This window comes from Primulina eburnea, chromosome 9, assembly GCF_022965805.1.
Source record: "Primulina eburnea isolate SZY01 chromosome 9, ASM2296580v1, whole genome shotgun sequence".
Taxonomy (NCBI): domain Eukaryota; kingdom Viridiplantae; phylum Streptophyta; class Magnoliopsida; order Lamiales; family Gesneriaceae; genus Primulina; species Primulina eburnea.
In genome coordinates this window covers 2,013,910-2,085,998 of record NC_133109.1, presented here as the reverse complement: position 1 = coordinate 2,085,998, position 72,089 = coordinate 2,013,910, and the positions used below count along the sequence as shown (strand labels likewise).

At 34.0% G+C, this 72,089-nt stretch overlaps 5 protein-coding genes and 1 long non-coding RNA gene across 8 annotated transcripts; 1 reads left to right on the top strand and 5 right to left on the bottom strand.

Annotated features, from left to right (window-relative positions):
* Positions 1 to 12,224: 12,224 nt before the first annotated feature.
* On the bottom strand, positions 12,225 to 16,734 carry LOC140842154 (MADS-box protein AGL42-like). 2 transcript variants are annotated; one of them, XM_073209962.1, is made up of 8 exons: positions 16,277 to 16,734; positions 15,960 to 16,172; positions 15,266 to 15,347; positions 13,928 to 13,989; positions 13,696 to 13,795; positions 13,434 to 13,475; positions 12,794 to 12,835; positions 12,225 to 12,403 (listed from the first exon to the last, which is right to left on the bottom strand). In XM_073209962.1, exons 2-8 carry the CDS (start codon positions 16,139 to 16,141, stop codon positions 12,287 to 12,289), a joined length of 627 nt encoding a protein of 208 aa, XP_073066063.1. In that variant the 5' UTR covers positions 16,142 to 16,172; positions 16,277 to 16,734; the 3' UTR covers positions 12,225 to 12,286. The 2 variants fall into 2 exon arrangements, with proteins under 2 accessions (XP_073066063.1, XP_073066065.1); XM_073209964.1 differs by having other exon boundaries at positions 15,960 to 16,149.
* Positions 16,735 to 43,787: 27,053 nt separating this feature from the next.
* LOC140841076 (transcription factor TCP19-like) lies at positions 43,788 to 45,280 on the bottom strand. The gene has a single exon (XM_073208246.1). It carries the CDS (start codon positions 45,196 to 45,198, stop codon positions 43,942 to 43,944), a length of 1,257 nt encoding a protein of 418 aa, XP_073064347.1. The 5' UTR covers positions 45,199 to 45,280; the 3' UTR covers positions 43,788 to 43,941.
* Positions 45,281 to 45,540: 260 nt separating this feature from the next.
* Positions 45,541 to 47,362, bottom strand: LOC140841075 (urease accessory protein F-like). 2 transcript variants are annotated; one of them, XM_073208244.1, is made up of 2 exons: positions 46,509 to 47,362; positions 45,541 to 46,419 (listed from the first exon to the last, which is right to left on the bottom strand). In XM_073208244.1, exons 1-2 carry the CDS (start codon positions 46,635 to 46,637, stop codon positions 45,649 to 45,651), a joined length of 900 nt encoding a protein of 299 aa, XP_073064345.1. In that variant the 5' UTR covers positions 46,638 to 47,362; the 3' UTR covers positions 45,541 to 45,648. The 2 variants fall into 2 exon arrangements, with proteins under 2 accessions (XP_073064345.1, XP_073064346.1); XM_073208245.1 differs by having other exon boundaries at positions 47,011 to 47,362.
* A 126-nt stretch (positions 47,363 to 47,488) lies between these two features.
* On the bottom strand, positions 47,489 to 49,508 carry LOC140841074 (uncharacterized). The gene has a single exon (XM_073208242.1). It carries the CDS (start codon positions 49,361 to 49,363, stop codon positions 47,594 to 47,596), a length of 1,770 nt encoding a protein of 589 aa, XP_073064343.1. The 5' UTR covers positions 49,364 to 49,508; the 3' UTR covers positions 47,489 to 47,593.
* Positions 49,509 to 65,714: 16,206 nt separating this feature from the next.
* Positions 65,715 to 67,696, bottom strand: LOC140841073 (uncharacterized). The gene is made up of 3 exons (XR_012120087.1): positions 67,547 to 67,696; positions 66,473 to 67,477; positions 65,715 to 66,192 (listed from the first exon to the last, which is right to left on the bottom strand). It is a non-coding gene; the product is annotated as an uncharacterized lncRNA (long non-coding RNA).
* An 884-nt stretch (positions 67,697 to 68,580) lies between these two features.
* On the top strand, positions 68,581 to 70,455 carry LOC140841072 (pentatricopeptide repeat-containing protein At2g22410, mitochondrial-like). Its single transcript, XM_073208241.1, has one exon. The coding sequence runs from the start codon at positions 68,675 to 68,677 to the stop codon at positions 70,328 to 70,330; it is 1,656 nt and encodes a 551-aa protein (XP_073064342.1). The 5' UTR covers positions 68,581 to 68,674; the 3' UTR covers positions 70,331 to 70,455.
* Positions 70,456 to 72,089: the final 1,634 nt, after the last annotated feature.

The following is a 72,089-nucleotide window of genomic DNA, read 5'->3' as shown; positions in this document are numbered from 1 at the left end:
CGAAGCATGAGCGCACCCGCGGTGCAAGAGGACCGCACCCGCGGTGCTGCATGCGAGAAATCCACCTTTGCTTCTCAAGTTGACACATGGCATGGTATATATATAGAATTGTGCCGAGTCTTCACTTTCACCCTTCCATCAGCTGAGAAACGAGAGAGAGTGGAGAGAAGCTTCAATTCTTTATACTTTAAGGTTGTGATTTTGAAGAAATTACACATCTAAACTTAAATCCGAGACGAGATTTGTGTTCCTCTCCTCAAGAGCTTCAAAAGGATGTAAGTATTCCTCACTTTCAGCTTGTTTTGAAATATACATGTTGGGGAAAATTAGATATGATGATTACACTATGCCAAAAATCACTTTTTACTTCAGATAATATCTGAAGTAATAGGGTACTTAAGTGCCGAAGTATATGGACGTGAAGTAATAGATGTACCTTTTACTTCGCATAATACCCGAAGTTGTAGTATTGAAAATACCGAAGTCTTTTGGTCGGTTTTGGGAGAAAAACCGGTCCAGAATTGGACCCGTGTCGAAGTAATAAATGTGTTTTACTTCATCGATTATAGTGAATAATGAAGTAGTATATCATATAACTTCCTCTTAATTATTATTTAGCGACGGAATTCATGTTCAAAACCGTCGCTATTTTGCGACAGAATTCATGTTCAAACCGTCGCTATTTTGCGACAGAAGTAAAGTTAAATACCGTCGCTCGTGTGCGACAGAATTTATAAAAAAACCGTCGCTACTTAGCGACGGGGTTCATATGAGTTCCGTCGCTAATATGTTAGGTAAATTAAAAAAAAATTTAATAAATCTGTGTTATGAATTGGTGCAGTAAAATATAAAAAATTTAATAAATCTGTGTTATGAATTGGTGCAATCGTGTAAAAGATAAAAATTTTAAGTATGTTAAAATGGTAAAATTATGTAAGAAATAAAAATTTTAAGTGTTGTGAAATTGTAAAATCGTGTAAGTGATAAAAATTTTAAGTGTTGTGAAGTTGTAAAATTGTGTAAGTGAGAAAAAATTTTAATTGTTGTGAAATGAAGTGGAAGAAATTGGAGAGAATTTGTATGTATTTATAGAGAGTGGTGGAAGAAAATAGAGGGAAAAATAGGCGGGATTGAATTTTTTGAAAATGGCGACGGTTTTAGTAAAAACCGTCGCAACATTTTAAATCGGCGACGGTTAAAAAGGAGGGAAATATATCCGGGGTGGAATTTTTTTGAAAATGACGACGGTGTTGTTTTAACCGTCGCCAAATTTATAATCGGCGACGGTTGACTTTAACCTGTCGCTACTTTTAGCGACGGTCAAATAACAACCGTCGCTAAATACAGCGACAGTTTTTAAAAAACAGTCGCTAGTTTTAAATATGCGACGGTTTTTATTTGACCGTCGCTAAAAGTAGCGACGGTTTAATTTAAACCGTCGCCGATTTAAAATTTGGCGACGGTTTAAAAAATCCGTCGCATGTTTTAATCTTTTTACTTCACTAAGCCGTATTTTCATTATTTTTTACTTCATCAAAATTGATATGCCGAAGTAAAATATATAAAAAAAAATACAGTGAAGCCCGTGTTTTTAAACATCCGAAGTAAAATATATTATTTTACTTCGCTTGTGTTATTAATGAAGTTATTGGTAATATATTACTTCGTAATTTATTTTTGCCGAAGTAACGCCTGGCGAAGTAAAATGTCATTTTTCACATAGTGTTAACATGTGTTCTTGATATGTTGAACATTGTATATTTGCAACCGGATTGGTTATCGGGTATGGTATGCTATTGTTATGAAATTCAGATAATGGGGTTATGAGATTATGCAGATTTTCAGAGTTTGAAATGGTTATGATATTGACTATGAGTTGATTTGGATTGATTATGATGTTATTGAGTTATCGGTATCGAAGAAATACACCGTTATGCTGTCGATTCATACCGAGACTGATTATTGAATTGTACAAGACTTGATGAGAGTTGCTTTGAATGATATATTGATAGAAAGCATCATTGCATTGTCATTTCAGATTTGATTGACAGATTTAATCTTCGACTTCAAGATCTCGATCAATTCCTACGACAAGAAAGGTATAATTCATGTGATTGTAGGGAAGATACAACTCGATTCAGATTTGATTAGAGTTTCCCAACCAAATCACATACTAGATTTATTGTATGTTTTTGATATGTTTTGAATGGTTATAGATTATATTGAAATCTCCTGATACGATCATGCTGTGTTTATAGACTTATATTCAAGCATTGAGATAGGAGAGTCATTGACAGAGTTGTCAAAACTAGACGTTCGGGGTATCGACGCATAGGAGCAGACTTCCTCCGATTGTAGATATTCGATACAGACACGACCGAAGTCTAGGAGTAAGACGTACAGTTACCCCGATTGGGAGGGTAGGTAATAGACAGTGACGTCTTATTCACCCGGGATCCCTAGAGTAGAGTCAAGACATGAGTTGATTTGCATTGCATGCTTGTATATGTTGGTTTCATATACTATGGAACCTATGATGTAGATCACATGCATGATATTGTATTTTATGATTTTATTATGCATATGCATGTATACATGTTTTATATTGGGATGTGTTCTCACCGGAGTTTCCGGCTGTTGTTATGTCTGTATGTGTGCATAACAACAGGTGGGGCAGGATCTGGGTCACGACAGAGATGAGTACGAGATAGCGTGATGACTACGGGCGCAGAAGATGACTAGTGGTTCTTACTAGACTTGTAGTATTTGTATTTATGGTTTGTATTAAACTATACACTAGTTGGATTGATGTAGTAGGACGAGACACGTTTATCATGTTTGTACATTATGTATGATGTAGATTAATAAATAAAAATTACGCTTAGTAATGACATTTGATTTAATGTTAAAAAGCGAAAATTTGACCCACATTTTCTCACAGATCCATTTAATCCCAGATAGAATTTGATTTAAAGCCCGGGTCCCCACACTAATCCTTTGTCATCGAATAGAGTAGGTATCTTGAGAGACGGTCTCACAAATATTTATCTATGAGAGGGGTCAACTCTATCAAAATTCACAATAAAAAGTAATACTCTTACCATAAAAAGTAATAACTTTTATGGATGACCCAAATAAGAAATATGTCTCACAAAATACGTTCCGTGAGACCGTCTCACATAAGTTTGTGCCCATTGAATAATCTTCAGTTCAGCAAGGTTAGGCGTCAATTGGGCTCTGTTTAACAATTTGCTCAGGAAACATATATTCGCATGAATCAGCAGTTTCCTTCTTTGAATTCAATTCGACTAGACTTTGTATTTATCTATTGAATCAGCAGCAACTCAGTTAAATCACTAAAACGTAAATGTTCTAACAATATCCACGAATTTAGCTCTACTCACATTGTACGAGAAGTAATTCTGAGTTAAGGTCTATTCATGTTGTACATGGAATAATTCTTAGATAAATCCTATATAAATTCTTAGAAATCTATTCATGTTGTAAAGCCTTTTTTATTTTCGATATAAACGGGATAGGTGAAATGGGAAAAATCCGCCATCCCATGTCTTTGCAATATGAATAGATTTGTAGCATAAGATCTAGCTGTTGTTGGTTGGCTGAGTCACCATGATTTACCTCCTCTCACATTCCTGTCGGACTGGGGGTGAGGGGCGCCTAAGGTGAGCGATTTCACCTTTTGGAGAAAAATATGAATAGATTTCTAAGAATTTATATAGGATTTTTTTGCAAATGGGATGTAACTAGTAAAATTTATATAGGATTTATCTAATTTATATTGGAAATAAATATAGTAAAATTTATGTCTAGTAAAATAAATATAGTAGAATTTATTTACAACATGAATAGGATTTACAACATGAATAGATTTCTAGACATAAATTTTGCAAATGGGATGTAACTAGTAAAATTTCTTTTAAAGATGTCAACAGGCCTTCAAAATCTTCGTTTTCAAATATTTGCGTCATTTAGAGATTTTTTTGTAGATTGATTTGAGGATTAGGATTGTTGTGGAAGTGGGTAGTAAAATGAGAATGATAAATCGACTGCATTTAAAGAGAAAAGAGCATGTGAGAGGCACATGATGTGGGTCAACCTTAATTTTGAGGTCAACATAACGGCTGGGAAGATTTTGAAAACAGGAAGGATGACTTAAGCAGTCAAAATTGAAGAGGGACTGAAATGGGAAAAACGTTAAACAATAAGGACGAAAATGGGTATTATCACGATATAAACGGAAAAAATCATAAAATTTTTAGCATAATACTTATCTATAGTTATGTCTTCTATCAATTTGTCCCAATGTAAAGAAAAACATTTAAAATAAAGATCTTTTGCTAAACAATAAATCATACCTTATCCTATACTTACTAAAATTGGCACAAAAAAAAATTAATAAAGGAAATAAGTGTGTTGATTAGGTATAATCAGTTTGAGTAATATTTCATATGAGACAGTTTCACTGTTCGATATGCAGAATAATATTCTATCATCTATTATCAATTAGTTTATTTCTAAGAACTAATTTTAACAGGAACGTCATAAAATCCAGTGAACAGATGAAATTACATATTTTCCACCACCATTGAAACCACTCTGGTTGGTGATGTTGCCGAGCACCACTATTCAATTTTCAAAATTTCTTGATCATTTCTTCCATTTTGATGCTTGCTGATATTGTGCCCTAAATTAATTTCCAAAAACTAATTTTCTTCATGAAATAACTACATCTCATTTAGTTCATTCTGATTTAATTTCATTCATTTTGAATGCATTTCGATGGTAACTAAAAAAGAAAAGAATATGGATTAAATATTTATAGCGAAAAAAGTGATAATTTTATTTATTTTGGAAAGTAAATTATATATGTATAATTGTAGGAGTAATTTTTAATTTTTAATTTGAATTTAATTTTTAAAAAAATTGGGAAAAAACAATATAGGAGTATTCTGGTCATATAAGAAAATACAAAAAATTAATCAATCACAATAAAAACATATTAAATAACATATATTTTATCACATCATATTATTTATCTATAATTTATTTTTCTTATACATCTTTTAATTTCGAGCTGAAATTATCATATTATATCGAAACTACATCAATTAATTTTGAATAGCGTTCTAAAAAACGGTAAGCAGATGACTGCCTACTGCTTAGTGCCTAGTCGCTCATGCGGCGCCGATGGGATTTTTTAAATTAATATTTATAATATTTAGTGACATTATATATTAATATCTTTAAATTATTTTTTATTTGTATTGTTGGATATTAAATCATTGTTTGATATAGGTGTGTAAAACATGACTAATAAAAAAACAAGATGATTTTTTTTATATTTTAGGATATCAAATCGTTGTTTAAATTAATTAAAAATCATTATTGCAATCTTCTTATCTTATTCGGATGCAAAATCATTTTTGTGAAATTTTCTCACTATAGATCGCAGATGGAGTTTGAAGTATTAGGTCAAGCCAACAAATCACATTTCTCATTGGATCGACTTTGGTTTAGGACTTATAAAAAAATCCTTTCATTTTTAATTGAATTTTTAATTTAAATTAAAAAACAAAAAACTTTTAAAAAAATAGCCAAAAAAATAAATATCAAAGCCCTAACCACCTAGAACATGTTAGACAGCGTTGCCGTCTAGGCTGTCCAACTAGCTTTCTAGGCGGTCGACGAACGCTTAGCACCTGAGCGTGTCTAGGTCGATTTTTAGAACAATGGCTTCGAAACAGCGTCATCGTAGTACATGTATAAGCTATCAAATTTCAATGTCTAAATTTTATTTTTATTGTTTTTTCAACATTTTAAATTGTATGCAATACTTGATGGTACATCAGTTTTTTTTTACCATGAGGTATTGCATATAAAAAATTAAAACAGTGGAGGGCTTATAAAATTGGATCCTGAACCTAAAATTTTATTACAAAATTTAAGACATTTCCCTATGTTAACATCTTACGGAATACTTTTAAATATCATTTAATTAAATAAAAAATCATATAGTTATTAAATTCGAATTTTGTCTTAAAAGAGATTGAATTCTTATTCATATGAATCATCCACTGGAATATATGCATTCATATAATTTTTTCATTGTAATAAGTAGAATAGTTATTATAATAATTTGCATAGTGGAATGTATTCACTATGTTTTTTATTGTAATTTCTGTAGTAGTAGTAGTGTTAGTTGTTCAACATCGGTTGAATAAATTATTTGAGAGTTGTATATATGGTCTTACATAATCCTTCCCCTTTGAGCTAGCTTTTGGGGTTGAGTTAGGTCCAAGTTCCAATCTTAATTTGGTATCAGAGCCCGAGTTTCATCGTTATGTGTTGGATTGTCTATAATTAGGTCGCCCGTTCTGCCCATAATTGGATCATTTATAAACTTCACGCTCCAGATATTCATTCCTAGGCATGAGGGGGGTTGTGTTAGTTGTTCCACATCGGTTGGATAAAATACCTGAGAGTTGTATATATGGTCTTAGACAATCCTCCCCCATTGAGCTAGCTTTTAGAGTTGAGTTAGGTACAATTTTCAATCTTAATTAGTGAGAATATTCTACTAAATATTCCACTAAGTTTTATTTGTATTTTGTCTCGTTTTATAAATATTTTATCTTTCATGTCACATAGTGGAAGCATAGTATATAAAAGTGCCAATTGTAGTGCTATTTAAGAAGGACCTTTCGATTGTATTTGGTACACATTATTTTACACAACATTCTCTCAAGTAAAATAAACAAGTTCTCTTTCATCTTTCAATGTTTATTTCTCCGGTCTACAAGAATTCAACTATCATGTAAGTTTATGAATTATTTATGAATTATGAAAAAGTTAGTTACTTAGGCATCGATAGACTCTAAGGCGACCTCCACCTGCCTTTGACGATTCTCTACTGTTTGATAAAATGAAGGTTTAACTCTTTAACACAAACACGCGACTCTACACAGATCATAATTTCTTTTGGCCTGAGACCAACTCCAACTGAAATCTCCTAGAATCAATTCAGATCTTTAAAAGTTGGTTTTTAGTCATACCACAAATTACAGCACGAGCTCAAAATGTCTTTTAAAAGCTTTTGAAAAAAAGACAAAATTGAGCACAATACTCTCCTGTGTATGGAGACATGTGGACCTAACTTAACTCCAAAAGCGAGGATCAATGGAGAGGATTGTCCACAGTCACACTATATACAATTTCAGGTTATTTTATCCAAAACACATATGAAGACAACTAACACATCCCTCAAGTCTAGGAATGAACATCTTAAGCGTTAAGTTTACAAATGACCCAACTATGGGCAGAACGGATTGCCTAACTATAGACAGTCCAACACATAATGGTGTATCCTGGGCTCTGATACAATGTTAAGATTGAGATTAGGACCTACCACAATCCCAAAGCTAGCTTAAGGGGCGGATATCCAAGTCCATGTATGCTACTCTCATGTATTTTATCCAACCGATGTGGGACAACCAATAAATGCTAATAACATTGATCTTCTTTAAAAATTCGAATTGTTAAGCAGCGTTGTATATCGATATCTAAAATTTTGATACGACCGTTTGACTCATAATATAAGATAATAATCTATAATATGATGATAATAAATTGAAATATAATAATAATAATAACAACAACTTTAACTCAAATTATTAGAGTTTGACTTATAATATTTATTTTACCCCTCGGAATTATTAATGTTTTGTTTTCAAACTCTTTTAAAACATATATAGATTTTCTAAATTTTTCGAGTTACAAATAATTGAAGGATTACAAATATATATATAAATAATAGTTTAAATTTTATTTGTTTCCGTACGAGGTATGTCCCATCACATCTCAAACATCTCGTTGGTTGGTTGGGACCATTTTCAATTGTTCCTTTTATAAGTACATTTTCTCCCTAAAGATAAATTTACGAGAAAAATATTGTGAGAAAAATAATAATATAAAGACATTTTGTTGGGAAATAATAATTGGTGTAGTAGGAAGTTGAAGGACGATTGAAACATGAAATTTAAGTTGTTGAAGATATATAAGAACTGAGTTGTTCAATTATTAGTGACGAAACTCAATTCTACTATGATTGACAAAAAAGTTATATATTATGATAATGTTAAAGATACATCCAATATATCATATATATGTGAGATTTTAATATTATATTACGAGATTCTGTATTCAATATATAATGAGATTTTGATAAATTGAATTTTAATATTTATATTCTTATGATGTAAGATTCGATGTACAAATATTGATGTACATGTATCATCACTCTAAATATTTTGTTTGGGATTTTCATTATTTATAAATTGGTCCAACTATTACGAGATACATTATTGAAGAACAATAATTATTCATGATGTGAATTTGATCGAAACGTGATACTACTTATAATGATTTTTCGTAGAACGACAAATGTTGCATCATTATTTGTTATTAGCTAGTAATTCAAAGAATGTTATTGAGGCAATGTTTACAGTAACACATGTTTTAGTTAATAGTGAAGATTAAGGTTTGAAAAGAAAAAAATAGTGAAGATATAATAAGGTTTCTAACTCAGCTCCACCCATAAAAATGTATTAATTTTTATGTTAAAAATATTATTTTTCATTGTAATTATGAACCAGGTCGACTCATCTCACAGAAATAAATTTATGAGACCGTCTCAAAAGTATGCAACTTAAACTGGTTTATATGAGAATGTTAAATGTTCGAGCTCGTTAACTTTATTTTTATGTATATAACTTAAATTGATTTATATAAAATACTTTTGAAGAGATCTTACATATTATAAGTCTAGATATATTTAATTTAAGTTGATGAAGGACATATATGTTAAATTAATATTTTTGTAACAATTTTTTTTGTAAGTAAAAATAACTTAATTGTTTTAATATAAAATTTAAAATATCTGGATGCTTTGATTTAGATGTAAAAAATAATCTTTATCTTGAAGTAAATTTTGTGAAATTCTAGTAATATTTTGTTTTTTTTAAAAGACAAAAGGTATGTAAAAAATGTCTACATTCAAAATTTCAAGTTTCGAGTTCCATCCTGGTGACCCACGAAAATGACAATAATTATATAGACATGGACGCAGAAGAGTCACGGAACTCTGCATGAATTTTTTTTGTTGGGACTAAACATCAATATTTGCTGTAGACCAATAATACACAAAAATTATTGTGAGACGGTTTCACGAGTCAATTTTGTCAGACGGATCTTCTATTTGGATCATTCATAAAAAATTATTACTTTTATGCCAAGATATTAATTTTATTTTAAATATGAGCAGAGTTGACCCGTCTCACGAAGTCAATGCGCAATTTTATTTCCTTATACTCATGATAGGACAGAGGGTACCCGCTTGATTGGTAATAGGTCGAGCTGTTAGATCTATGAGTCTGAGGAAGTGTTTGTCTGTCATATCTCTTAGAGATTAGTTATTCTTTTCTGTCCCTATATCTCAACAGAGATAATATTACTCGTTAAAATCTGACATCAATCAACGTCAACAACTTAAAGCACGATGACATTTCAAGAAGTCAATCCATAACACAATTAACTCAACACAAATTTGAATTTGATGAAATTTCCATTCCCATCCTGCATGATTTGTGGATTGAATAATTGGCGGCTTGTAAGGACGACTTGGTTTTATTTTTTAATTTCAAATTTTATAAAAAACAAAATAACATTTTAACATTAGGGAGTCTCTTGAAAAAAAAAACTTCCAATTCTTCAATTTCACAATTTAAATTAATTTTATTCGATAATAATATTTAGAATGTTTTTGTATATTTAAAAAATTGAATCTTACCCTTCATTTTTCATATTGGATTTTATCAATTTCCAATTTCTTTCTCATGCTCAAGCGTTTGCTTCACATGATGTATGTACTCTCCGAAAAATTGACTTAAGCTATGTCGAACATAACAAGATATAAACAAATTGGATATGTTACATGGCATGTTTGTATATATATATATATATATATATATATATATATATATATATATATATATATATATATATATGTGTGTGTGTGTGTGTGCGCGTGCTTTCTTTTCTTTTCTTTTTTTTAAAATAAAAATTAACGATAAAGAAAAATAATAATAAATTCACCGACGACGTAGATTCGAGTAAATTTCCTACTTTGCCCCCATGACAACATTTTCTTTTTCAAGAACCGTATTCTCCGTTTTTGAATTTCTGGTAATTGGATTTTTTTACCAAGCTTTAGGGATATTTTGAGACTTTGATCTCCATCAACAAAGGATAGAACTCAAATTGTTTTTTCATTTATTTATTTTTTTTCCAAATGATCGGTTTTTTTTTCTTCTTTTTTTTCAAACGACCTATTTTATGTTTAAAATTATTTAGTAATCTTGGTTGATCCAATGTGTATGTAAACATTTAATCGTTTTTTCATATTTAAATTAAGCTATTTTTATCGACGTACGAGTACATGAAATCTATGATATCCATGTCATTATTTTGAAAACATTTTGAACGCTACATATTAACGACTCACAACTATTTCTCCTGATAAACGCATGCATGGACATCATAGTCGGCTAACGATAGACCAACTTCGCATGATCGAGTCTACGATTGCCCGATTAGGACTACCTCAGAGCTTCCAAGCACTTGAGTTCCCAGCCCAGATAGTTTGTCTCCGTAACCGATACATGAAAACGCCAACTTCAAAGTATATAAGTAATAGCATAAAAGGGCATGCTGGTGTAATTAATTTTTTGTATATAAAAAAAAAATCAATTTGGGGCAAATTTTGTGACTTAATAAAATAAATGAGAAAAATAGATCGTCAGAATCTAAATTTAATTACTAATAATATTTCTTTGTTAAATTTCTTATGCTCCAAAATCTCAAGCCCAAAAAAGGCCCAATTCTCAATTCTAGGGCCTCTAATCTATGGGGATGCATCATACATAGGGATGGCAATGAGGCGAGGCGAGACGGGCCGGGGGAGGGGCGGGTTTGCCATCCCGATCCCGTCCCCGAATTCCATCCCCACCCTCATACCCGTCCCGATCCCCTTTTTTTTGGTTCGAAGATCAACTTCTCATTCTCGTTTAAAAAATATTAATATGACAAAACGATAACGGATTCAGAGATTTTTTCAAAGCAAAACATATTATTATTAGTGATAATATTAATATTAATATCATTAATAATAATATTAATATCTTAAAAAATAATATTATTATTATATCATTGATAATAATAATACTATTATTTTATTATTGATATTATTTTCAGGACGGGCTCGAAGATGGGGTAAGTAATCCATATTCACCCCGAACTACATCGAGGATTTAAAAAATCCCCGAACCCGAACCCAAAACCATAAAAATCGGGAATCTCCATCCCGTTTCGGGTTTTCTCCGTGGGGCCCCAAACCCGTGGGAAAAGTTGACATCCTTAATCATACATCGGGATGGAAATGGGACGAGGTAGGGGTGGGTTTGTCATCTCCGTCCCCAAATCCCGAAAAAGTCACAGGGATCAAATCCCTATCACCGTTTCAAAAATATTAGTGGGGCAAGACGGATGCGGGTATGGGGATTCTACGAATCAAAACTTATTTTTATCTATTATTATTAGTGATAATATTAATATCAATACTTATATTCTTAATATTTTAAAAAATAATATTATCATTATATTATTATACTAATAATATTATTTTTTTATTATTAATATTATTTTCGAGACGATCCAAATCCGAGCCCGAAAAAATCTGGAGATCCCCATAACCATTTCAGGTTTTCTCCATGGGTACTCAAACCCATGGGGAAAATTATCATCACTAATCATACATTTGTTTCTGGTATATACAAATGTATAGTCAACAATTGAAAAAAAAAAAATAGCAAATTTCCTCCTCTAGCATATGTCTATTTGTAATTTTGATTTCCTATATCGTCAAAATTGATTTTTTTTTTAATGTATTTTTCACTTTTTAACAATTTTAGTCATTTTAAATGAAAGTATCGACGTGACACTTCATAAGTGAGCGAAAACAGCGAACTAAATGTAAAACTAGACAATAATGATGACCAAAATTGTACATATCAAAATTTACTAAACCAAAATTGCAATTTCCGAAATAATAATTTGACAGAACAAAATTCCACTGGCAGTGTGCATGTATCTTTATTAAACCATAATTAATGTTAAAATTATGCATCGTATATTTGTATAATTGGACAAATGATTATGAAGGCCCATTTGGTGTAACTGGGGGCCCATTTGGTGTAACTGGGGGCCCAATAAACAAGTCAGTCACCACCTCCGTGCTTATTGTGCTTCGGCACCTACCCTCCAACCCACTCTGCAATTTCTCAAAACTATTTCAATGGAAAAATTTGGAAAAAATTAAATAAAATCAAATTCATATACGTATGGATATATTTTATGAGACATTTAAAATAATAATTATTTTTTTTATATCTAATATAATATATGTCACGCGCTAAAATCACGTGTAGCCAACAAATCCGTTTTGCCTCGAAAACGATTATTTTTTATGAAAAAAATTATTGGTGACAAAAAAATGTAAAATAAATTTATTTCAAAATTTAAATATTTAAAAACGAATTTAATCATGTTTAATTAACATATGAAAACACGTAATACCTCACAAACCAAAAAATAAAAATGAAAAAATGGGAAGATTTATATATTTAAATAAAAAGGGGCTGTGTGCAATAATATTGCTCACCTTTTGGGACAATATTGCATTTTCTTCCAACAGAAGCTTCTCCTGAATAAAGGTAACAAAGTTCCGATTAATTACCAAAACAGCCAAAGGAATATGATATTAAACTAAAGCAGCCAGGGGTGGGTGAGGGAATAACTCTAGAGGTGCAAAGAGGATGACGGATGTATAATTTTTTTGAGTAGATTTCTGGTAAGACGATCTCGTGAAATGGATTGATATTATAGAGAATAAAAATATTTTTGACATAAAAAGTGATACTTTCGTGAGTTGGGTCGATCTATCTCACAAAATTGACATTTTAGATTGTTTCACACGAGTTTTTGTGTAATTGTTTTAGGCCGGTTGCCTCAGTCTTTGCTAAGTCCGTCCCTGAACACGAGATAGAATGATTATTGAGCTAGCATCGGTTATAGTGGCGGAGCCACATTCATTGGCACCCGGGCTATTTTTTTAAAAAAAATTTTTACGTAAATTTTGTATAATCTGTATTAATCTCGCTAGATCATTTTAAAATATTAAAAGATTCTAGAGTTTAAAATTCTAGCTCGGGAAGAACCATATTTCTGGCTCCACCATTTATCGGTTAGGAGTCCTATCCATAAGTCCGAGGCGCGAGCACAAATGCATGATAATTAATTACCTTAGCTTGCAATTTTTCAACTTCCTCTTTGTACAGTTGATCCTGGAAAACGAACAAGAAAACATCATGCCAGTCTTAATAATTTACATCTCACTCATAATTTAAAATGGATTATGCTAGTGTGTAGTGTTAAAAAATAGCTTGATTATGATCTTTAGACATAAATATTGATTTTAAAAAAAATTGTCAAAATTCTAGAACTCGATTAAGTCCGAGTTGACTCGAAGTTATCGAGTATTCGAAGGCAACCATGTGAATTTACCTTTCTGTCCCTGATTTTCTTTAGACTTTTTTCCAACTTTCTGTCAATTTCTTGAAGATCCTCCAATGAACTTGTTCCTAGATTCTGTCCCAAAATGTTTCTGTCAAACCCATAAATTCAATCAAATTTAGAAGGAAAGGATATATATATATATATATAAAATAACAAAATAAAAAAAGGGACCTTTGGGTATATATATATATATATAAAATAACAAAATAAAAAAAGGGACCTTTGGGAATTTTCTAAGAGCTCTATTTTCTTTGAGATGAAGGCTGCTTCATGCTTCAAGTTCTGCATGCAACAATCATCAGCTTCTGAATAACATCACTCTTGAATGAAATATATATTCTTCGAGAGAATAATGTTAAAAGTACAACAAATATATCGTACATCGATATTTACAACAATAATATCATGAAATTTTACTACTGTATGGGGTAGGGTACATGGGCGGGATAAAGTGTCGCCTCCCCTCAAATCTCTTCTAAGAAGGTATTAGGTTGATTTTATATGAAAAATATAAATATATATAGGACATAAAAATAAAACTCCATTAGGTAAAAATAAATCTTCATTTAACCTTATTCATTATCCAACTTTTTATTCTTTTCTCCCCAAACTCTAAATTCCATATATTTTCCATTTCTCAAGTCTTAAACCTATATTTGTTCAATATGTGATTTAATTTTATTTTTATTTATTTGCTTATTTCTACGGGTTACAAGACTTTGATGGGACAAATTCTATTATAGTACGTGATATATTTCATTCCTTATTATTATTTTTGTTTCATTAAACTTATTATCTTCCTTAAGTATCTTTTTTTTATTGATCACACAATTTAATTGATGATACTTGTTTAAATCGTTGTTGTTTTTGTCAATAAATAGAGTAAATAAATAGTATTTCTTTTGTGCTTTTGGTTCAATATGTTTATTTTGTTTTTCACTTCTTGGAGGCTTATATATCACTCATCGTTATGAATAATAATAAATCTATTCTCAACGAGATTTTTTACTTAATATTTTTCGCAAAAACTTCTGTGAGACGGTCTCACAGATCAATTTTGTGAAACAAATATTTTATTTAGGTCACCCATAAAAAAATAATTTTTTATGCCAAATGTATTATTTTTTATGCAAAATATGAGTAAGTTCGATCCGCCTCACGAATAAAGATCTGTGATACCGTCTTATAAGAGACTTACTCATATTTCTTCTTTTTTTAATATATGTCAAATACAATGAATTTTATTATTACTTTTATTTTATGAATAAATATTAAACATTATGCTTGTATTATTATTTATTAATTATAATATAGTGAATTTGAAAAGAAATTCACCCCTCTTCCCAAATAAAAATGTCTAGCTCCGCCCATGGAGACGTGTTAGAAGAATCGGTCTAAAAAAATCACAACAATTTATATGAACATCAGTATCTTTATTATTTTTTATAAAAAAAAAATTCGCCAAATTACTCGAGTTCGTCGAATATTTTTCGTCAATTATATCGATAAGTGCAATTCATGTAGAAGAGAGAGCATAAATAAGAGCATCTATAGAAACCTGTATTTGTTGTTCAACTACAATGGAATTATTCCTGTCTTCTTTAGCATTCTCCAGGTATCTCTCTATTATCTTTTGCATGCTGAATTGAATTTATTCAAGTAATTAGCTACCTATAAAATTTATGTTAATCAATTTTACATATATATATATATATATATATATATATATATATATATATATATAGACACACAAAATAATTCCAATTTCTTGAGCAAAAAATAAATAAAATTTTACTATATATATAGACACACAAAATAATTCCAATTTCTTGAGCAAAAAATAAATAAAATTTTACTTAGATTTGTTCAAGAATTCGGGATCAATCTTCAAAGAATATAGAATACAATTAAGGTAGTTCGTTTTGCAAGTATCCAACAAAAAGGTTGCTTCGATGCTACATGGGGAGCACTGCCCCCACATGGTTTGGATCAACAAAAGCTAGAAAATGGAGAGTTATCAATGATAAAGTTTCTGTTCAAGTATCAAATGACATAGGAGAAAAAGACCCTAAATTGATGCATATTATAATCAAGAAATTGGAGTTTAATTTGGTACTACAAATTGAATTAAATGAAACTTGTTAATTTAAAAAAAAGTTATAATATCCAAATGGGATTTCATAGAGATTGGTTAATATGATCATATTTCCAAAAAAAAATAAAAAAATATTTTTTAATTGAAGCTTAATCACCTTGAACTCGAGAATTCATAGAGTCTCCCCTTCTGAGAAAAAATGATCAAAGCCACTTCTGCATCACAAAGAACCGAAAGCTCATAAGCTTTCTTCAAGATCCCATTCCTACGCTTCGAAAACGTTACTTGCCGGTTCGTCGCGTTCTCGATTCGTTTCATTTGCACCTTTCCTCTCACCATTTTTGTTGCTGCAAGAATCAATCCTAAAGCCCTTTTGCAAATTTAAAATTATGTAAAGCTCACAAATATTTTTTTTAAAAAAAAACCCTTATCAAGAATAACCATAAAATAACCTCAAAGATTTCCTAATCTTACCAGAGCAATTAATTATGCCTGTATGTTAGTGCTCAGATATATATCCAGCACACCAGAAAACCACAACAAAATCTACTGCCAACAATTTCAAAATTTCACTAAATTCAATTAAGGAAAGCTACAACCTACAAACCCTAGCTAGCTAGCTCTCAAAGATTTGATTCCTCTAGAAAAGGCGAGATATTAGAAAAAAGATGATAAACCAAAGAACCCAGAAAAATTCTTGAGCTGGCTCTAAATTATATATGACTTGCACATACAAATTAGTGTGTGTGTGTGTGTGTGTGTGTGTGTATAGCAGGAAGAAGATGAAGAAGAAATAGGGATCTTTTTATCTTGAAAATGAAATAGTAATTGATGCAACACTCTCTTAATTTTCGGCCGACATAACCAAAAATTTCTATATCGATCACAAATCTGTTATTCTCTGTCTTTTTTCATCGAGTTTTACCCACAAAAAAGGAAAAAGAAAATGACACACACAAAAGGTTAACTCAAAATAATCTCAAATAAAAAATATTAATTTTAAAAAAACTTGACATTGTAGTATTATTTATTATTGTTTAAGAAATTGGGAAAGATGGTTGCTGAAAAGGGTCGCTAGATTACAGCTAGCTAATATAGTAATTATATATTGAGAATCGCCGACGGCAAAATTGGATATTTTTAAATAATATTATTTACAGATACGAAATACAAATATATTATTTGAACATACATCAATAGGATCGAATGCTTGTCATTTTATCAAAAACTATAGGTAGTAGTAATTGTGCAGCTCAAATATTTTAAAAGATACAAAAACTCAAACATCACGTTTTGATTACTCTAACCAGTATGAACAATTTATCGTAGTTACCAAATGTGACCATTTATTTATTATGTTGGAATAGTGAGTTGAATATTGTTTAGTTATATTTACAACTTACAAGTAATTTAGGCGATGATATAAAAGTTTTTTTTTTCATTTTCGAAATAGTGATATAAATGTTTTTAAAAGGGTGGTAGGAGAATAATTATTGCATTCTTTTTTTTTAACGATTTATTTATTTATATAATCAAATTTCAGTTTTGGTTATCTATTTTTGTTTTTTTCTCTTTATAATTTTATTTTTTTCACTAAATATTAATAATGTATGTAATGTCACATTACCGATCTTGATAAAAAAAAATTTAAAATTATCAAAAATAAAAAAACAATACTATGAATGAAATTTGAAAACTAAAAGAACTAAAATCGGAAAAAAAAAACATACAAACTAAACTTGCATTTTTTCCTATAATTAATTTACGGTAAATTACTTCCTTTCTCCACTCTCAAGTTGCATTTCGATAGATGGATTTAAAATTCATGAATTTCGATTATATTCTTATTGTTAAATATCTCCAATATTGAACAAACTTGAAATTTATCTTAATTAACATGAAGCAACATAAGACAAGTAGGAGTTGAATTTGAAGTTAATTATGATCTTATTTTTGTAAAACTATAAAAATACATTTGTATATATTTGAAATCAATGTATTTGAAATTCATCGATCCAAACACAACATCGGGTGATTTCAAAAGTTTGAATCCATAAAAATGGATGTTTTGAATTCAAATCTCACTTGTGTAGCAAGTCGTTAGATTAAATAAGAAAAATTTCACCCGTTGCATGGAAAAGGGAGATAAATATTACTAAAATTTCATTGGAATTTGCTAGTTTTTGACAAAAATTAGTTAATTTGTGTGAATAAATGGGATTCCTAGTGTCAACATCATCGTACTTGAGGTGATGTTTCCACGAATAGAGCAGCGACAACACATGCTGCTTTTTAAGACATTATTTACCTCGACCACCACCGGCAGTGGAGATTATTATGGCACAAATTTTATGCGCCATTATTATGAAAGAATCATTTACAAAGTTTTTATGAAATTTGATATTTGGTGAATTTTATTTTTTTTAAGAAAAATATAAGGGAATTTGGCCGTGCTTATTATTTGAGCAGGTCTTTTGTGAGACGATCTCACGAATTTTTATCTATGAGACGGGTCAATCCTATCGATATTCACAATAAAAAGTAATATTCTTAACATAAAAAATAATATTTTTTCATGGATAACCCAAACAAGATATTTGTCTCACAAAATACGATTCGTGAGACCGTCTCACACAAGTTTTTGTCTTATTATTTACTCTCAGAAAGTACCGGCAAACTCGACAATAAATTTAAATTAAATCTCGTTTTGTTGGGAATCATATTACCCAAAAAAATTATTAACGAAAGTAAAGAGTAATGGGTTTAAAAAACAAAAATTCCCAACGTGTATGGGAAAGATCAGTGAATGTAATGAACTAGACAATCATACATATTGTTCAACTTAACCGTTTTGGTATGGCAAATTGATTACACATCTTTGTTTTATAGAATGTTCGACTCAAGTTTTAGGTAAAATTTGAGTTATAACTAATTTCATTATCCATATATATTGATTTATCATACATCATTTAACATTTATCTCACATTGTCACCACCCAGTCTCACGCTTTTTTTTTAAAATTTAGAAATAATTGGATCCGTATGTGTAAATTTGCTATCTGTCTTTTAAAATTAAAATCTCGATGTATTTTGAAATTTTATATAGCAAATAAGAATATAGTTTCTTCTATGTCAAAAATTTCAGAATTTGAAAAGTAAGAGGTAAATACTATTTATATATTTTTATTTAGTGTGTTTGCGATAGATATAAAGTATAGTTAGATCGAGTTATTTGAAGCTATGAATTTCAAATTCATTTGATTATTTGGACAAATTTATATTGGTTAAATTTCAAATCCACCAATTTGTAATTTATTAATATAGATGTAATTTTGATGAATTTGAAATACGCACTTTAAAATAAATTTCGAGATGTATTGATTAAGAGTTGGTCTCATGTGAGACCGTCTCACGGGTCTTAATCCGTGAGACGGGTCAACCCTACTCATACTAACAATAAAAAGTAATACTCTTAACATAAAAAGTAATAATTTTTCATATATGACTCAAATAAGAGATCTGTCTCACAAATATAACTCGTGTGACCATCTCACACAAGTTTTGTCATTGATTAAATATAACAGCTACAATTTCTCCCATCTGTTTTAGCTCTGCTGATATTTTAAAACATTGAACACACAGTTGACTTCGTACTAAAAAAAAACCTAGTACTACAGGAAAAAAAATAATGGCAATAAATATTTTTTTAAATCTGTATTTATATAGTACTATGTTATTCAAACGAAGATGTTAATTGCACGTTGCCTCCGACCTTTTTATCCTGTCAATTCAAGTATATTTTCTGTTTGATTTTTAAAATAAAAATTTTTAAAACTAAAATTGTACAAGATAATATAGGATGAAATGATAAATGTGGAATATGAAGAGCATCGTTAGAGGTGTTTTTTTAAAAAAAAAAAACTATAAAAAAAGTTTCATTAATATATGAGAAGTTTGTTGTTTTAGGAGGTTTAACTTTAATTATTAACTAGTAAACGATACACACGCGTTGCTTGTGTTATTATTATTTTTAATTTGATAAAATAATACTAAACAATAATTAACACAAATTATTTTCAATTTTAAAGAGTTCTTCGATTTAAAAGGGAAGTTTTGTTTAGAATTTTTTCTATGTAAAATATGGAGTTACTTGAGAAGGTTTTAGTAAGGTAAAAAAAATAATTATGGAACTAAATATTTTGGTGTCCTATTTTTTTAAAACCCAATCTAGGGGGTGGGGGGAGGGATCGGACCCTTTGCCATTTTCACGGGGAATACAAGTGAGAGAACCAATGGACTACTGCCCTGGTCTCATTTTCGTATCCTCTAAAGTAGTTAATCTAGGATCTGACACTTAATAATATACAATAATATAGATAATAAGAGTAGATTATAGTTGAGAAAGGCGAATTTAATATAATTATATTTCAATGCAAATTAAAATTTAAAAATATATATTAAATTAATCACAAAACACTCTTGTGAAACCGTCGTACAGATTATTTTGTGAGACGGATCTTCGACACAACCCAATTCATTAAAACAAATTATTATATTTATTTCAAAAGTATTAATTTTCATGATAATTATGCATTGGGTCAACTCGTCTGACATCTCATTATATTAGATACTTACTCTTAAAAAAATTTAAAAAAAATTCTTGAAATCGTCTAATAAGATATTTATTTAGGGATGTCAATGGGTCCGGATTTTACCCAGACCTGCAATGGATCCGCGTGTATGAGGTGGGTTTGGGCATACTAGATAGGTCATAGGGTGGGTCTCGGGTTCAATTTTTCAGACCCGTCCGGATATGGTGCGGGTCATGGGTCCTATAATACCCGCCCCATATCCGCCCATATATGTCGATATTCTAGGGTTTTAGTTTTATTAATTTTCATTTTTTTAGTAGCTTACCTCAATCATAACGATCTTAGCTATTCCTATGTCAACTGTTGCATTTGAATCTGCTTTTAGCAATAGTGGAAGAATAGTTGGTCTTCATCTTAGTAGACTTAAATATTGACTACTCGCTGATTTTATATTGATCTGTTTAAATTATGTTATGATTTATTTTTGGGGATGTCAAGATTTTTTTTGAGAACTAGTAACTCTTTTTTTTATGTAATTCTTTATGTCGTAAAAATACTTTGTTTGTTATTATTAAGTCTCACTAAATACTTACTCTTAATTACTTTTTTAAAAAAAATCTTGAAATCGTCTAATAAGATATTTATTCTTAATTATTTTTTAAAAGGCAAAAACTTGTGTGAGACGGTCTCATGGGTCGTATTTGTGAGACGGATCTCTCATTTGGATCATCCATGAAAAAATATTACTTTTTATGCTAAGAGTATTATTTTTTATTGTGAATACCGGTAGGATTGACCCGTCTCAAAGGTTAAAATCCATGAGAGGATCTCACGTGAGACCCACTCTTTTTAAAATTTTTAAAAAGGCAGCTGTCCATACTCATAAACAGCCGGATTCTATCGTTCCCAAAAAATAAAAAATAAGATTTGGGACCAATCTGCCTACAATATTGTAGGTCGGCCGAATTAATAAAATTTGAAAAATTTTGGTCCCCCCCCCCCCCGTTCGGTTTTTAGGATTCCCCCTATTTCGATCAATACTAGATTAAACATTTAATATCTCACAATTTAGTTCCATTTTCATTAATTGAGAGCTAACTTTCCTATGAAAAAACCGTCATTTGTGTATGTCACCCAAGAAAGATTTAAAACAACTTAATCATTTTTTTAAGAGAAACAAGTTAATCAATTTTGGTGAAACTTAGGTTGTGTTTGTATTGAAAGATTTGAGACGATAAATTTCAAATTTATTTAAATTTTATGAATTTTTTAGATGGACAAAATTCAAATGAAATTCAAATATATTGATTATCGAGTTATGCAATTTCAAATAAACTTCATATCATTTCTCAAATAAAATATTTCACTCCAAATCAAATTTATCAATTCAAATGCAACCTTAGATCAATGTGTATATATGGTCTAAGCATCTCATCCAGCTGAGAGAAATATTCAATCTTTTTATTTGACTTGCTTAAGTTTAAGTGTGTAGCTTAATAAATTTTTGAGAAACCTAGAGAAGCGTCAGCAAAAGTTTATGCTTTTAGAAATGACAAAAACTTGTGTAAAACGGTCTCACGGGTCATATTTTGTGAGATGGATCTCTTATTTGGTTCTTCCATGAAAAACTTGTTAGGTACGAATTTAATGGGGTGGGACCCGCATTAAATTAAATAATATAAAACATGCTTTCTCACATATCCCACATCGGTTTTGTTATAAAATTGAACGAGGAATTGAGTTATAAATAGAGCTCAATTCCTTCAGTTATTGTATCCCAAAATCAAAAGCTTTTCAACTTTGATAAAAAGAGAGTGCATAGAAAAAAGGAGTGTATTTTTTTTTTGAGTGCGGGATTCTCTTTTGTGAGTTAGAGAAAATATTTTCTCGGTATACTCGGGGTTGGGATTGTGAGATATTGAGTGTATTGGTGTATACACTTGTTGTAATATTTCTCCCGGTTATAAAAGTTGCAGTGCTCCGTGGATGTAGCCTATATTGGGTGAACCACGTAAATCTTTGTGTTCTTGTTGGTTGTTTTATTCCGCATTTTTGGGTACTATTATCATCGTGATCGGCATCGCTTCGGGGTAATTCCCCAACAACTGGTATCAGAGCCTTGTTGTGAAAATTCTTAAAAATTCTGAGTATGCTCTGTGGTTGCAGCTTTGTCTGATCTTCCACATCAGAAAAGATTTTTTAGATTTCCTGTTAAGGCTAGAGAAGTGATGGCCGGAGATGATGGATCGGGACCGGGAATCAACAAGTTCGACGGAACAGATTTTTCGTTCTGGCGGTTACAGATTAGAGATTATCTGTATAGCAGGAAGTTGCATCAACCTCTATCTGGAAAGAAGCCAGAAAAGTTGGAGGATGATGACTGGAAGCTTCTTGATCGACAGGTGTTAGGTGTAATACGATTGACCCTAACAAAGAACGTGGCACATAACGTGGCGGAGGCAAAAACAACGGAGGAGATGATGTCCATTTTATCGGACATGTACGAGAAGCCATCAGCAAGCAACAAAGTGCATCTCATGAAAAAGTTATTCAACTTGAAAATGGGAGAAGGTGCTTCGGTGGCTAAACACATCAATGAGTTCAACACGATTGTTTCTCAGCTAACATCGGTTGAAATTAATTTTGATGATGAGATTCGTGCACTTATTCTTTTGGCGTCTTTACCAAATGTTTGAGAACCAATGCGGGCAGCGGTTAGCAACTCTGTTGGAAAAAGAAAGCTACAATTCAATGATGTCAGAGATCAAATTCTTGCCGAGGAAGTTCGCAAGATGGATTCTGGTGAAGGAACATCATCAAGTTCTGCTCTAAATCTCGAGAATAGAGGAAGGGGCAGGAGTGGCGAAAAGAGTTTTAACCAATGGCATGGTGGGTCCAAGTCAAGAAATGGAAAAGACAAAAGCAACTTTGAAAAGAATGTGAAGTGCTGGAGCTGTGGTGAGACTGGTCACTTGAAAAGGAATTGCAAATCAACAAGGAACAACGCTAATGTTGTTACTGATGAGGTACATGATGCTCTATTATTATCCATGGAAAGCCCAGTTGATTCTTGGGTTATGGACTCGGGAGCTTCGTTTCATACCACTGGTAATCGTAATGTATTCGATAATTACAATGCGGGAGATTACGGAAAAGTTTTCCTGGCTGATGGAAAACCTTTGGAAATAATTGGTATGGGTGATATCCGGATGAAGATGACAAATAGATCTGTCTGGATAATCAACAAAGTAAGGCATGTACCAAAGTTGACACACAATCTGATTTCAGTGGGACAACTTGACGACGAAGGTCATAAGGTGACCTTTGGTGATGGTTCTTGGAAAGTGAAAAAAGGAGCCATGATTGTTGCTCGAGGAAAGAAAACTGGAACACTTTATATAACTTCTAGTTTGAGAAATAAATTAGCGGCTGTGGATGCTGGAGCTAATTCAAGTCTATGGCATAGTAGGCTTGGGGATACGAGTGAGAAGGGAATGAAGATGCTTGTTTCAAACGGAAAGCTACCGGGATTGAAGATCGTTGAACACAAGCTGTGTGAAGCTGTATTTTTTGGAAAGCAGAAAAGGGTGAGTTTTTCAAAAGAGGTCAGAGAACCGATATCGGCGGATTTGGAGCTGGTACATACTGATGTATGTGGACCATCTCTTGTGACATCCCTTGGAGATCACTCAAGATATTATGGCACTACTGTTGACGATTCGAGCAGGAAATTTTGGGTTTATTTTGCGAAAAATAAATCGGATGTTACGAGACCTTTAAACAGTGGGAGTTAGCCATGGAAGATGTGATGGATTCACTGTCATCCAATCACATGTGGGAGTTGTCAGAACTTCCTGAAAGTACAAAGGTTTTACATAGCAAGTGGGAGTACCGGTTAAAACACGACGGTAGCAAGCGGTACAAAGAAATACTTGTTGTAAAAGGTGAAAAGAAAGTCATTGGTTACACTGATATTTTCTCTCTGGTGGTAAAGTTAACTACTATCTGGACTGTACTTGGATTGATGGTAAAAGAAGATTTGCATCTGGAACAGTTAGATGTAAAGACGACGTTTCTTTATGGTGATCTAGATGAAGAAATGAATCAATCACAGAGATTTGAAGTACGAGTGAAAGAGAAAATGGTGTGCAAACTTCAGAAGAGCTTGTATGGTCTCAAACAAGCTCCAAAACAGTGGTACAAGAAGTTTGACAGCGTAATGAATAATGATGGTTTTCTGAGGTATCAGGCTGATCACTGTTGTTATGTGAAGCTTGATGGTTATTATATCATACTACTGATATATGTAAATGATATGTTGATAGCAAGAGCTTGTCTGGAGGAGATTGATAAACTCGAGAAAGAGTTATCAAAGGAATTTGCTTTGAAGGATTTGGGCGCAGCAAAACAAATCCTTGGACTGGAGATCCTTAGAGATCGAGTGAATGGAGTCTTGAAGTTTGAGAAGATTCCTGAAAGCAAGAATCCAGCTGAGATGCTCACGAAGGTTGTTATCATTGAAAAACTGAAGTTGTGTTTGACTTCAGTTAGTCTCCTGGACTAACACAAAGGAGGTATGAGCTGCTGCACTGATGGTGTGAAGACATGATTGAAATCAAGTCTTCAAGTGGGAGAATTGTTAGGTACGAATTTAATGGGGTGGGACCCGCATTAAATTAAATAATATAAAACATGCTTTCTCACATATCCCACATCGGTTTTGTTATAAAATTGAACGAGGAATTGAGTTATAAATAGAGCTCAATTCCTTCAGTTATTGTATCCCAAAATCAAAAGCTTTTCAGCTTTGATAAAAAGAGAGTGCATAGAAAAAAGGAGTGTATTTTTTTTTTTTAGTGCGGGAATTCTCTTTTGTGAGTTAGAGAAAATATTTTCTCGGTATACTCGGGGTTGAGATCGTGAGATATTGAGTGTATTGGTGTATACACTTGTTGTAATATTTCTCCCGGTTATAAAAGTTGCAGTGCTCCGTGGATGTAGCCTATATTGGGTGAACCACGTAAATCTTTGTGTTCTTGTTGGTTGTTTTATTCCGCATTTTTGGGTACTATTATCATCGTGATCGGCATCGCTTCGGGGTAATTCCCCAACGAAACTATTATTTTTTATTTGAATACTGATAGATTTGCCCGACTCACAATAAAGATTCGTAAGACCGTCTCACAAGAGACATACTCTTTAGAAATATGATTAAATTTATAAACTATAAAAAAGTGTGAAATATCTGAAGTGAGTGACATTAGAAATTAAAAGTGAAAATTTAAAAATTAAGATAGAGTGTTTAGTAAAATAGCTTAATTCTAAAACTATATTTTTAAATACTCTTATCGAAGAATCTGAAAAGATAGGGTTTAATGATGTATTTGTTAAGGGTACTTTTTTATTAAAGAAAAATATTGAGGGTAAGAGTGTCGAGAAACATGTTTATTTATTTATCAAAATACTTTTTAAGAATCAAAATCAACATGAGACGAGTTTATGAATATGAAATTTGGGGTTAAGAAAAAAATTTCTTTTTAAAAATGAAAAGTAAAGAATCACTATAGGTTGCAAATGCCTTCTAAGAAGTGAGATTCTAATTTTAATTTTCCACTTTCAAATAAATTCTAATAAGATAAGAAGCTTAACATGTCAAGACATCACCAGATGCATTTGATTGGGATGTTCAAATTTTATATTTATGAGACTGCTTCACGGAATAATTTTGTGAGACAGATCATCAACTCAACCCGAACCATTTTGTTTTACATATCATTCGTGTGAGAAGAACATTGCTTATGTTTTCTTTCATTTCAAAATTATTTCTCTTTTAATTTTGTTATATGTAAGCAATACCATCAATGATGATTTGGGGATATAACCATGAAATTGCAATATTAAAATTTCGAAAGCAAGAAGAGCCCTTGTGCCAATTACGTACTCTTGTCATTTGACTTCAAATAAATAAAATTGTTGGAGAAACTAAAAAGTGGTCCGCGTGAAATAAATTGTAGTAAATATGTCCTTAATTGAGAAGAACCTCGAACCATGTTTCGTGTTCATTTGGTGCTGTCAAATAGAGTTTATTTTGACTTGTTAGCTATATAATAAGAGTAAGTCTCATGTGAGACCGTCTCACGGATCATAATATTTGAGATGGATCAATCATACTCATATTCACAATAAAAAATAATACTCTTAGCATAAAAAGTAATATTTTTTTATGGGTTACCCAAATAAGAGATCTGTCTCACAAATACGACCCGTGAAACCGTCTCACACAAGTTTTTGCCATATAATAAATGACAAAAACTTGTGTGAGACGGTCTGACCCATCTCACAGATAAAAATTCGTGAGACCGTCTCACACAAGAGACCTACTCATAGAGAATATTGGGCCTTGTGCATGTCAAGTATCGGAAGCTTCCAACCAAACTCTTGAACAGTGTTGGATGGACTTTTCTCCTACATCTTGTTTTGATAGCTTGAGCCCACATTCTATAGGTGTATTTATGGGCTTCTTGTTATCCATCTTGAATGGGCTTCTTGTTATCCATCTTGAACTTCTTCGGTATATCTCTTACATACTTTCTTCTGTGATGAAGATTACATACTCCCATTGGTTCACTTCAATGTCTAGATAGTACGCCATGATCCCAATATCGGTAATCTCAAACTCCTTAGTCATAGCTTTTTTGAATTCTGCAAACATGCTTGGGTCGCTAACTGTGAATATCGAATCTCCTTTTGCATTTTTCTTTGTTTTGTACACCAACTTTAAAGTTGATGAGTTTCCTTGAGTTAAGTAAAGACCCACATCAGCATTTGTGTTCCACATCAGCAACACATGTGTAGTTTCTAGAGTCATCTATGGATAGATTTTTAGTGTAACAAACTCAACAAACTCTTGCTTTGTAATTCTTTATTTACCCTTAAGCAACTGTATATAAATAGTGTAGGGCCAATTCTATTAATGATATAAAGGAAAGCTTTTTCATCTTTCTCATCACGTGAGTTTTCCTTCCACTTTCCTCACTTGGTATCAGAGCCAATAAAAATGGCGGAAGCTACCTCACAAAATAATTCCAGCAACATCTCCCAAAATAATTTCAGCACCAACCCAAATCTTGTGCTCGTTAACCCAGCAAATCAGATCACCCATGTGAAACTCGGTGATGATAACTTCCTTCTTTGGCAACTTCAAATTTCTTCGGGAATCAATGGGCTCGGACTGGAATATCTGCTTACGGAAGAAACGCCTCTTCCAGAAAAAATTCTGATTACAGAGAATATGACCGAAACTATAAATCCACTTTACACTTTGTGGTGCCGTCAAGATCAGCTTCTATTCTCCTTCTTACTTGGTTCTATGGTCGAAAGTGTTCAAGCCCAGATGATTGGTTTTACAACCACAGCTCAGCTTTGGTCACGAATCACGCACCTCTTTGCCACCAGATCTAAGGCTCGTGTAATGCAATATAAGTTGCAATTACAAACATTGAAGAAGGGAAGTCTTAGCATGAAAGACTTTCTCAGCAAAATGAAAGGTTATGTTGATTTACTAGCTGCGTGTGGTCACCCAATTTCGGATGATGATCATGTGTTATACATCCTGGGAGGAGTTGGAGTGGAATATGAGGCTGTTGTAGTTCATATCACCTCCAGAGTCGAGGCTCTTGCACCCGCAGATGTCAGTGCGTTACTAATGGCACATGAGGCTCGTATTGAATCCTACACAGCCCCCACAGATGGAAGTCAACCTAACATCAATGACACTACATATTTCCAACCAAAAGGTCGTGATACTCCAACTCAAAATTTCACTCCTCGTGGACGTGGCCGTGGCCGTTTCTTTAGAGGTGGCAGAAAGAGCTGGAACAATAACAATCGTCCAACATGTCAAATATGTGGATACTCTGGACATGTAGCTGAAAAATGCTATTATCGGTTTGATAAAGATTTTGTTCCACAGCACAGGAACTCAGCTCCTCCTTTCCAACCTACTGTTAATTCAAATCGAGGACAATCACATACTCCTTCTGCTGCAGTAGCTATGAAACAACCTGAATTGCTCAATGAAGATTGGTGGTTCCCTGACTCTGGAGCATCTCATCACGTTACAAATGATCTTGGTAATCTCACCATTGGGTCTGAGCATACAGGTGAAGGTAAAGTTTACATGGGTAATGGTTTTGGTCTACCTATTTCGCATATAGGAGCATCACGTTTTCACCCTTGTTCACACAACCACTCTCGCACATATCATCTAAATAATTTGCTTTGTGTTCCTAACCTAACCAAAAATCTTGTTAGTGTAAGCAAATTTGCCCAAGACAACAATGTCTTCTTTGAATTTCACCCACAATTTTGTGTTGTAAAGGACCTAGCAACCAAGGTTCAACTTCTCAAAGGCACCTTACATGAAGGACTCTACAGATTTCACCTTGGCAAACCTGATCGTCCCTCATCCAAACAAGCATCCTGCCTCAGCCTAACTTCTCCTTTAAATCAAGTGCAGTCAGCACATCATCTTCCTCAAGTGGCATCATCCGCATTAACTAGATGGCATTGTAGATTGGGACATCCCATGTTTCCTACTGTAAAGCAAGTACTAGCCAGCTGTAATGTTTCTTTTCAAAGTAATGAAAATATTCCTCTTTATTCTGCTTGTGAGTTGGGTAAAAACCATAAGTTACCATTTCCTATATCTCACACAGTCTACACTACACCACTTCAACTTGTCTTCTCTGATGTTTGGGGACCAGCTCACCATATTTCCAATAATGGTTTTCGATACTATGTTAGTTTTGTTGATGCGTTTAGTAGATACACCTGGATTTTCTTCCTCAAGCATAAATCTGAGGTTTTTCACGTTTTTCAAGAGTTTAAAACTAATGTTGAGTTACAATGCAATCATAAGATCAAAACTCTTCAAACTGATTGGGGTGGGGAATATCGTTCATTGGTTCCTTTCTTTCAAAAATTTGGAATCGAACACCTTGTCACATGCCCGTATACCTCCCAACAAAATGGCATTGTAGAACGAAAACATAGGCACATTGTTGACACTGGTCTTTCTTTACTTGCTCATGCACATATGCCTCTTACTTATTGGGATGATGTCTTCTCAACAGCCGTCTACTTGATTAATAGGCTACCTTCCACCATTATTCATAAACAAAACCCACTTCACAGATTGTTTCATATTACTCCTGATTACTCATTTCTCCGTGTCTTTGGCTGTCTATGCTTCCCTTATCTCCGAATGTACAATTCTCACAAACTTGCTTTTCGCTCCAAGCCATGTACCTTTCTTGGTTACAACACGAAACATAAAGGTTATAAATGCCTCAGCAGCGATGGCCGTCTCTACATTTCCAGACATGTCAAGTTTGATGAAAACTCATTTCCTTTTCTTACTTCTCAACGACAGGTTGCTCCATCCTTATCATCCATCAATACACCCAAATCTTCTCTTGTCTTCCCTCATAGTCCTTTTCTTACTCCTCAAATGCCAATTTCCTTTGGGTCTAGTCCTTCCCCTCTCACGGTCACTACCTCTCTCGATACTCATCCCCTCTGTTCCCCTGTTTCCTTACCCTCACTATCTGCCTCTCCATCTGTCTCTGCTCCTATTTGTGACACAGGTAGTACTTCAGAACCAATACCAGTTAATACTCACTCTATGGTCACTAGATCAAAGGCTGGAGTTTTTAAGCCTAAGGTGTACCATGCTCTTCATGTTCCTACTACTGAACCTACTAAATTCCAAGATGCCTTGCTTCATCGTGAGTGGAAACAGGCAATGCAAGATGGGTATCATGCTTTACTCAAGAATAACACTTGGACTTTGGTCTCTCCTCCATTGAACATTCCCATTATTGGTTGCAAATGGGTGTACAAGCTTAAGAAACTTCCAGATGGCTCCATAGCTCGTTACAAAGCCCGCCTTGTTGCCAAGGGATACTCTCAAACGGCTGGCCTAGATTATTCTGACACTTTCAGTCCTGTTGTTAAACCAACTACAATCAGACTAGTTCTCACAATTGCTTTGACAAAAGGCTGGATTATTCAACAATTAGATGTCAATAATGCGTTTCTTCATGGTAATCTTCATGAAACCATTCATATGCAGCAACCTCCAGGTTTTGAACAACGAAAGGGAAATACCATGCTGGTTTGTCGTCTGCATAAAGCCATTTATGGGTTAAAACAAGCACCTCGTGCTTGGTTTGACAAACTCAAGACCACTCTACTGCACATTGGCTTTCATGCTTCCAAGGCTGACTCTTCTTTATTTGTTCGTTTTCAGTCGCTTTCAATTATTTATATTCTGGTATATGTGGATGATATTGTAATAACAGGAAGCAATGCTATGGAAATTCAAGCTCTCATTCGACGTCTGAATTCTGAGTTGTCATTAAAACATCTTGGTGATCTCTCATATTTTCTTGGCATAGAAGTTTCTCGGCCAACACGGGACAGCTTATTTCTTTCTCAAGCAAAGTACATTCAAGATCTACTTCTGAAGACTAAAATGGACAAGGCCAAGTCTCTTCCTACTCCTATGATTTCCTCTCTCAAACTATCAACTCGAGAAGGCGATCCCTTTGAAGATGCCACTCTTTATCGCAGCACTGTTGGCGCACTTCAGTACTTAACATTCACCAGACCGGATATCACCTATAGTGTAAATAAAGTGAGTCAGTTTATGCATCGGCCACTTCACTTGCACTGGGTAGCTGTCAAAATAATACTTCGTTATCTCACCGGCACACTGCATTATGGAATTAATCTCACTGCCAACTCTCTGCTCACATTGACAGGATACTCCGATGCAGATTGGGGAAATGACATTGATGATCGGCGTTCTACTTCTGGTTTTTGTTGGTTCTTTGGCAACTCTCCTATCTCATGGCATTCTAAAAAGCAAACTGTTGTTTCTCGCTCGAGTACGGAAGCTGAGTACCGCAGCTTAGCCCATGCAACAGCTGAACTTCTTTGGCTTAAATCACTTCTGTCAGAACTTCACATTGGTTCACCTAACATCCCTGTTATCTGGTGTGACAATCTCAGTACTATAGCTCTCAGTGCAAATCCGGTATTGCATTCAAGAACCAAGCACTTTGAACTTGACTTATTCTTTTTAAGAGAAAAGGTTGTTTCCAATCAAATGGCCGTTCGATATGTTCCCTCTTGTGAACAAATTGCTGATATTCTTACAAAGCCTCTCTCAGCCGTCTCATTTACTCGCTTCAGGACCAAGCTCAGCGTTTTACACAATCCCACGCTGACCTTGCGGGAGGAAGTTAAGTAAAGACCCACATCAGCATTTGTGTTCCACATCAGCAACACATGTGTAGTTTCTAGAGTCATCTATGGATAGATTTTTAGTGCAACAAACTCAACAAACTCTTGCTTTGTAATTCTTTATTTACCCTTAAGCAACTGTATATAAATAGTGTAGGGCCAATTCTATTAATGATATGAAGGAAAGCTTTTTCATCTTTCTCATCACGTGAGTTTTCCTTCCACTTTCCTCACTCCTTGAGTGCTTGAAGCTGGAGTTACTGGTGGAGTTGTAGGCTCCTCTCTTGCTTGCTCCATCCTTGGTTGTTCTCTTGCTTGCTCATTCTTCATCATGTAACATCTAATTTACTTCTTGTTTCATCGGGCACATGAACATGAGCCAAACTTCAAAAACTCTGAGATGCGAGATGTCATGCTTCCTATCGCTCCATGATTCTTGTGTTTTTTTACCCCCACATGTTCCTTGATGATGATCAGTTGGAAAATTATACCGCACATGCGACTGATCCACCCATAATTCTTCTGGTAGCCTCTGGATTTTAGCATGCTTCTCACCATGTCAAGAATGGTTAATTATCTACTCAAAACCGTCGCTAATTAGCGATGAGTAGCGAGCAGTAATAAGTTATGTCGTTAAAATCGTCACTAATTTGTTTTGCGACGGAATAAACCGTCGCTAAGTAGAATTTTTTTTGTAACGTTTAACTTTGTATATTCTTCAGCATAATGCCCAAATCTATCAAAATTGTAGTACTTGACTTGAGATTAATCATACCTTGATTTCGTGTGCCATTAAATATTTCTCCTCTTTGTAAGTTAGGGGGATTTTACCCATACTCTTCCGATTTAAAAGGTCAACTACCTTGTTTTCCTTACTCGGATGGTAGTTTATTGTCAAATCGTAATATTTCAAGAGTTCAACTCACCACATTTCTCTTATGTTTAATTTTTTATGGGTGAACAAGTACTTGATACTTTTGTGTTCGGTGAGAATTTCATACTTGACTCCGTAAAGATAGTGCCTCCAGATTTTTAAGGACAAAATCATTGATGCTAGCCCGAGATCGTTTGTAGGTTAATTCTTCTCATACAACTGTAATTGTCTTGACGCGTATACAGTCACCTTTTCTGAGTGCTTTCGCTTAATATATTGAAAAAGGCTCCATCAAAAATAATTTCTACCGAGTACTTTCACTTAATATATCTATAGAAATAGATTGTATTGAGTTTCTCCTCTCCGTTAACCTGAGGTTTTATCCAATATGTCCAATAGAAATCAAAAATAATTTCTACCGAGTACTTTCACTTAATATTCACTTTTTTTTAATTGTTTCCATAACTATTATGCGTAGAATTTTTTCTTTAATTACGATTTGACATATTTAATAAAATAATTTCGATCCAGACGGATAAATTCTATCATTGTAATTAAGGCCCAAATAAATATAAATTAATAAAAGAGATCCGGTGAAGGCCCACTTGACAAACTGTTATTACCAACACACATTTCTTTTTTTTTTTTTCAAAAAATTAAATATTTTTTTAAAAAAAAATTATTTTATACACCTACTTTGTGAAAATAAGAATTAAATATAATTCCAATAATTTCATCGGTGAGAATATCAATATATAAGTCTAATATTAAAGATGTAATTCAAAATTTGAACTCACACCATCACATCATAAAGCCAACAACCAACATAAAATCATTAATAATTAAATGAAAATGGTTATTAAATTAGAACGTTGATTTTTCTAGTTTTTTAAATAAATGCATTTATGTTTTCGATAAATAATAATAATAATAATAATAATAATAATAATAATAATAAATATGTAAGCAAAAGAGACACTTCCTCCATTTTTTAAATTTTACACTAGAGCATCTATTTTCCAACAACCGAGAGCAAATATATATTGGAGTTGAACTCTTGAATGTTTGAGTTTGACTCGTTTACTCGAACTTTACTTAACAAATATAATCATATCTCATGATATTATTCGAGTTTTTTTGAGTCTGAACGAGCTTAATGTGTATAAATTATAAATTCAAATATTCATTAAATTCATTTAAAACTCAAATATATATTTACTGAAAATACGAGATTCTAATTAAAAATTTTATTTTCATTAATAGATTTTTTCTATATTTTTTCGTAAGGAAAGTGTAAAATACATAAATCTAGTATCAAACTATTTTTTCATCTAATATGTTCACGAGCTAACTGTGATGTCTCGAAAATTAGAAGTTCACATGAACCACGTGAGTGCAAGTTATTAAATTTCTTATGTATTTTATTAAATGATTTTAATGCATGTTTATTTCATTAGATTGTGTTTTAATTCATAATTTAAGAATTTGCATTATTTTAATAGTTATGTCTAGTGGATACGTTAAAAAGGTTTTCTTGAGTTTATGTTACAGGCGAATATTCGATGTGGGATTGAGGAAAAGATCGGCAACGATTCTGGCTATTTTAAAATATGGTATTTGATGAAACCCCCGTAAGAGCCCGGGTCATGGATGACCCGGAATATCAAATGGATTCCCAAATCCGAATGAGTCTGCAGATGGATTCTTCTGGAGCCGGGCAGGTGCAAGCCCATGCTCTACTCTCCGGGCAGTCATAGGCCCGGGCTCTTGCATAAATCTCCCGAGAGGCATTCTACCCGGGCTACCTCGATATCAGTACGCATTCAAGTGATTCAGAAGATAAGATCTCTTCTCGAGAAGCACACCTGACAGAATCCTATTGATGTGACTTGATGGAAAAGTAGGGTGGCGTGACAGTAAGTAGCAAGTATGCGCTGAAAACAAGGTACCTACCACATTTTCTCCTATAAATAAGCAGGTATACTTCTCATTTGGTGGATCCCCTCTCTGGTTTTCTCTGGAGAATTCACCCTTACACATATGTTAGCACACATATTTACACCAGTAGCCTTTATCTTTATTTAAGCTACACTGGTTATCATCTTCACCTGCTGACTTAAGCATCGGAGTGGCCACGCCGGACACCCCTCCAGCGCCCATTCACGAGTTCATCTCCTTGTTTGCAGGTCACGATCGAAGCTATCTACCTTGTTCATTTTCCTAAACAACACTATTAATTCTTGATTTGATCCGGTGGAGCACCCGACCCTGCTCATCCATTTCACACGGATCGCATCATTGGCGCCGTCTGTGGGAACTTGAGCTCAAGACGTAGATATGGTTTCCATTCAAAAGCAAGTCCGACCTTGCTCGGCATCTCAGTAAGCCCAACTCTGCTTGGCAAACATACAAGTCCGACCAGCACGACATTCAGATCTTATACGTGGATTTCATATGGGCTCAAAGCTCAGCAACTATCCCGGATTGGCATGAAGAGCATTTGCGATGCACTCAGTAGCATACACCTATAATAGTCACCTAATTTAGCTCAACCAGAAAAGTTTCACTTTACCGAAAATGAATTTGGATTTAGTATTTCCAGGTTAGTGATTTGATTTCTAATAAAACTAATACAGCAGGAGGAGCAAAATCTATTAAGTCCGGGAGACACGAGTCTCCGGCACATTCTTATTAAGTCCGGGAGACACGAGGCCCCGACACATTATCTTAAGTCCGGGAGGTACGAGGCCCCGGCACATTCTTATTAAGTCCGGGAGACACGAGGCCCCGGCACATTATCTTAAGTCCGGGAGGTACGAGGCCCCGGCACATTCTTATTAAGTCCGGGAGACACGAGGCCCCGACACATTATCTTAAGTCCGGGAGGTACGAGGCCCCGGCACATTCTTATTAAGTCCGGGAGACACGAGGCCCCGGCACGTTATCTTAAGTCCGGGAGGTACGAGGCCCCGGCACATTCTTATTAAGTCCAGGAGACACAAGGCCTCGGCATCCTATTTAAAGTCCAGGGATCCGTACCCTGGCTCGGGCTCCGTACCTCGACCATTTATGAAGGCCAGGGCTTCGCACCTTGGTTATCTATTAAGTCCAGAGACCCGTACCCTGGCTCGGGGCTCCATACCTCGACCATTAATGAAGGCCAGGGCTCCGCACCTTGGTTATCTATTAAGTCCAGGGATCCGTACCCTGGCTCGGGGCTCCGCACCTCGACCACTCTAAGACCCAGGGCTCTGTACCCTGATTATTCTACAAGCCCATGGTTCTCAAACCTGGCTCGGGGCTCTGCACCTCGACCATTCCCAAGTCCGGGAGATATGAGGCCCCGGCTATCTTATGAAAAGACCGGGAGGCACGAGGCCCCGGCATCTTATCTCAAGTCCATGAGACACGAGACTCCGGCATTTCATCTCATTTCTGGGAGACATGAAGCCCGCGATGCTTTTAAAGAATAAGGTTGGTTATCTCTTTGAGAATCCAAGCATGACTGATCGGGACAGCGAGTTATGACTCTAGCCCGACTATTTAAGGGATGTGTGATGATACCCCCGTAAGAGCCCGGGTCATGGATGACCCGGAATAGCAAATGGATTCCCAAAACCGAGTGAGTCTGCAGATGGATTCTTCTGGAGCCGGGCAGGTGCAAGCCCATGCTCTACTCTCCAGGCAGTCATAGGCCCGGGCTCTTGCATAAATCTCCCGAGAGGCATTCTACCCGGGCTACCTCGATATCAGTACGCATTCGAGTGATTCAGAAGATAAGATCTCTTCTCGAGAAGCACACCTGACAGAATCCTATTGATGTGACTTGATGGAAAAGTAGGGTGGCGTGACAGTAAGTAGCAAGTAGGCGCTGAAAACAAGGTACCTACCACATTTTCTCCTATAAATAAGCAGGTATACTTCTCATTTGGGGGATCCCCTCTCTGGTTTTCTCTGGAGAATTCACCCTTACACATATGTTAGAACACATATTTACACTAGTAGCCTTTATCTTTATTTAAGCTACACTGGTTATCATCTTCACCTGCTGACTTAAGCATCGGAGTGGCCACGCCGGACACCCCTCCGGTGCCCATTCACGAGTTCATCTCCTTGTTTGCAGGTCACGATCGAAGCCATCTACCTTGTTCATTTTCCTAAACAACACTATAAATTCTTGATTTGATCCGGTGGAGCACCCGACCCTGCTCATCTATTTCACACGGATCGCATCAGTATCTATTTTATTTAAGAAAAGGATGGAGTATTTTAAATAATTTAATTAATTTTAGTAATTTAAGAGCCTAATTAAATTATTTAAATGATTAATTGATTTTAAATTTTTAGAGTTGTAGCATTTGTGCATCTTATTTAAATTTAAAATTTATAGTGGGGTTAATATGAGTTTTATTTTAAAGTAGTATGTTAAATATTTTTAAATATATTTTAATCATGTTCCACTCATATACACACATGTTTCAAATTCTTTTATATATATATATATATATATATATTTATTTATATATATATATATATAAATAAATATATATATATATATATATAAATCAAATCATGCAAGCACACACACTTTGACTCTAACACACACACTCACACCTTTACACATACATATACACGCATATCCTATACTCACAACAAAACAAAACACACTCTATTCTTTATAACCACACACGTACAACATATACACACCAAACTTATAATTTGTCTTCTTTGACTAAAGAAGAGTTTCAAAAATATTTCTTTGACAAAAAGGGAATAGAAGAATTATTGAAGTTCTCTCCTCCTTTCCCTTCAACGACATCTATTCTCTGAAATTTTCCAGCATCATTTCATTTAGTTTATTCAAGAAAATCGAGCCACGTTCGTCCCGGATCGTCTCCCGTATCGTCTCCGCTTCGGTATCGTCGTTACGGTATTTTTAAATATCAAAAGGCACGTATAATCTGTTCTTGCTGCATCGATCATGTCATATTATGTATTAAGTTGTTTTTAAGCATAAAAATGTATGTATGATGTAGAAGTTTGAGCAGAAAATCTACCGAATGTATTTGGAAGTATTTTTGGAGTTGAAATTTCTTGTTATGATGGTCTTTCAAAAACTGCAAATTTTCGGTACATATTTTGAGAAAACTTTTAACTACAAAAACGTAGATCTTTTCGATACGTTTGATTTGATATAAAATTCGAGTTATTTGGATTAAAAACGAGTGAGTTATGGTGTTTTTAGTATGACTGCTATTTTTAGATCCGAAAACTCATGTTTCGCTGTTCTTTCGAAAACTGAGATTTTTCGGTACATATTTTGAGAAAACTTTTAACAACAAAAACGTAGATCTTTTCGATACGTTCGATTTGATATAAAATTCAAGTTATTTGGATTAAAAACGAGTGAGTTATGGTGTTTTTAGTATGACTGCTCAAATCGTGTTTCAAGGAAGTTATGAATTTTAATATGTTCTTGAAGTTTTTATGTTGCAGGCTTTGTTGGGGATCGACGGGTGATCGTTGCTGCATATAAGAAAGTTAGTAATGATGTTTAGAGTATTTTTGAGGTTTTGATTCATGTCGTTAAGAGCTTGAATTATTAAGATGTCGTAAGAAATAAACTTTAATATAAATGACAATATTTTGGGTCGTATGAATTGTAGGGTGATTATAAAAGTTTAGTTCATTGTTATGGTGTCCTAGAATGGTCTCATAGTGATGAATCTTGATGCCTTATGTGTTAATTGGGAGAATAGACATGTCGCAAAATTTTCATAAAATAATTCGTCGAACAGAGCGGACACGGACCCGGACACGGAGGTAGGCACGGTGTCCGTGCCTTCTTATTTCATCACAACAATTTTTAAGCGCACAGACACGGACCATGATACGGACCTAGGGAGAGGGTCCGTGTACCTTCAGATTTTAGGTATATTCTTTTAGTATTTAAGGTTTGATTTGAGGTTTTATACCATGGTTTAATATGATGTTTTACAGGGTTATGTCATGGGAAATTATAGAATGTTCTAAGAATTTATTTAGCTTGGGATTAAGCATGACATTTACGTTTAAGTTGTACAAGTTAAGTTTATGTATTCATATTAGTATGTTGCAGCAACGACCCGATTGACATCCAACGAATCCCTCAATGCAAAGTAAGTATGTATGACGTGCAAAGAAAATATTTGAAGTTTTTGAGGTATGCCAAATGTCTTGTGACCAAAAGTGAATGGGTTTGGAAGTCGGTGAACGTGGCCGAGGACCTCTCCACCCCGTTAAATTATGAACGGGTTTGAAGTTAGGATTGGAAAGCGTTAAATTATGAACGGGGACCAATCCGCCCGTTAAATTATGAACGAGTTAGATCGTGGTTGTGAAGCGTTAAATTATGAACGTGGATCAACTGGCCTGTTAAATTATGAACAGTGATCTCATGTATGTGGCAGTGGATACGTCCCTGTCAGCCCAGTACTGTGGTTTGTCTGATCAGATATTTATTATGTTAAGGGTCACTTGCTTTGAAACATCCTCTACGAAAATGATGAAGTTACGTATGTTCAAGTATGCAGTATGTTTATGAAAGTTTATGATGATGGCACGTCATAGTATGTATGTACGTATGTTCAAAGTCATTATGCAAAGTTCAAAGTTATTATGCAAAGTTCAAGCTATTATTCAAGTTCAAGTTTCAAAGTATGTATGTTCAAGTTTTAAGGTTATTATGAAAGTTTTAAATTTATTATGTAAGTTTCAAGTTTATTATGCAAGTTCAAGTTTCAAGTTATGTATGTTCTATTTTTAAGTTGCATGCGATTTTATTATGTAGTACTCGTTATTCCAGTTCATACGTATTGAGTCTTTAGACTCACTAGACTTGATCGATGCAGGTGAGTATGTTGATGAGGAGACAGGAGGTGGCGACCAAGGGGCAGGCTTGGACTGAGCGGAAGGCTAAACCCGAGGACCACTATGTTTATGTTTTATGAAAACTTTAAAATATTATGTTTTTATGTTGGATGTGAGATGATTTGAAATAAGTACTTTGTTGGAAAATATTAGTTGGGAATGTTGATTTTAATATTATTAAGTTAAATGACAAGTGACGACCGTATGAAATTTTATGTTTAAGAAAATTTTTAATTTTTCCGCAAATTTTGAAGTAGTAAAAGTACGGTACGTTACAGTTGGTATCAGAGCGGTGTTCTTGTAAAGGGTTATGTCTACTGCCAGTCGCAAGAAGCTCACGAAGTTACACCTCAAGTCTGTAAGTTTTAAAGTTTTAAAGTCTTTTAAGTAATGAACATCAAGTCATGATTTCAGTATGTGTATGCTTTAAATTCTATTACATGTATGTTTACATGACATACGTTTCAGAGTACAGGCTGACTTGTCATTATGAATTGAGATTGGATCTTTAAAATTTTTATGCATGTTATGACATGAAATGAGAAAGTAATTAATTTCTTGCATGTTGGTGTGGTGGACTTGGACATGAGTAAGAATTTTACTTTTGGGCGTTTGGAAAAGTTGAAAATGATTTGTCTATATTAATTTTTGGTTAATAGTACTGATGTTATACTTGTGGGTCATAAGTTAAACTTGATAATGATGAATGCTTTTGAGACTTGTAGATTTTATAAGAAATTTCTGATGATTCATGGTTGTTAGCTGAGTTGATTCTTTTAGAATTCCATTAAAGGATTAATGGTTCGGAACTACTACGATCTTTAGAAATATAAGACGTAGAATTTATTTAGGATGCATGTCTTCCCAGTTGGATTTAAAGATTGAATTGCACGAATTGAAATTTTTAAAGACCTAAGTGCAAAGCAATATTCTAAGGGATTATTTTCGAATTTACCAAATTTTGGGATTAAATTTTTAGTTCAAGAATTTTAAGGTTAATGGGGTTAAGTCGAAAAATTTATGGGTATGAAGATGCAAATTTCAAAGAGTTGTAGGGCCAAAAATATAAATTTTGGGAACTTTAAGGGCCAAATTGCAAAGTCCGAAATTTTTGAGGATTAAATACGAACTTTTGAGGAACACTTGGGATTTTAAATATTAATAGAAATGTAAGACATGTTATGAAAATTGATTTTTGGGTTTAATAAGCTTAAGATTGTCGAACTTTATGTTACGAGAAACTTATAAGATGGAATTAAGAATGCCAACAACTTATGGGTAATTGTGGAATTTTTGAAATTTAGGACAATTGGGTAATTTTTTTAGGAAATTAAGAATTTATGCTACAATTTTAAGAAATTGGGAGAACTAGTTTAGCGGTAAATGAGAATTGAATGGTTTAAATGATAGAAATCTCGGGGATTTAAGCTCGAAGAGATCATTAGAACATTGAAGTATTTGGGTTATAATATTATAAGAAATGGTAATCAAGGGAGTTGTAAGATGAATTGATATTTGGCTCGAAAGTTAAGCGCTAGTGAATTAATGTTGCGGCAAATTAAGAATTTAGAATGATAACGATTTGAGGTAAAAGTTGCTCAATTAACTAAGTTATAAGAGTAGACAATGAGTTAGCAAAATTTTTGGGAACTTAAAATTTATGTGTTATAAGTTTTTATCAATGATCTTAACAGCTAGGACTATACTTTTGTTTGAATTTTATTTTCTAGAAAGTTGAGTATGATCGATGGTTAGGTTACTCGATAGATGTATGAAAAGATTTAAGTAGACATCTGGTCTTGAGAAATTTTTTTTTGTAAGTTATTAAGAAAATTAGGAATAAGTAAATATGTGAGTTGGAATTATGTTATCTAAAACTATTTGGATTGTGTAAGTTGAATTTAAAATGTATGAAATATTTGTTAGTACGAAAATTTTTGTTGGTGAAATAAATACAAAAGAGAATTAGTGGTGTTCAACATAAGTTATCAATCAATGAATATTAAGATTTCAATTTAAATACAAAAAAGAATACTCTTATATTTTTTCATGGATAACCCAAATGAGACCATTTCAATTTAAAAATTTATAACTTTTGATTTAAAATTAATTTCATTCTTTAAAAAAAAAATTAAACACACAAAATCACGTGTGGGGCGATCCACTTGTTTCTATTGTGGTGATGCATATTGTATAATTTTATATAATGTATATGGTAAAAACTTGTGTGAGCCGGTTTTACGAGTCGTATTTGTGAGACGGATCTCTTATTTAGGTCATCCATGAAAAAGTATTATTTTTTATGCTAAGAGTATAACTTTTTATTGTGAATATGGGTAGGGTTGACTCGTCTCACGGATTATGTTCCGTGAGACGATCTCACATGAGACTCACTCAATGTGTATTTATATGTATTTTAATAATTTAAATTAAATTGCAATAGCCGCGGATCCAGGCTGGTATCTCGTCCCCAACGTCCATACACACAAAGGAAGCAGCAGTCTGTGGGGACCACCACGCGCCTATTCCTCGAGTGTCTCGCGGGGTCCACACCCCAAGGATGTTTGATTTTTCTGTTTATAATAAAATATTATTATATATTTAAAAATTAATTATAAAAACAATTTTATAGATTGGTGTGTCGAATATAAAACATTATAACTTTAGAAGTTAAATATCTCTAATATATATTGACGACGTTTAGGGAGATGATCTCATGAATTTTTATTCAATCAATTTTATTTATATTTACAATAAAAAATAATATTTTGACATAAAAAGATATTTTTCTTTGGTAATCTAAATAAAATATTTATATCATAAAATTGAGATTTGAAATCGTCTTACAAGTGTATGTGTCGTTTACCAGTACGTTATAATTCGAGTTTGATTTAGTGTGGAATTAAAATCTTTTATATAATATAAAGATTATTAAGTGTTTTTATGTTAATTATAAAATTCAAAAATAATAAATTTGGAAATTTTGAATAACAGAATTATGTGGTCTTCTGGTAATTATGAAATTCAAATCGAACGCTGAATGAAACTATGATGTAAAAATGAGCGTCTTCTTATTATCATTACCCTAAATATGTACATCATTAAAATTAAAGACAAAAACTTGTGTGAAACGGTCTCACGGGTCGTATTTGTGAGACGAATATCTTATTTGAGTCATCCATGAAAAAATATTATTTTTTATACTAAGAGTATTACTTTTTATTGTGAATATGGATAGGGTTGAGCCGTCTCACAGATTAAGATCTATGAGACGATCTCACATGAGACCCACTCAAAATTAAATAATTAGATTTGAATAAAATGAACAATTTTTTTATATATATAAGACATTGATGTATGGATTTCTTAACTTTTTTTTTCCCATAATTTTTAAAAATACCAAGGAGCGCTTTTGGAGCATTATCTAATGTTCATCTACCTACATAAACACCTCAACCAAACAAAGGACGATTGTGGGGTCCACTTACCACGTGCAGATCAAAACTCACGTGCAATACTTAATTAATTTCACTTAAATTATATCATCTTTTAATATATGGGCGAATCCAACTTTTCAGAAGACAATACTTACAAATTATTTATTTATTCTTAAGAAAAATAAATTGATATATAAAAATATATTATGTGATTTATGCCATGAACACATATGATCATTATACATTTAATATTTTTGTCCTATTTTTAGTGGATTTTTTTTACAAAAAAATTAATTTTATCATTTCGAGATACGATTTCGCATATGAGAGAATTGACCTCGAGTTAAACTCGTTTTGAAATGAGTTCAAGTTTGGTATTATATCTCATCAAATTCACCTGTCTTTTATGTTGAAGTTAGCTCAAGAAACATGTAAGTAAGGTTAATACGAGATTATCCAAGAAAATCCAACTATATCATTGTGTCAAAGTAAATATGAGAAGATTATATCTTCCGTGAGATGATCTCATGAATTTTATCTGTGAGATATGTCGACTCTACCGATATTCACAATAAAAAATAATATTCTTAACACAAAGAGTAATACTTTTTCATATAAGATCCAAATAAAAAATTTATCTAACAAAAAATGTCCGTCTCACACAAATTTTTGCCATATAGGAGAATATAAAAAAATTCACAAGAATCAAATTATAAACCAAACATCATTGACTTTTATAATAAAATAGATAATTAAATCATATAATAAATTATATTCAATCATCTTTTAAGCAAAATCCAATGTATTTTAGATCTTAAATCTTTCAATTTATAGTAATAACAATAATATTTAAACAAAAGAAGAAAAAGGAAAACTGGGTAAGAGAATGTCATCAATAATTAGCAAAATTGTTTAAAACTATTAGACCAACAAATTACCAAAATAAAATAAAAACAAAAAACTATGACCTAAAACCATAGTCTAATAATATCACCCACTACACTCCCAACTTCTGGTTCAAGATTTAGACGAAGGATTTTGTTCAAGATTCCTTGAATCAGAGCCCACCATGAATTGAAGCTCCTTCTTATCATAAATCTCCAGCGAAAAATCTCTCAGGGTCTGCGTCCCACTTCTTGTACCATTTGGTGTACTCGGTGCCGTGGCTGTTGCAGGTTCCTTTGAGCCGCCTTTTCTACTTTTATCTGGCTCAACTTGTGTCTCACTGCCGTCGTATGCGGTGGCGGAGCTGTTACCACCCGTGGGAGTGCCGAAAGTCATGAAATTTGGTATGGGTCGCGCGGAGACGTTGAAAACTGGAGTTGCCGTGGCTGGTATGGCCCAGAACTGCGGCTGACTTGGCGGTACAGATGAGGAGGCGCCAGTGGGGGGAATCATGAAGAAGGTCCCGGTTGGAAATACGGGAACAAGCCCCTGGGGTGCAATGGGTGCGACGGGGGCGAAGTTTGAAGAGTCGCTGACGTCGCAAAACTCGCTATTTGAAGCCCTTTTCCTCCTCTTTCTCGGGGATTCGGCGGCGGCTGCGGCGGCGGGGGAAGGGGTGGTTGGGATTTTTAATGTGCCGTTCACCGAGACAGCTATGGCGGGGATGGTCCCGGTACCCGTTGCTTCTATAATAGCTGGCTCGGCGCGCTCAAGGAGCCAACGAATCGTCTCGCCATCTGACTTGTGGCCCAGCTCCCGCGTCAGTTGGAAAATCCTCGCCGCAACCGCAGCCGGCATCCGGATTCTCCGCCCGCGCCCCTCCACCTTCGTGTGCCGGTCCTTACTCGACCTCTTCGCCGCCGCCACCGTGGTCACTTCCTTCATTGTAGATACCGTCAACCCAACCGACAAATCCCCCTTCAAATCACCGTCAGCCGGCTCATCTTTCAACAACGGCGTAATCTCCGAGTCTCGAGGAGGAGATGGGTCGGCCTCCGCCGTTTCCAGGGCGGTGATAGTGTAGTCATTAGGGAGGAGGGGATCAGAGGAGAGGGCGGTGACGTCATGCTCCTCTTGAGGTTCAAGATTCTCTCGGCGGAGGGGGTGGCGGAAGATTGAGGCCATGTGTATAAATTTCTTGGGGACGAAAATATTTTGGTCCCACTTTTTATCAAACGGGTGATGGGAGAAAAGGCGAGGGTCCCCCTTGGTGGTGCAATTTCCTATATATTTGTCGGGAAAAGAGAATCGATGGCTGATATTCATTGGGGAATTTGTAAAGCCTTCGGATGATGACACGTTGCATAGGTAAAAAATAAAGATCTGCATTTTGTGACTTCTTTTGATTTTTGGTCAAACTTTTCGTGCTTCTATAAATTTGGTGGACATAAAACCAATAACTTACTAGAGATGATATCACGAATTGTATTTATAAGATGTATCTCTTATTTGAGTTACTTATGAAAAAGTATTATTTTTTATGCTAATAATATTATTTTTTATTGTGAATATGGGTAGAGTTGATCACTCTCACAAATTATGATCCGTAAGACGATCTCACATGAAACCCACTCGTACATAAATTGAGTCGAGACTTTCAATGGATTTTCTTTGTTTCACAAGAAAGCCAATTATTAAAATAAATATTTAGGAGAAACAAAATATAGACATCCTAGATTTTTAAAACATGGTATTCAAACTATAAAATAAACTTATATCAAATGATCCTGCAATTGATGTACTGGAAAATACAACGGAGAGTGCAAGATAAAAATAACATCAAGAACAAAAGAGTCTTGAAAACAAGTATCCATGGCACCCGTGCACAATATCAAGCAAAGGACACACCTGACAAGCCTCGTCGACGCCCCGATTCGTCCATTTTTTCGACAACTCCTCTGCAACCGGAGCGATCCGATGCTGCAACACAGCAGCACCCAGTGGTCCGACTAGATTCAGCCTCGTGGCAGCAGATATAATGTCTCGCATTGTAACAAACATGTAGGCTCTTTGAGCAATCTCAGGGGCGAATCCAAGAAGTGCGCAAACGAGCCCGAAAACAGGAGCGTGGTGGAAAGCAACGTCCCCGTTTCGCAAAGCGGAACTTCTCATTGTTTTAAGCGAAGGGATTTCGGAGAAAACTGAGGCAGCTACTCTCATTAGGGCTGATCCTTGAGACATTGACGCCTTACGGCTAACATCGTTCGTGAGGGTGGCGTTTAGGAGCTTATCGAGTTTATGCCATGCTTGTTCGTCCGGTGAAATGGTTATGGTGTATATGAAAGGTAAAAGTAGGCTTCCGGTGTTCTGTAGAACATGGATTACATATGTTTCGAGGTCCTCGGGGAGAACGACTAGCCGTGCTTGCACTGCTGATTCGAGACCAAAAGAATGAGCGAATCCACCGGTGGGTAGTAAGGAATCTAAGAGTTGCCATTGAGTCCATAACTGCGCAAAACCGGTGAATGGTTCGTATTTATCGTTTTCTTGATCTTCAACCTCCATACGAATGAATGCCGGTTTGTGCTTATCAACAAGGGATACCAAAACCTATACAAACACAATCAAAATTATATCTGGTAGAACAATTCAAATCTTTCAACAAATCAATTCAAATCTATTAAATGCAGCACAAGTACTTTGTTTCGAGACGGCCAATAGAACACAAACACACTGGTTCTATTCACTATTGCTCCTCCTAGCTTCGAGTTCACTCGTCTATGGCTCACCGGGGGCGTTTGGATTGGATCATTCAAAATGAGCTGCATCACAATGCTTATTCACATAATGTTCAATTCTTATTGATCCAAACAAGTCAAACAAACTAAGAAGGATATGGAAAAAACACACAAAAAAAAAAAGAGCACAGAGAGATGCTGAAATTACCCTTTCAAATTATAACATGATTTTATGGTTTCGCCTTAATCATTTGAAGTTAATCTGTTTCCGGCAAAGAAAGATTTGTGGGTTCTTTCAGATGCATAACAGATTATACAAATCCAAGATTTAGAGAGCAGGAAATATCACCAGCAAACAAGAATTTTTGAAGTCATTTGGGTTTTTCTCGCTGGACATAATCAAATGAAATTTGTTCCTGAAATAGAATAAATCTTTCCTCTGGTTTAAAGCACAAAGAAGTACCTGATATCAGCTTCTCACTGGTTGGCGAAATATAGATGTATGTGTATATGTAATATTGTAAATGTTATAAAGTTTAATACTTTATAATTTTCGGAAGAAGTCTTTTGGATTTTTGGGAAAGACGTTGAGATCGGGGTGATTTCTCTCCGTGACTTGAGTAACTGCAAGACTCTTTGGTACTGTCCATTACATGTTTGATGAAATGCCTTAAATAGCAATAGGCTCTTTCAAACAAGAGGGATGTTCAAATTTCGCATCTCCAAAATAAAAGTTTTGCCTCAAAGTGTTCAGTTTGTTAAGGAATCAATGTTGAATGTGGAAGATTGCGTTTTTTTTCCCTTTTGAATTGTATGTATTCTTTGTTCAATATTGAAGTATGATCACTTCATTTTTATTGTGAAGTATGTGTTACTTGGCATTCTTGTCGTGTATCAGCTTAAAAACTAAGATAGTGCAAACAAAAAATTGAACTTCACGCTGAAAAGTTATACGAAATTCGTTCGATGAAACGATCCCAATCCACAACATGGATCAGGTGTACATTTTTTGTTTACTGTTTCAGTTTGACGATCCAATTTCATGCTCAAACTTCAATGGTTTTCTGATCCAGGGCCGTGTACCTCCACCGCTCCTTTTCCACGAAATCTGCATCCAAGAATCTTGCTATGAAAGCCCAGAGATTATATACATCTTTAAAGTTGGTCAAGAAAGTGAATGCAGCGGTGACCACAGCAATTTCCTGTTCATTTTTGCAGTTTTTGATTCTAGATGCTTCTTTTTCTTTGATGCTTCTTGATATGATTCTGTGTTTATCGTCTTCATACTTCTCTGGGAACCAAATGTGGCGCAAAAATCCATGGCTTAGAGAAATATTGTTTCGATCTGCTAGCTTCTGTACAAGGATGGGGTCGATTTTTTCTCCTTTCCAGTCGTGTATATTGAAAGCTAAAGCCTGTCCACGATCAAATTTTACCTTTGGGCCGTATATTGTCACCAGAGGGAAGTTTTCGAGCCTATTAGGATGTTGAAGTTTCATGAGTGAATTGACTAGCCAATTGATGAGATACCTCCCTCTGCTACTTATCAGCATTAATCCTAATGAATCCACCTGATCCAAGCATCTGCATTCCATTTTTGAGATTTCGTTGTCCTCGGAAATGTTAAGGACAGAATCTTGTTCTGTCCAATGTTTTGATATTTTTTCGAGCTCTGCATCTGTTCCTGAGGAATCTTCCACGAAGCTGAACAGATTCTTTGATGGTATGATAGATACTATTCCAGCACCAGTTGAATCTTCCAAGATTTGTGCTGTACTTTTCTTGACAAATAGGCATCCAAATCCAGTTGGGTTTTCCCCGAAAATTTTGTAGAATGAGCAAATGAGGAAATCCGGTTGAAAAAGTGACAGCCCGAAGCTATCCATTTCTTTAGGCCCCAACGAGCAGGCATCAAATAAGACATGCCATCCATGTTCCTGTGCCATAGTCATCCATTGATAAGAATAGCAAACTCCTGTCGTTCTTGACTGTAGAGGGAACACGAATAGCCCACTATTTGTCTTTTTCGTCTTCTTTCTGACAATCATGTTTTGAAGTTTAACCGAGCGAATCCTCATCCTCGGCCATTTGAACTCCGCTGCAATAACACTAGCCCCTCTCTTCTCTGATACATTGATCATCCCTTCAAGTGCCTCGCTCTCATGATCGTATACTGTGAGTAGTTTTCGACTAGATTGAAAAGGGTAAGATTCCGCCACAAGTTTGAAAGCAGACGTCCTATTAGCTGTGAATACCATATAATAATCATTTGGAGAGATTTTAAGAAAATCCATTATTCTTTTCTTGATTGCAGATTCAAGCTCGGTTCCTTCCCCGCCATGAATCAGCTGTGACTTGAAGTTCACTGACTTGAAAGTCAAACAGAAAAGAGGAAAATCTGACCCTGGAGTTTGTGAAGATGCTGAAGGTTTGGTTTCATCCGACTTAACCTGAGACTGTGAAAAGAGACCAACACCATTATAGTCCAGACACACATGGTTAGAAACATCCAGTTCGCTATACTCTTGGGCTCGAATCTTGTCGATTCTAGCAGTTTCATCATACTTTGGATAGGCTTCAACGAACTGCGTGTACGATTCTTGAATAGAAGGGATGGATTCATGGTTTGTAAAATATGTATTCGGGAAGAAGGAAGACTTCGTCACAACTACAAAATTTTGACGACAAACTGAAGAAGTCGTGCTTCGACTCTTCGTAGAGCGTTCTCGTTCGGGTTCCGCTGTATTGAAGATGGGATTTGGACAGCAACCTTGGAGGCATACTTGAGTTGCCTCCTTCAATCTAGGTAGGTTCATCTTTTCTCAGTTTCTTAATGTATTTTTGGCCATTGGTTCATTGTTTTAACATAGTTTCGATGCGTGCTTTGGAAGAGAAGTGTGAAATGCGCATGGTTTTTCAATATTAAACACTTTGATTTGGAAAGGGACATTCAAATGATTATATTCAATATCACAAGCATTGACTTCTTCTTTTGAATTTGTATGATCAAGTGAGTTCCCATTGCATGACTTAGTATCTTGGCTTGCACTTATCCACTACAAATATCAATGGTACATAGTATATTTTCAAAATAATTTTTAAAAAATTATATAAATATAATTCTATCGTTTGATTCGTGGATAAGAAAATAATCGTAAAATACGAAATATATTTTTCTAATCGGGAATTGTTTTTTATGAGTTTGCCTTGGACTTGCAGCCTCAAATCATTTAATGGTGAAAAACATTTAGTTTCCATGGAAAAATAAAATAAAATAAAAGTGAAATGAAGAAAGCAGAGGCGATTTAATGGCCGGCATCATCAAAGCTAAAGGCTGGATAAAAGTGAAGGCTTTGGAGTTGTCATAGGGAAACTCTCTATTTTTTAGTCTAAACATGGATTTGACATTTGGCAAAAACTGGTGTGAGACGGTCTTACATTTTTTAGACAGATCTCTTATTTGGTTCATCCATAAAAAATATTTTTTTATGATAAATATTTTTTATGATAAGAGTATCACTTTTTATTGTGAATATCGGTAGGGTTGATCCGTATCACAGATAAAGATTCGTGAGACCGTTTCACAAGAGACATACTCTTGATATTTATTATTTATGTTCTAAATAATATATTGTATGATAATAGTTAATTTATATGATCTTTTTGAAAATAGAAGTATATTTTTATAGAGATATTGAAAGTTGATATATTTATGGTTAGTGTAAATATATAAAATCAAATACTTATCGCTTTAAAATTTACGTGTAGGATTGATAATAACTCAAATATTTTTAATTATACACTAAAAACAAAAAAAATCTTAATATTGATAGTTGGGTTATTTATTATGTCTTCTGATTTAAAATGGACTACCTTTATTATTTAAAAATGGACTATCTATATTATTTAATTTGCGTGTGATATGGGAAATTGACTGTATTTTCGTTAAAGATTACGCGTATTATTTAATTATTATCGAAATTTCTCTTCAAACATTTTTTATTGAGTAGATCTTTTGTGAGACGGTCTCACGAATCTTTATACGATCAATTCTACCGATATTCACAATAAAAAGTAATACTCTTAGTATAAAAAATAATATTTTTTCATGGATGACCCATATAAGAGATCTATTTCACAAAATACGACATGTGAGACCTTGAACAGAAAATTCGCGTAAATTACAAGAAAATTTTCGAAATTTTAAATAAATAGAACGTCGCAGCATGGTAATAGAGATCGAGAGTAAGCACGTTTTGTTTTATAAAAACACAATTTTATAATATATATTTTTATTTTTTAAATACCTTATACTAAAAATTTGAATGAGTATTAGTTTTGGAAAATTTCAACATAAGCTTTGATACTTCATGGATGGGCCCACTACCCCTGGTTCATCCCTAGTTCAAATAGAGGACAGGCCCACCAAAGGCCTATATATTCTCCTATAAATATCAGGTTTGAGTACTGTTCAGTTGATTGATTCACTATATTGTTTTCAGCAGCACACTTAGCTGCTCCCCTCATATATCCTCAGTCTCTGACTTGAGCGTCGGAGGTGCTACGTCAGGACACCCTCCTGGTCCCTTCTAACGATCTTATTTGTGATTTCAGGCTCAGGTAATTTCAAAACCTTAATCTGGATTAGTAACACTTACTGAAAACTGACCCTAAATTTCCCTTGAGTATCATATATTTTCAAGATCGATCTCTATATACAAGTGAAAGATATCAAATAACAAAAATAAAAGACATATATGTCTGCTCTATTTTTATTTTTTTGTTCAACTTTAACTTATTCAACATCTCATCCAAATATTAAAGTTAAACTAGCAATTATTTTAAGAAATAATAGTTTATTAATTGCCTATGAACTAGTCACTATTATATTTATATTATATTACTTAATTAGAAATGTCATTATACCTTGTGGCAACATATGGCTAGAGGCCCAAGATAATCAGACATTAAATCTCTGAAATTTGACTGAGTTTTTATTACATAGAGATGAAATATGTTTGTTTTTAAAAAATGAAGAGTATTTAATGTTTTTCAGACTTCTCATAAAGGCACAAACTTGTATGAGACGGTCTCACAGGTCGTATCTTGTGAGACATATATCTTAATTGGGTCATTAATGAAAAAAAATATTACTTTTTAGTGTGAATATTGATAGGGTCGATCTGTCTAATTTATTAAATAGTACGATGTGATTCCTCCATTGGCATGAATTATAGAGAAAACCCTATCTGACACAAACCAATCTCTTGGATTTCTCTTTTATTTTTTTTAAAATTGATTCAATGCTAAATTTTTAGTGTTGCTGTATAAATAACACTTTACTAGTGGAAAATGGAGTGAAATATCTTAAAATTTGCTCTCACATTTTAATATTTTTTTTTCATTTTTTAAAAATTTAATTTTTTACCTTTAAGAAATATAAAGCCTCTTTAAATGTTACTAGATTCCACTTTCTGTCCTGCATGAATTTTATTGGCAGAAATGTGTCCTTTTTGGAGATGGAATTCCTACCACTTTTGGAGGAATACATTAATTCTTTATATATTTACACAAGCATATAACATGTATGTGTATCTTCCCTCTACCAAAAAATTTTAATAGTAGCTATGCATTTAAACATTTAAAATGTTATGTTTTGACGTTTATTGAATAATATTATTTGATAAAAAAAAAGTGCATAAAACTTGTAATTCAGTTCTAACATCAGTTACGCGGATAACCCACTAAATGCGCTCGATTTTTATGCCGATAACTTATAACACATCTGAATGTACTGATATCTCAAACTTTTGTTGGAGACTCATTGTAGCAATCTTGCCCCTAACTCAAAAATAAAGTTTTTAGTTCTAAAAAGCTCAAATATATATATATATATATATATATATATATATATATATATATATATAAATACATTATTTCATCTCTCATTTAAAATCTCCTTCAATGAAAAAAAAAATTGAGTTATTAAAATTTATCCAATTTTCAAGAACAGTAATAATATTAACAAGTCAATTTGAAGTCACCGATTTTAATTTCTCACCTTCCAAGCATCACAACAGTAGCCTGAGGATTCGTGTCCGGAGAATTATAAAACGTCGATCCGTCGATCACACGTAGCGCATCTACACCAAGAACTCGGTAATCTCGATCGACGACTCGATTACGATCTCCATTTACACACTTGATTATAATATGGTAATGTACTGATGTTTTTTTACATATATAATCATTCTTTTTACTAGGCATGGATACCTCAATTCTTGAGATGTTTTTACCCAGGTTTGTAGTCCAATATATGATCATTTATATCTTTTTCAAGAGAAACTAAACATGTGTTCATATTTGTGTAGGTATTTTTTAATAATTTAATTTTGTTAATGTGTAATAAATAATTAAATATGAACTATATAAAAAAAATTATTGATTTTTTCATAATTAATTGATATAGCCAACAATAAATACTTCAAGTTTTTAAGGTATTAATCAAAATTAATTGTGACAGGTATAAATATTAAAGAAACAAGAATTGTTAAAAAAACTAATGTCGATGTTAAATATGAGAAAAATGAAGTGAGAATTGTAATCTATTAAAAAACGAGGTAAATTAGTTTATTTATGTGTGATATGTTTGGGTACAATTATACGTAGAAATTTATAAATTTAAGAGTTTGTAAGCTTTAACAGTTTAATCTTGTTAGAGTTGTATGTGCATATTGTAATGTATAAAAGATTTATTGCTCCTCTTTAAAAACTTATTTAACGAACCAGAGCGAATGATTTGTATATTCTTATTTCTTGGTTAAAGCCATATATCTTACGATTAAAGTGATTTTTTATTTTCTTTTATATTTGTAATTATACGATTATTATTTTAGGTTGGTATTGTGCTTAAGAAAATATAAAACACGAAAATGAAGGAACTTATAAAAGTGAAAATAACTAGAAAAAAGATTGAGTAGGGGTTAAAGTGGAAGAAGTTTAACAATATGTCTTAAATTGTACATAAAATATATGTTCTTCTTAAAATCTAATCAGATATCCACTCCATAAATATGGTATTATAGATTTGAAAATAAAGCATCCATATTTAATTCATGGTAGCGCTCATAAGGTTTTTACACTTGATAACATTTTTGTTGTTGGTGGATTTATGAATTTGGTAACTTTTACTTAAATATTAACTGTACTATGATCCCTTAAACAATCTGTAAGAGTTTTTAAAATTTTAGTTTAATAAAAGAATTTTAAAAACCTGTTAATATAGAAATGATCTCAACATATATAAGGTTTTTTTATTTAAGAATTAATCGACATATTTATCAATTTGGTAGCCTCAATTTTATAAGATATTTAAATATGGGAGTAAATTTAGTAGTAAGACAATAGAATAGATTACTACAATGAATGATTAATAAAAGAAATTAAAGTATATGAATAGAAGTTTTTGGAGCTCGTAGTAAGAAGAAAGCAAAGTCCAGTATAATGTAAGTAAAAGAAATTCACAGCGAGACGGTTGATGTAAATAAACAAAATTAAGAAATGGAAAGCAATTTTCATATACGTTGGTATGATGTTATAATCCAAAACTTTTAATAAGTTTACACGTATGTTTTACAACTAAGCATTTTCAATACTATAAAATAACAGTTTTATTGTTAATTTTTTGTACATATTGGTTTTGGTGGAGGTCGTTGATATTTAGGTCTGTTTCAATGCTAGTGCATAGTTTAGCAGGAGCGAAAACTTTGATTCCATCTTAAGTAATCTTCGTAAGATGACGGCCCATATTGTGTTAGAGTAAAATCTTATAATTAGTTCTTCAACCTCTTTCTGAAATAGATAGTTGTAGTGACATTTTCTGCGGTCAATACATGTACAATAAAGATTGTTTTCCATTGGATTTGGTTTATATTTGAAGTTAGCAAAGGATAAGAATTGAGAATTATAAAAACAGAGTTGTCTGCTTTTTTTGGCAAGTTTCCGCCTAAATATACTTTCTAAAAATGGAAACAATCGAAAAACGTTTATGTAATAAATAAATAGACCTTTAATTCATTAATAAAAATGAACATTAATGTTTGTGTATGTCCATTAATACTAGAAATTTGAATCACTTCTTAGAGAAACAAACGAAATTAAAATATGTTTCAGATTTCAAATCCAATACTTAAATTCTCTTCTTGGAATTATACAAGTAGGAATTAAATAGAGATATTTAATTCATTATTTAAACTGTATATTAATATATGTGTGTATATTAATACTTGAAAATTGAATATCTTCTTGGAAAAATAAACGAAATTAAATTACAGTTCAACTTGCAAATCCAAACCTTAATTTCTCTTATGGGAATTATACAAATCGGAATTAAAAACCAAAAGAATTTAAGAGTAACTAATGTTTTTTTAATCTATAAATATATATATAAATTTGAACGATATATATTATCATCACACACGACTACAAATACTCTGCCCAAATACTTTGCCTTGAATCATTAGGCACGGGGGAGGGGTAATATCTCTCCACCCCAATAAAAAAATACTTGGATGTTTTATGTGTGATTTTCAAAAATACAAGTTTAGGTTCTGCTGCCAACTGAATAGGCAAAAATAAAAATGCTTCATGACGTTATAACCCATCTGTCTACTCGCCAAGTTTATGTGTTGATTCAGTGGGACCTTAAGCTATATATTTAACAACTTCGTGGGTGCCCGAGCTTTCAGTGAAGTGGTGAAAGAGGCAAAAGAGGCGGGCTTCACTGAACCAGATCCGAGGGATGATTTATCTGGAATGGATGTTGCCAGGAAGGTATTGTCTCATAATTTTGTGTTATGATCTGTCATTACACCTTTACTGCCTAGCCGTTTTGTGCTAGAAAATTGGTTTAATGAAATTCTGTTGCTGCCCTGAGATTGTTCTCTGAGATTGTTCTGAAAAGGGACTTGATAATTGTTCATTTTCCTTTGCATTATGGTCAGCTTGTGGGCACGCCTATTCCCGACTAAAGTTTGTGTGCTGTAGTTTGTTTTCATCATTATTCTTCCTTTAGCATCCATGTTGGTAGAATGCCAGTAACCATGGCATGGCTGAAATTTTTTATAGTGCACACAAGAAGCCCAGATTTTGTTTTTTGAGTCCTTATTTTTCCTAATGGGGAACAAATTTACCTGTTGAATGGTTTGTGTGGCACAAGTGATAATCCTAGCCAGAGAGTCTGGACTAAATCTGGAATTGTCGGATATTCCAGTTCAGAGCCTCGTGCCAGAACCATTAAAGGCAAGTAAAATATTGACGAGCCACAAGGCTGTTTGACTGAGGCACTGCTTAATCTTTGATAATGATATTTTCTACGTTTTTTATTTCAGGATAGTGCGTCACCTTAGTTGTTCCTTCAGGAACTGTCTCAGTTTGATGTAGGCTGGGCAGAACGAAGACAGGAGGCTGAAGATGCTGGTGAAGTCAGTGTCCTTCAGGCCTTAGTGCTGAATTTGAACTTCCCTAGAGTTATATTTTCTGTTTATTGATTTTTATTTATTGATCTGACATGTTGAATTATGAAAAGGTGTTGAGATATGTCGTGGTAGTGGATGTTGTGAACCAGAAAGGAACAGTGGAACTTCGAAGATACAAGAAAGAACATCCATTTGCACAACTATCTGGATCCGATAATATAATTGCATTCTCGACACAGAGGTATGCTAAGCAACCTCTGATTGTGCGTGGTCCGGGTGCTGGGGCTGAATTCACGGCTGGTGGAGTATTCAATGACATTTTGCGTCTCGCCTCTTATCTTGGTGCCCCATCATAAGGGTCAGTTTTCCACACTTCGTGTGTGCCTTGCTCTGTCCAAGCTTGAGATAATTTTATTGTTGATTTATCTAGGTATCTTGGTTCCCCTTGGATTTTGCAGTTTTGGTGATTATGTAACTACACAATACTCATGCATTCTTCCTAGATTACAAGTTTTTTGGATCCTGCAACTTAAATTTATCCATTTATCAGATTATCGTTCACTTAGAAATAGAGAATAATAAATTGTTAAAATAAACAGAAAGCCTTCATTTTTCAGCTATGCTATCAACTGCAAACAATTGTTTGAATGGTGTGTAACTGGGTGCGCTAATCAACTCTTCAGCATTAATCTCTGTGTGTGGTGTCCATAGCAGCAATCACTACATTCTTAGACTTGCATTTAGTCTTCACAGCGTTTCCTGTGGGTTTTTTTTGAAATTGTTACCCAAGCAAATTTGTATGTTCAATTTAGTAAATTCCTCCAAAATGAATTTGCTTTATGAGAAAATGACTTAGAATTTAAATATTCGTTTCACATATTAAATGTTTGATAATTAATATATAATTTTTATTTTATTGTACCAATTTATAATGAATATGTAATTGTATCATGTCAATTCGTTGACCTTTCAAATTTAAAATTAGAATATGCAAATTAAAACCACATTATTTTTATTACAGTTACTATTTTGTATGTGGTGCTTAAATTTATATATGTATATGATATAATTAATAAACACATTATGTCATTCATTGTCTAATACGCTTGCGTGATATTAATTTTTCAGCCGAAATACAAAGCGTGATATTAATTTTTCAACCGAAATTCAGTATTTCATTGTTAAGATCTATATGTATATGAAAACAATATACATTTCATTTTGATTAATAATCATGTTATGGAGAAAGTGAAACATATTATCATACTTACTAATTTTAATCATTAACTAGAAAAAATAACTGTCCGTGCATCGCACGGGTGAAAAACTAGTATATATATATAAGCAGAGTTTTTGCCAAAAATAGTAATTTCCCGCCAAAATATCATTTCTAAAAAGAAAATATTTATCATGAATATTGACTTATGTGTACTGCAATAAATGATCAATTTAATTATTGTTTGCATTGATTATATCAATTCATTTAATTCAATTTTGAATTTAATTAATTTTATATTAATTCAAATGTAATTTATGTATTATATGTTTTTATTTTTTACTCAAATTAAAACTAAACTCTATTGAAAACATAAACTATATTAAAAATTTTGCATTGATTATATCAATCAGTTTAATTAAAAACCGTGTAAATAAATTAAAAAAATACAAATGATTGCAATGTTCACTATCACTCATGAATTAAATCATTCAAAAATAAAATTTTCTATTTTAAGTAATTTTCTGCCCAATTACTTACTAAAAAAGAAATACAATATTTAATTAGTTTATTTAATTTTTCTAAAAATAAAATTGGTTGATTATTAAATTTATCATTACAACAAGGTTTTATAATGAACGTTAATTTACTATTTAATAATCATAAATTTTTTTATCTCAAATATAATACATATTATTTCAAAATTACATTATTTTGAAAGAATTAATGTGTTGTAGTTTTCTTCAAAAACCATATGTATATTGTATATTTTGAATTGTTTTCTTAAAAATTCAAATAAGAGAGCACAAAAAATTAAAACAGATAGATTCAAAAAAGTTTCAAATGGACATTAAATTACTTTCAATAAACATGTATATTACCCTCAATAATCAGAAATTTTTGACAACTAATGCATGCAATTCGAGATTTCCATTATTTGAACGAGTTAATGTATGATATAATTCTGTCAAAAGCATCTAATGTATAATTTTTGTCCCTTGGGATATTATGCAATGTTGCATATTATATTAGAAATCAATTTTATTCTACTCCAAAATTTAATTCTGAAATGACTCCTCTTTTTCAGTACCATATATGAGTTGAATCCTTCCAAGATGCAATGTTCGTTTAAATTTAGATTTGTTCATTGTTATGAACTACATACATATGAGTTAATCGACATGCGTTATATTTAAGAAATTTTTTTAAAATTAGCGAAAAATAGTTGACCGGAAAATTTCTTAATAAATTTATATTATTCTTCAATTTACTATCTATTCGACAAAAAAAATCTTTTAAGGATTTTAATTATTGAAAAATCAAGAGGACCAACTATTAATTTAAATGCAATCATGTAATTCTATGTCAATTTTTTTTCAAAAAAAAAAAAAAATAGCATGCGTACGATGCACGTGAATTGCACAAGAACAACACTGACTCAGGGATAGATTTATAAATTATATCGAACATATATAAAAGTTGCTCTGCAAAACTAATATAAAACAGAAGGCAAAAACTTGTGTGAGACGGTCTCACGGGTCGTATTTTGTGAGACAGATCTTTATTTGGATAATCCATAAAAAAATGTTACTTTTTATGCTAAGAGTATTTGAAACGTCCCATGCTCTTGTGTTTAAAAAGTACTAGAAATTTTTTTTTTTTTTTTTTTTTTCGGTCCTTGTAAAATATTTTAATAAAATATTTTTGTCCATGATCTAGAACATTCGCTAGCTAGCATTTAAAAATCAATTGCAATCGTCATAAATCAAAATAATCGCATGAGTTACCGGACCTAAAAAGCAATAACCGGGAAAACGTATTTTCCTCTCCAAAACCACTCTAAGGCATAAATAAATGGTTTAAAAATCCTTTAACGTAAAATCATAATCAATATCATGAGTGCGGAAAAACAATAGAAGCGCTGGTCCTCGGGTTGTGTGCACCTTCAGTCCAATCATCTCATACGTCAAGCCCTCCCTCAACATCACCTGCATCCAACACACCTAGTGAGTCTAAAGACTCAACACACCAAATCTTTGTAACGAGTAATACGTGTATAAAATCACATGCAGCAGTGAAATTACTTGTACTTAAAATAGCATTTCATGAAAATGCATAAACTTGAGCATGAACATTTTCGTAAATATTTTCATGAAATGCATAACAGGAACATGAACCTTTACCTCTTTCCTTGAGCTTAACATGACATGATAACATGATATAATAACATGACGTGATAACATGACGTGAATCTTTTCATGATCATAACATTATATTTTTCTTGATTGAATTCAGATCGTTAATTGTGACTTTCCTGACGTGACATGACATGACGATGGTACCATCTACGTGAAACCACAGTACTGGGCGGCGGGGACATCAGCGACACAAGATCGTCAACTGAGCCTTGGCCTAATCTTGATCATAAACTTGAATCCTGAATTCCTCATAGTCACAATTACTTCACTTTCCTCAATATTTTTCATGTTTTCATCACCTTATAAAATTATGCATGAATATATTTTTCTTTGAAACCAAGCATGCACCATGTATTTTAAATGTCAATTTTAATTATAAAACTTCATGGACATTTAAAATAAATCATGAATAAATCATAAATAAATCATGAACAATTCATAAGCATTTAAAAATTCACATAATAACATAAAAACTGCATTTAGGGCACTGCCATGACCGTTACTAATTTTAGGTGTAAAAAGACCGTTTTACCCCTGGACTCGACTTTTTACAAAAATCGACTATTTTCTTGATTTCATGACTCTAACATGTCCCAAATAAATATTTAAGCTTATAAGAATTTTCTCGTAATTTTATTTGGCTTAAAACTTAGACTTTTCAATTTATCTTTTAATAGATATTTTAACGGTGTTTTAATCCCGAAAAATACCAAACTTTAATATAAAATTCCTAAATTCTAAATTTAGTCTTTTTATATTATTTTAGCTTTTATGGACCACGACCCGACCCTCGTGAGCCGTTTTCCAATTTTCTTTATTTTTAAAACTCATTTTGACACTCGAATTTCAACCCCGAGCCATCTCCTAATTTTATCGAGTTACCCCCGAACCAAACCGAGCCCAAAGGTGCCCAACATGTTTGTTTAGCCTACTGGTCACTAAAAATTGCCAAGACCCTGACCCACACCAAGAAAACGTGAGCCTTCAACAATACCCTATGCTGGCCGAGAGCTCTAGTGTGGCAGGTTTCTTTGGTTTGCTTCCAGGACCCAGCCCACGAGCCCAGGCCCCCAACCAGTCACCCCCACACCTTCCTAAGACCCTAAAGACTCGTCCCAGCCCAGCCCTTGAACCCTGGACCGAGCCCTCACCCCTGGACTGATTCACGAAAACTGCACAGGTTTGTGCCCTTCACGGGTGGGAGTCCTTGCTTGCAAGGACTCCTCCCTGCTGTTCAGACTGAATCCTAGCATGGCTAGGACCCTCCCTGGACCAAGAACAGCCCCTGGCCGAGCCCTGGCCCCTGCCTAGGCGAAGCCCGCCACCCCCTCATGGAACCCGAACCCCAACACTCAAGACAGCAACCCACTGCCTATGGTTTTCCCTCGGTTATTTTCTGTTTCTGCTGGTTGTGGTGCGTTCAAGAGGTTGTGTCTTGCCCCGAAAACATTATCTAGACAACAAGTAACACCATGGCAGTCCCCTAAAACAAGCATGACATGAATCGATACAAGAACATGTTAGATCGCAACACGAATACGTAAAAACCGTAATAAAACTTCACAATTTGTACACATGCATTTCAGCGATCGATATATGATGTATTGGATGAGAAAAGGGAAGATGTTAGCGTGCCTTTGCGTAATATACGCACGATATACCGACGACGACGATGAACGGAGAGGAACCGAGGCTATACGCACACAAACCGTGAAGAACAAGCCACAAACTCACGCCGAGAGATGAAGCTGCCGAGAGAAATCTCTTTTCTTTCTTGTCTAATTCTCGGCGGCGTGAAAGTGAGTGAGAGTGAATAGGTTTAGGTTAATCTCACTTTTATTTATAAGCTAGCTCAAAGATAATTAGGCTTAAGGCTAGATAAATTTAATTAAGCCCACTAGTGCAAGCTAGGCCTAAATAAAATTTAAAAAAAGTTTTCATAATAAAATAAATTAGTGAATTAAATAGTCGGACTGCTAAAAGATCGAGTTTTTGTTAAAAATTCTAATACCGATAAAATTAGTCCCGGCGTATTAAATCACCTCAAAATTCTTGATTTTAAAAAGAATAAGAAACAACTCCCCTAAATTAAATAATTAAAATTAATTATTTAATTAAAACATTTTTTTCCACATAATACAGCCCCCGGTCTCCGTTCCTCGATCGTCACCTGAATAAACTTTTAAAAAAATGTATTTTCATGCAACAATGACAATAAAATCATAATAAGCATGTTCGTCACATAATTTAATAGTAATTAGAATAAAATACTCATTTTTTCAAAATTTCTAGATTTGCATGCAGTTGGATTACGTCGTCTAAATTTTTGGACCTTACAGTATTACTTTTTATTGTGAATATGAGCAGGGTTGACCCGCACATATTGAGATCCGTGAGACGGTCTCACATGAGACCTACTCAAAACAGAAACCATCCTCAAGGAAAAAAAAATTAATAATTGAAATTTTTCTTAGCTGATTTTCCTCTAAACCCTAATCAATTTTGTACGTATAGCATTTTTTCAATCATCACTTTCGTCGTCTTGATTTTTTTGTCGACGGATAATTTACCTCTGGTCACAATTGAATTCCATAAAAATTTATTTATTTATCTATTTAAATTCTCATTTACCCCGTTTATCTAATTCTTTTACTTTTTTTCTCATTCAATCTTGATTTACGTTTGCTTTCGTTGTTCGGTCTTACCACTTCTAGAAGATCTGGTGTTTTACATGTACAAATTATCTTATAAAATTGATTTATGAAGTCATGAGAAAATTATCAATATATTTTAAGTTATTTAATTTGCATAACTAATAATTGTTCATTGTTTTTATATTAACTTACTTAAACATTTTACATGTTCAAATGAATTTAATTTAAACATTTTTTCTCATTCAATCTTGGAAATATTCCAACTATTACTATTATTACTTTTTATCATATTATTACTAAAATAAAATTAAAACTAAGTGGATCTATTCACACACTTTTCTTTATTTTTTGCGAAAACTAACCAACGCATTTTTTTAATTGTTCTTTATCATTATTATTGTTTTTTTAGACCTTACACACGTCTCTTATTTTTAATAATAAGATGTCAGAATCGAGATAAGAGATTTAGAGGGAGGTGAATAAATTTTCTTTCATAGTTTTATTGTGATAACAATGCTGAAACTTTCTTCGTATCATTAGAGTTTTCAAGGAGTACTCTATTAGTATCAACTGTGCGAAAGAAAAGACCATTCCCCAGAAAGTCCGTCTTTTGTTCTCACAAAAGTGAAATGGGAAAGGTCGAAATTTTGATAAATAAATGTTTTAGATGACCATTTTGAACTTATTGTTGATTGTTGAATGCTGATTATTATTTCGAATATGCGTGCTAGTGATGTGCATTGGACGTCTTCGCAATCGCGGGAGCCATTTTTGTAGATGTACTACACTAGACTTATTGTTTATGGCGACCATTTAAGGTCCTTTCTACTTGATCCATTAGCCCCAGTTGCCTCAAATGTCTTCAAGTAGTGAAACCAAAATGAAACCTCAGAGGGAAGCTAACAAAGAAGTAAGTGCTCATTATGTCTTCAAGTTCTATGGTTTCTCATGCGAACTCATCTCATTTATGGAAAATGTTTCTTGTCGCTCCTGTCTTGATAAAGAGATTTAGGAATGCACAAATCAGTATTAGCAGGGAATGCGCTCCTCGACGGCGCGGCTTTGTCATACATCATACGTGGACAGGATAAATGAAATTGATCAGACAATTGTATACAGAAATTACTGTTAAACCTATGCATTCTTACTTTTAAGTAGGTGAAACTTGAGGGTTGTAAAAAAGATGGTAAAATTGTTTGCTCCTGCTGCAATAAATAGGTAATTTAGAGGTTTTTATGGATTTAAATAATATTAGATTGATATTGAATCTCTTGTAGATGTGAATTACTTCTCTAGGATGTTGACAACTAGCATTTTTGTTACTGAACAGGTTAACCCCTACATGCATAGAAAAGAATATATCCATTTTGGAATTAAGAAGCTTAATAAATGGAAACAAAATATCAATTCAGGCGCAAGGAATCGATATGGTTTGACCTAAGATTTAGCACAAAAAATTCGAGCCAATCAAGATGTGCACTATGGAATGAAGCCAACGTTTTTGGCAGGTTTCAACAAGCCATTGTAGGGGAGTATTTGATGGCAAAATGGAAAGAAAATCATGTGATTTTGATGCCAAACATGCAGGATTTAGATGCCCTATTAAGCCTCCTCCCCTCACTTATAATATAGTCCATCATCCCTAGTCATTCTCACACCACAAACTCGAGATCCATAGCTGCAAAATTCGAAATTCCAGCAGCATAGTTGAGGCAAAATTCTGCTTGTATTCGTCCAAGAGTTGGGCTAGAAAGTGAACCGAAGTGCTGCCTGAGCAAGGAGCAAGAAGCGATCTAATCCAAGAAGCTGTGCACCCACGTTTTTAGCATTAAAAAACGGAGGTAAGTGGGCTTGTTTTAAAGTTTAATTTTTGGATTATGCATGTGTTCATTTTCGGAAATTCGGTCGAGTACAAATTCTCCTTCTACTCCTTTCTTGTGTTGGTTGTCATATGTTTTTAGGCACTGCGAGGATTCGACTGTATATGAGTGAAAATCCCAATATGATATGTGTATGACCCTTACACTGGTAGGATTATAACCGTTATATAGACTCGCCGAGTAAAAATTAGGGATTGATATCAGTAAATCATAGAAAGTAAAGGTATCTCAGTGCCTAATCAATGTTATGCATGTGATATGAGTCTTGTTGTACATGAATTGTTTTTTGGAATTATATGCACGTTGTTATGTTGTGCTCGAACGACCCCCCACTTGCTGCGTGACATCTATATCGCTCATCCCTTATAATCATTTCCCAGATAAACCCAAGCAACAATTCAAGGAAGAGGAGTCGGACTAGTTTTGGGGCTGGTTAACTTTCAAGATTTTAGTTTAAGTTTAAGTTTTTTTTTTCAGTTATAAAATTTCCACATAAATTATGTCATTTTTCGGTTATTGGGTTGTAAAGACATTGTTATATATTTGAAATTCTGATATAAACTGGTTTTGGTTTATACTGTGTTACGAAGTTGGTTGTTTTCAATTGTGTGATTGCTATACAAAGCCGATGTCGATTAACCCCGATCCTGGGGTGTGACTGTCACAATTTGTGGTACACTAAATATTGTTATTGCAGAGTACTTAGGCTCCTTAAATATGAATATACTTCTTCTGGCAGTTACCACAATATATTTACATCAAATGGGATTTCTCTCCATCAGCTCTATGTTGACCAAAGTTCAAAGCAGTGAATCGTGTTTGAGGGAAAAAGATGATCCATGTTCTATACGCAAGCTCAAGGGAAATTTGATGAGCTGTGGAAATTATCCACGAAGATTCCCACTATGGTAAGTATATTTAGTTGTACCAATTTATGTTAATAAATCTTGTCTCTACCTAACAACTCATGTTTTTGTTTCCTTTCTTTCCTTTGAAGAATGTGCCGGTCCTTCTGGCATTCCCCACGGTAAATGCTACTGCAAATACTGCTAAAACTTGTTCGGAAAGAAAATTTTTTCCAAGCACAATAAAAATGCTATTGTCGCTGGAAGAGTTTCTGGCGCAAACCCTGTTGAAGGAATAAACCAACTATGCATTCGTATAGTGGAAGTTTTGAAGTTGAGATTGGTGGATGTGGCATTTGCCAGTAAATTTTTCATCTCATTTTTCTCTATATCAGTTGAATTCAAGCATTTGATAATTATCTCCGTGCAAAAAGTGTGCTAATTTTGTGCCCGCCAAATAATAATTATGCACTATACGTACACAATATTTCTTTGGCGTAAAAAAAATTAGGCTCGAAATCAATTTCAAAGAGCATTCTCATCAGCATGCCTAGTAATTGAATTAATGAGGTAGTCATCCACGTTTGCAGAATTAACCCATACCTGGAACAAAATAAAGAAATAGCACACATGGATGATCACATGAAAATAGCCTAAAAGATATGATAACAGATGTAGACACTGAAAAAAGGGAAAAATAAAAAGGAAAAGAGCACAATTGTGATTTTGGCATGCATGATTAACAAAAAAATTGGTAACAAGAGCAATCATATGTTCTTGGCATATTCTACAACACAGTGAGAAGACATAAAATCTGTTCAATCTCTTAACTCTTAGAAAGGATTCTAAGAGTTAAGCAAAAGATCACGAGCTTAACAATAAAGAAAAGAGTCGCACAATCAGCAACTTCACCAAGAATATAAAACATGGATCCCAACAATTTAGTCCACCTATTGTTCACACTCTTCCAATCACAACCTACCATATCTAGACAATACTTTGATGATTTCAATGGCATGGTAACTGAATCACATGCATATTGTGCCCACTAAAGCATGCAACAGTTATTGAAATAAAATCGAAATAATAGAAAATAGGTTGAACGCTTTGGGGTTAGTAGCACGGAATTGACATACACTTCTCAAGATGGACTCAATGCTGGCAGGTTGCTAGGATTGTCAAAAAAAAAAAAAGGCGAAGCAAGACACGTTGAAAAGCTTCTATTAGAGGCTTTAAAACAATCTTTTGCAAGAGCGTCTCTTCAGATTCTTCGGTTGCATCATCGGCACCACCAAATTGTCTTGCAATGTTTAAAAAAACAACCCCCTCAACTTGATCTTGCATTGAGGCCGCTGATACCAAGGCTGTAAATCCTTCTAGAATGAGAAAAAAATTAGGTAAGTGGTCAAGTTCAACTGCCCCAATAAAAAGGAAGCGCAAAACTAAAATTTAGACATAAAAATAGACCAATCAATTCGGAAACTAAATAAGAATGTCCAAATGCATTAGTTTTACTGCTAGGAGGAAATTGGTACAACCACCTCTCTACTTGTATGTGTCCATAAATGGATTAAAAGGTCATTACAAATAATATTCAACTCCCTATGATAAGATAAATAACCATATTATATCAGGCTACATCAGCTAGAACGCAACACATAACAAAATTAAATAGTATTGGGTTAACCTCAACGATCCTCCCTCATGAAATGCAACGGCAACATCCTTCGCACGACCATTAAAAGCAGCAAGAAAGAAAAAGTAATAAACACTCTTCTCTTTCCAACTAATATAGTTGGTTCTCTGACTACCTCATTTAAGAAATCCAACACCTCAATCTCTCAATACCAGGGCACCGTAATCAATAATTGCCTTCTTGCTCTACCCGAATTCTAGCAAATCTAGTGCATAGACCTTATGAATTTTTTTGCCCATTCAAGTATGTTGTACCTAAAGAAAATAAAAGATGAAGAGGAAAATAAACAAATTTTCCTAATTTGATCCGAGCAAATGTTAAACTGAGTACCAACATCCATACGGCACGACACCACCATATTAGAAGTTAGAATCCATTTGTGTTCAGAACCTTATAATCACAAAGAAGTTTGTCATTTTTAGATCATTTTTGTTTCTGTAGATAACATGAAGATCACATAAGTTACTGTTGCACAAGGCAGAATTAGCTACGCAGACGAGATTCCGATTGTTTCTCTAGCTGTATTAGGAAGTTGAATAAAGGTGGCGGAGGGGACATTGATATATTGCGATTAATGTTTTCACGACCCAAAAGGACCAAAAAAAAAAATAAAAAAAGAAAGAGATCGAACGTAAACTCCAGTGATATGCAGAAGCCCCAAATCCACGAATAAGAACAATGGGGAACCCCTCCCCTTCCACTACATAATGTATATTCCGACCTATCCACATCAAATAGTTATATCCATCCAGTTTAAACAACAATTTCTCCAAGTCTAGCTCATATCAAGAACCGGTATCACATATAGAGTTAATTAACAACGAACAAATCACACTAATTAAGTGACCTCCACCTCGTGACATCGAGGAGGGGTCGCATGACAGTTATAGTGGAATCAGCTGAAGCTGCAGCCGTAACAATTCTTCTGAACGCAAAATCTCTCCGACTCAACCCACACCTGCTTCCTGAAAGCAAAACAGCTAATCAAAAATCAAAATCGTAATCGAAATCGATGAGCAAACACACACACTAACCGTGAAGTTGAAGCTTGAAGAATATGTTCACGCGGCCAAACACTGGTAATCCAAGTGAGTTTGGCCCGTGCGTGTATGCTGACATCGTGAGCTGATTCCGAAGGTAGGGTCGGTGTCGAAGAGCAAGTCCAAAACGATTGAGAGAGAATGAAGCGTGCTTACGTCTTCACTCACTCAGCCCAGTAAACTTTTCATGAGGTCACTCATACCGAAATTACCACAAATCAAACACGCTTAACTTTGGAACTCTCATTTGATGATCTATCGAAAAGAAGATACATTTTTTTGATATGAGTAATACAAATCAAATCTTCATAGTTCTTTTCAATTGTACAGACTCGTACCTTGACAGCTTTGGAATCTCTCTTCTTCCGATGTAAGATCGGTTCATTCATGTTCCCTCCACCTAGAAGCCTATCAAGAGCCGCTCATTGTCCGTGCAACCTTATGGCACCGACGATCACCATCCGTCCTCTTCGACCCCGGACCTCACATATCCACCAGCTTCTGCTTGATTCGTCCCTGAACCACACCGTACTAGGAGAGGTCGACTCTGATACTATCCGTAACGTCTCATATTCGACGAATATCCTCAGCGCCCTTTTCTGACATCACAAACTCTTGTGTTGTTGGAGAAAGCAATGTAGATAACATGTATTTTACTTGACCTACAACCGTACCAAAACTGGCCCATCACAACTTATGTTCACACGGCTAAACAATGGTAATCCAAGCGAGTTTGGTGCGTGCGTGTATGCTGACATCGTGAGCTGCTTCCGGAGGCAGCTTCGGTGTGGAAGAGGAAGTGCAGAACGATTAAGAGAGAAGATGGAGTCGAAGAAAATGAGAAAACCGAATGTTGTAACCCCTGCACAAGCACGATTTTTTTGACAACACAAACTCTTGCTGTATTGGAGAAAGCAATTTATGGCACGTATATTTTACTTGACCTGCAACGATATCAAAATTGGTCTATCGCAATTTATTTAAGCTTTCATATAAGTGGATATTAAATAAAGTATAAATATTCAAAATGTGCCGCTCAAATATTTTTTTTCATCGAACTTTTTTTCTTTTGGAGGCATAAGTAAGGTAGCCCAAGATGTTCGAACTGTTTCCCCTTCACTTATGAAACTCGGCGGATCCATTTCTCGCCACTTCTCAAGAATCGTAAAATCTGCTCCATTAGTGTGCGGTGACCAATTCATCAAGGAGCGTCATGCCCACTGCTTTAGAACGCACCAGTCCGGAGACTCGAACGCCATGTCGAAAATCATCAGACATTATGCTCTCACCGAAGCATCTATGAACAAAGCTCGTTTTGCTTTTATCAATGTTGAGCGGCCCACATTACCCATTTGGAATCACATGATTCGTGGGTTTTTTCAAAGCGAGAGTCCTGAATGTGCCCTTGATATGTTCGATGAAATGCGCGGGTCGGGAGTGCTTGGGGATAATCTCACTTTTATATTCGCGTGTAAAGCGTGTGGTAGACTTTCTGATGTTTTATATGGAAAAAGAATTCATGTTCATGTTTTAAAACTTGGGTTCGGGTCATATCTTTATGTGTGTAACGCTTTGATTCATATGTATGGTTGTTGTGGGGATTTGAGAATTTCAAGAGAAGTGTTCGATGAAATGAGTGTAAAGGACTTGGTCTCTTGGAACTCCTTGATTTGCGGGTATAGTCGATGTGGTGATTATAAGGAGGTTTTAGACCTTTTTGACGCTATGAAAAGGGGAAATGTCAAGGGTGATGAGGTCACTATGGTGAAAGTTGTATTAGCTTGTAGTTATTTAGGCGAGTGGAAACTTGTGGATTCTATGGTGGAGTATATTGAGGATAATTGTGTTAAAATCAGTGTGTTTTTGTGCAATACATTGATTGACGTGTATGGGAGGCGTGGCTCCATTTCAGTGGCTCGAGGTTTCTTTGATAGGATGACGGAGAGGAATGATGTTTCTTGGAATGCCATGATTATAGGGGCTGCCAAATCTGGAGATTTAGTTGCAGCGAAAAAACTTTTTGATGAGATGCCAGAAAAGGATGCCATTTCTTGGACTTCTATGATCACGGCATATGCTCAGGCTAACCAATTTGATGATGCTATATGGCATTTCCAGGGAATGATGGCGGCTAATATCAAGCCTGATAAAATTACGGTAACTAGTGTGATCTCTGCCTGTGGTCATTTAAGAAGAGTAGATGTGGGTAGTGCAGTGCACGATTTTGTTTGCAAAAGTGGTACAAATTTAGATACTTTTGTCGAGAATGCTTTAATAGATATGTATTGTAAGTGTAAATATATCGACAAGGCATTGACCGTATTTCACAAAATGAAAGAAAAGGATTCCATTTCATGGACTTCAGTCATCTGTGGCCTAGCAATGAGTGGAGATTCTGACAAATCTCTTGACTTTTTCCAGCAAATGTTAGGTGATGGCATAAGGCCCATTCATGGAACCTTTATTGGTGTATTGCAAGCTTGCATTCATGCCGGTTTGGTGGAGAAAGGATTTGAATGCTTCTGTAGTATGCGAGAAGATTATGGATTAGTTCCAGAAATTCGGCACTATGGATGTGTGGTAGATCTTTTTTGTCGTGCTGGTAACGTTCCTCGGGCATATGAATTTATAAAGCATATGCCTATTGTTCCAGATATTGTCATATGGAGGATACTCTTCTATGCTAGCAAATTACACGAAAATTTTGCTATAGCTAAGATTGCGTTTGGCAAACTTTTAGAATTGGATCCTAGTAACGGTGGGAACTGTGTGCTCTAATCAAATTCATATGCAATGCAGAGATATGGGTTATACATATCAAAACGGGGAGGGTCTAGCCAATTTTGTGTTAGATTTGGCAGAGCGGGACAATGTCAACCCAACCCACCTATTTTATGTGGCGGGGCGGGCTTAGCCTATTTTGACAACTATAGAGATGGTATTATTCCATGCTAATGATAGAAAGTACAGTGCCGTTCTCTGTCAAACAGATTGGGAATTTCATTTCTTCACGGAGAGGACACTACTTGATTCATGCTCTCACGTGAATTTTAAGAAGATAACATCCAGGGATTCAGTTTGGAGCTTCATCAAGTTTGTTACCTCATAACTGAACAAAATCAACTGACTTTTGGCTGGAGGTCTTATGAATTAAAATAACCCATCTTGTGATTTTTGTGCTTGATTGTGATTTCTCTGGCAAGCTTCATTGATTGCTTACCACTTGTGGTCTTTATTCAAGATTCTCTTGTCGGACTCCAGTGCTTCCAAAAGAAAGCAAAGCAACATGATGCTTAATTTTGATTCTTTCTGAAACATTATAGGTAACTTTTGAAGTTTATCTTCTATGCTGTTGCTGTTCTTATTGGATTTCATCTGTCCATGACATGATATGGCTTGTAGGAACCTGGAGCAGGTGCAACATGTTTGAAAATTGGACGTTTTGTAAACTTTCATCATCAAAGAAAATTCTATGGTCGTTCAGATATCAAATAGGAAAAAAGTTTCCACATGCAGCTTCAGAATGCAAGTTTGTGAAGATGCTGGAGTGATTGTTTTCTTGGTTCTTATATTCTTCAATTGAACGACCAATGAATTGGCATGCTCTCGAAAAGTTATCTGGATAAACAGAAATGCAGTTCAGTCAGGTGATGGACAATATGAACCAAACTAACAGCTTGGACTTCAGGTTTGTCTAGTCAACAGCAAGAAAGTCAAGATCATGAATGAGTGCCACCATGCTGTATACAGCACTAGGAAGAGGCCGATATCGCCTCCACTCATGGGGTTCAGGAATAACTCATTCTGCTAGGTCGAATTGGGCCTCCCTAAAGCAAAACAGCATGATGAGGAGCAAGTACTGTTTAAGGCAGGGAGATGAACATGCAAATTTAAGTGCGTCTTTTCATTAGCTGTGCATGCATTTATACAGAGTTTAGAGTCCGATAGGAAGCGACTTGAGATGTTGCACGACCTCTTGCCAACAATTATCGAGTCGTTGGGGGAAAAGCTGATGAAGGAAATGCGTATCAATTAATGTGAAACTTGTGAAATGCACTTCACATTAAATAGAGCTCTCTTGTTTCTTATCTATCTCATTCTCGAGTTTATCTCTCATTTGTTGTTTTGTAATATTGTTGATATATTTTGTTATCCAATATTAAGAGAGAGTGTATTCTCTCTTTGAAAACAATTTGAAAACACAGCGAGTGTTTGTACACCATAAAATTTTGTGTTATAATTCTTCATCTTTATTGTTGTTTTTACCTCAATAATTTTTAGATTTCTTATACTTAAATTTTGATGTTTAATTTTTTTTTTTAATTTTCATATTTATATCTCAATATGTTGTATTTGAATCTAACACTGACTACATGTGGACACTGGAGTTCTTTGGATTCTGCACACTTTGCCTTCATGATGGGGCGTGACAAAAGTAAGCTAGCAAGCACAGGATTACTCTTGTGGAAGTTCTTTCTCCGTCCCCCTGGATTTAGGATAATGACGTATGTATTGGATCTTTTTTTTTGTACTCGGA

What these genes read in the sequence shown, in the direction of transcription:
- LOC140841074 (XM_073208242.1), bottom strand. Translation starts at nt 49,363, where the DNA reads ATGAACCTACCTAGATTGAAGGAGGCAACTCAAGTATGCCTCCAAGGT.
- LOC140841076 (XM_073208246.1), bottom strand. Translation starts at nt 45,198, where the DNA reads ATGCAGATCTTTATTTTTTACCTATGCAACGTGTCATCATCCGAAGGC.
- LOC140842154 (XM_073209962.1), bottom strand. Translation starts at nt 16,141, where the DNA reads ATGGTGAGAGGAAAGGTGCAAATGAAACGAATCGAGAACGCGACGAAC. An exon ending in TATGAATTCTCGAGTTCAAG is followed by an intron (nt 15,348 to 15,959) that starts GTGATTAAGCTT and finishes AATTCAATTCAG; the next exon opens with CATGCAAAAGATAATAGAGA. An exon ending in TAGTTGAACAACAAATACAG is followed by an intron (nt 13,990 to 15,265) that starts GTTTCTATAGAT and finishes TGTTGCATGCAG; the next exon opens with AACTTGAAGCATGAAGCAGC.
- LOC140841075 (XM_073208244.1), bottom strand. Translation starts at nt 46,637, where the DNA reads ATGCAGCTCATTTTGAATGATCCAATCCAAACGCCCCCGGTGAGCCAT. An exon ending in ATTGGCCGTCTCGAAACAAA is followed by an intron (nt 46,420 to 46,508) that starts GTACTTGTGCTG and finishes GTGTTTGTATAG; the next exon opens with GTTTTGGTATCCCTTGTTGA.
- LOC140841072 (XM_073208241.1), top strand. Translation starts at nt 68,675, where the DNA reads ATGAAACTCGGCGGATCCATTTCTCGCCACTTCTCAAGAATCGTAAAA.